This window comes from Erpetoichthys calabaricus, chromosome 5 (assembly GCF_900747795.2).
Source record: "Erpetoichthys calabaricus chromosome 5, fErpCal1.3, whole genome shotgun sequence".
Classification (NCBI taxonomy): Eukaryota; Metazoa; Chordata; class Cladistia; order Polypteriformes; family Polypteridae; genus Erpetoichthys; species Erpetoichthys calabaricus.
The window spans coordinates 206,640,719-206,712,807 of NC_041398.2; the positions used below are offsets into that span (position 1 = coordinate 206,640,719).

General features: G+C 36.6%; 1 long non-coding RNA gene across 2 annotated transcripts; it reads right to left on the reverse strand.

The window, feature by feature from the left end:
- Positions 1–7,939: 7,939 nt before the first annotated feature.
- LOC114652191 (uncharacterized) lies at positions 7,940–24,142 on the reverse strand. 2 transcript variants are annotated; one of them, XR_003716311.2, is made up of 4 exons: positions 23,869–24,142; positions 19,241–19,368; positions 9,862–10,043; positions 7,940–8,240 (listed from the first exon to the last, which is right to left on the reverse strand). It is a non-coding gene; the product is annotated as an uncharacterized LOC114652191 (long non-coding RNA). The 2 variants fall into 2 exon arrangements; XR_003716310.2 differs by lacking the exon at positions 7,940–8,240 and having other exon boundaries at positions 8,927–10,043.
- Between the last annotated feature and the right edge of the window lie 47,947 nt (positions 24,143–72,089).

Here is a 72,089-nt window from a genome sequence, read left to right on the forward strand (position 1 = left end):
ACTGCGCCACCGTGCCACCCTGTCCACAGAATATTTTCTGGGAAATATTCTGCATTCTGACATCTAGACGTTTTTATTTGAGAATGGAAAGGAAAACCTAACGAAAACTGTATGAAAAATGGTGTGTAGAAGTAAAACAGAATGTTTCAAAGACTAACACTTCGGCTGAAAAGAACTATTTTTTTTCTATATTTTGGAACTAAACATACCAAAGGCTAGCAGACATTTCAGTTACAAATGTTCTTATCTTTTGCCAAAGCTATTCAACTATGTTAACTCTTGTCTTTTATGTGGTGGTGAGGTCTTGGATACTCGCAAAAGACAAAAGACTTAAAAGGACCCTTTTAGGGGTAAAGACTGTGTGGAAGGGTGCTGTAGGTTTTGACGAATCTCCCAGTCCATCAGTTTTCAACTACTATATGTATATATCTTCCTCTAGCAACTTCAGACTGTTGTGATGTATACTATGTTACCTTTTGAAAGATATTTGGAAGTGGGTTGTGATATGGCTTTGTTATTTGTGTTATGGTTCAGCCGGGCTTAACACCCTGGTTTAGGTGTATTTCTTAAGTATTTAATTTTTTCATTGTTATTTAGTACATTTTCATGTTTCTTTGTTTCTGTCCTTTGCCTCCTTTCATGTAAAATGTTGTGATTTAATCTTTCTTTCTTTATTTAATGTATAAATGTTTCTGTGTTTAGATTGATGTTCTCTTATTGCTCCTTGTACTTTGTATGTGGTACCCCAAGAGGCAGGGGCAACCTGACTTTGCCATTTAGGAATTTAGGTCAAAGCTAGCAGAGCTCAGTTGTATGCTTTATAGTTGTGATTTCTTTGTTGGACGTTTGATCTTTTTTTTGTTCTATTATGGGATTATTCTTACTGATTTTGTATTGGGACTTGTTTGCTGTGGATTGCTTTTTTAGGCAACTCTTTTTGTTTCCTTTTGTGCCGTTGTGGTTTTTCTGCATTTCAACTAAATATTTTCTTATTTATAAAGATTACTTGTTTAGTTGGTTTCTTCAATAAAAGTTTTTATGGTTCCCTTTCTTTGCGTGGCACTTTTGATATTTGGGACATTTAAGTTTCTTTACGAAGCAAAGAAGTCCTGACCCAGTCAGTGAAGCCTTTTGGATGCCTCACACTCCATTCTCATTATTGTTCTATCTCCATATCATGACAGTTTGTCTTCCAGTTTATGTACGTCTTCAGTTTCATTAAACTGAGACCAAATGTTGTGTTAAGGCAGAGTCAGGTCACATTATTTGTCTTAATGATTTTCGGTTACAGACTTCCATTACATAATCTTAGCGAGTCAGGGGAAGTCGTTTGATATCCCTAGCAAATCAGTCCAAGAATTCTGTGAAGTCTTAAGTATAAGTCTTATTTTGAATGGTCTGCCTGCTACTATAAGAAATGCCCCTTCGGTCTCAGCTTTTAAATCCCAGCTGAAGACTCCCTACTTCAGTTTAGCATATCCTGACTAGAGCTGCTGATTAACTGTACAGACTGCATCTCTGTTGTTAGTCATTAGCACTAAAACATAAGTAACATGATAGTTATAATTGGATACTAACCCTCAACTATTCTGTTTCTCTTCTCGGTACTCAAATGTGGCACTTGGTGCCACGGCCCACCTGCCAAGTTGTTTTGCCTGCCTAAGGTAAAGTCATCCCTGATGGAGGATCGCAGGAATCATGGGAAGGAGGGGTCCTTTCATTGGATTGGCAGGCCCAGTGCTGTTTCAGCCATGGAATGGCCGAATGGGGGAGGCAGCTTGATGGATGAGGTCTCTAGGACTCTGAAATATATCCAAATCTTCTTATGTGATATCATCTACTGTTAAATTCTGCTCCGTACTTCTAAAATTTTTATTTTTATACTGTATTGAGGATTTGTTCTGTTCTGTGTATTGTATTGTATTGTATTGTATTGACCCCCTTCTTTTGACACCCACTGCACGTCCAACCTACCTGGAAAGGGGTCTCTCTTTGAACTGCCTTTCCCAAAGTTTCTTCCATTTTTCCCTACAAGGTTTTTTTTGGGGGGAGTTTTTCTTTGTCTTCTTAGAGAGTCAAGGCTGGGGGGGTTGTCAAGAGGCAGGGCCTGTTAAAGCCCATTGCGGCACTTTTTGTGTGATTTTGGGCTATACAAAAATAAATTGTATTGTATCGCATAGTCTGCGTATACAAGAGGAGACAACCAATGAGCACTCATCTGGTGCAGCTGCAAGTAAACAGAGAAAGGGTGTGTTTTGGGACTCGCAAGGAAAAGAGAGGCTCGCCTGTCTGGTATCATGTGTTTTACTTACCACAACAGAATAGAAAAAAGTGGGGATTAGATTATAGCTGAAAATGCTGTAACTTGAAAGGATTTGTACAGCACAGGTGAAGTCAGGCCAAAAACAAGAGGCGAAGTTGTTATACTTTAGAAACCACTGCTAGAAAGTCATCACAGAGCCGGGTAGTCTACCGTCCTAAGTTCTCCATTGCCAAGTTTGACATCCCCTCCAGCTAGAAGTCATGTAATGTGCCACTGGTTTTAGATGGCTGGTGAAAGACTGCTTCCATTGTGGTGTCTTCTTGTATGTAGGGCAAACTTTCAATCACACTTAGGACAACTCCTATTTAGTTTTAGACCAGGGGTGTCGAACTCCAGGCCTGGAGGGCCACAGTGGCTACGGATTTTCATTCTAACCTTTTTCCTAATCAGTGATCAGTTTTCACTGCTAAGTAACTTCTTTTCCCTTCATTTTAATAGCCTTGATTTTAAGGATTCAGCCCTCTGAATTTATTTCTTTCTTAATTAAAGCAAAAGAAGTTAATTAACAGCAAAAAGTGGTCACTAATGAAGAGGGCTAGAATGAAAACCTGTAGCCACTGTGGCCCTCCAGGACCGGAGTTTGACACCCTTGTTTTAGACAATCATCCATATACAGAATATGCAAAAGTAGCCTAAACAAACTATATTTTGCCACAATGAAAATGAAGAAATGTACTTTCCAGTACTTGTAATAAACCTCTAAATCAATTATGAAGGCCATTTATTCCAGTTCAGGATTTCCCATCCCAGATTCATCAGATGAGAGCCTAAAAAGGGTCAGTGTAAAGTCTTCAATTAAAGCAACACTTGCTTGTTGGATGCACATGGAGCAATAGAGGAAAAACTCAAGCATACTTAGGGAGAACATTCAAACTCTACAGGCACTGATCAGACTGGGATCAAACTGATCAAACCCAGGGCATTGGAACAGTGAGGTTGCACTGTACTTTCCCTGGTGCTAATGATTTGATACTTTATTTTAGATTCAATTGTAGAAAAAATTCTATTTCTTCAGATGTCGACACATTTTTATGGCTTTAGTAAAATGGTCCCTGTTGCCACAAGTATGATTTGCTGATTGGCAGGCCTGAAAGGGCTTTTATGATTTCTTTGTGTGAAAGGATTATCATGGTGACTTAGAACTGTGCTTTGCATATTTTGTTTATTTCAAGACAACTTTACGACAGGCCGAGACAAAAGGCATTTTTTCCTCAAACACTTTTTGAAGTAAATGATATTCTGTATTTTATTTATTTATTTTTGACACAGAATAATACAGCAAATTGTGTGATAATCCATGAGAACCGCCAAACTGTAGGCATCAATTTCTAAAAAATAAATATATTGTGGATAGGCAAAGTAAAAGTTAAGACCATTTCAAAGAATGAGCATAATGCATGATACAATGAAGAACATAATTAAGAAAATAAAGATCTTAAAGTGTAAAACTAGTTAGAGATAACGGCATACTGTAGATCTCTTTTGCAGGGAAATCTGAGTCATAGCACCTAAAAATGACTGATCAGTGGTCTGCTGATTTTACAGTGTGATCTGAAATTGAATTCACTATTAAATCTGACCATATTATTACAATATGCATTTTTTTTCACTTGAAGAGTACAAAGAAAAGCATAATTAACTCCACAAAAATAGTACAAGCCTAAGTAGCATCCCATAGACAACATCATCCTAATCGGAGAACTAAATGAAAACAGACAGTTTTGAGTCCTTAAGAAGCTATGTGTTTAATCAACATTGTTATCTTCCCTGAAGGCCATACATGAGTGACACAAAGCACGTTACCAAAATCAGGGTTAATTAATGACATTGATTAAACAGCTAGCTTCTTTGGAGATGTGATCATTAGGTGATAAATTTGCATTAAGAATAAAATTAAGTGTGACCCAGTTTATTGAATAAGCAAGAGGTGTAGAGTGTTTCCAAAGAGATAATTTATTGATATCTCTAGCTATCATTGTTAGACTCAAATATCTTACTGAGTCTTGAAAGTTGTATTTATTTCTAGCAGGACTTACATTTTCACAGACAAAGACATCATCTAGCAATAAACTTAATGCAACAATGACTTAACCCAGCGTATTTTCACTAATTATCATTGACTGCAAAAAATATTCAGTTCTCTCAGATAGTAATTTTATTTTAGTTATTGATATATAGGAAGTAGTGCTGCTGCCTCGCAGTTGGGAGACCTGGGGACCTGGGTTCGCTTCCCGGGTCCTCCCTGCGTGGAGTTTGCATGTTCTCCCCGTGTCTGCGTGGGTTTCCTCCGGGCGCTCCGGTTTCCTCCCACAGTCCAAAGACATGCTGGTTAGGTGGATTGGCGATTCTAAATTGGCCCTAGTGTGTGCTTGGTGTGTGGGTGTGTTTGTGTGTGTCCTGCGGTGGGTTGGCACCCTGCCCAGGATTGGTTCCTGCCTTGTGCCCCGTGTTGGCTGGGATTGGCTCCAGCAGACCCCCGTGACCCTGTGTTCGGATTCGGCGGGTTGGAAAATGGATGGATGGATGGATATATAGGAAAGAGGGTGGCATTTCAGTATAGTGATTAATGCAGCTCTATTCTGACCGACTGACTTAGCTCATTAGTTAGTGCTGTTTTCTCATGGAAGTGTCTATGGGTTCAAGCCCCATGTCTGGTTACTGTCAATGTGAATACTGTGTTGTTGTTGTTTTATTGGATGAAGACTTCAATTTAGTGGACAGTTCACAACAGCATACAGTTCAATGCTCTGGCTTTTGGTTGAAAAATGAAAGAACAAATTTGCCTCGAAAGCTTGCATATTGTAATCTTTTTAGTTAGACAATAAAAGGTGTAATTTTACTTGACTTCTTACTCCAAATAAAAACATTTACTGTATTTATATAGCACATTTTCATACAAAATGTATACATCAAAGTGTTTTACACGAAGGTAAGGGAAAAAAGTAAAACTACAAAGGAGAAAAATAAGATAAACAAAATTCATTAATAAATAAAAATAGTAAAAACAAATAAAAACTTAACTTACACAATACAGATAAACAAATCAAATAACAGAAATAGAAGACTCCTTAGGCATGGCTTAAATTATTATTAATTAAACTAATTTCTTTAGTCCCTAATGGTTACTTTAATAAGTCTGATGCAATGGACAGATAACCTGGGAGAAGAGGAAGATAAAAATTCCCACAGTCAAGATGCTGGAAAAAATAAATCTGCAGAGGTTTCAAGGCCAAAAGACTGCCCAGCCCCTAGCTTCAATCACTGAATGTAATATTTGGAACTCCTAATACCTCAAAACAGCCTCAGTTCTTCATGGCATAGATTCTGCAAGACGTTGAAAACATTCTTTCAAGACTCTGGACCATATTGACATGATTTCTTCACACATCATCTGGAGATTTGTCCGCTGTCCATTCATCCTGCAAATCCCAAAGGTGTTCTATGGTGACTGGGAAAACCACTAAAAAATACTGAACTCATTGTCATGTTCATGAAACCAGTTTGAGATGACTTTTGCTTTGTCACATGGTTCATTATCGTGCTAGAAGTAGCTATAAGAAGAAAATTGTGGCCTTGAAGTAATGCAGATGGTCAGCAACAATACTCAGGCTAAGGCATTCAGTTGATGATTGATTGGTATTAACGGGTCCAGAGTGTGCCAGGAAAACATTTCCCACACCATTACACCACCAAACACCAGCAGGCTGGACTGTTAACACAAGGCAGGTTGGGGGCATGATTTCATGCTGTTGGTGCCAAATTCTGACAGTGCCATCTGTTTGCCTCAGCATAAATCGAGGTTCATCAGACTAGGCCTCGTTTTTCCAGTCTTTAAATGTCCATTGTTGGTGAGGCTGTGCCCACTGCAGCATCAGCTTTCTATTTTTGGATGACAGGTCTGAAACCCAAAGTGGTCTTCTGGTGTTATAGCCTCAAGGTTTGATGTGTTGTGCTTTATGAGATGTTTTTCAGCTCACCATAGCTGTACAGAATGGTTATCCAAGTTACAGTAGCCTTTCTGCCAGTTTGAACCAGCCTGGCCATTTTGATGTAGCTTCTGTCATCAATAAGGCATTTTTGTGTGCAGAGCTGCCACTCGTTGGATGCCTTTTGTTGTTTACACCATTCTGAATACACCCTAGAGACTGTTGTGCATGAAATTCCCAGGAGTTCATCAGCTACAGAAATACTCAAACCACCCTGTCTGGCGTCAACAATCATGCCATGGTCGAGATCACTGAGATCACATTTTTTCCTTATTGTGGTGTTTGTTTTGAGCATTCACTGAAGTTCCTGCCCTACATGATTTTATGCAAGCCACTTGATTGGCTGATTAGATAATTGCATTGATAAGCAGGTCTACAGGTGTTCCTAATAATTTGTATTGTGAGGGTAAATATGCTAAAGTAGTTCATTACTGTTATGATGCACCATCATAGAAGTGAGTCTTCTCAAAAGGTGGAATGTCCATATTCATTCTGACATTACAGATAACTGTGTAGCAGCACTTTGATTACCCAGCAATTGTTCAAGATGTCACCTCAGAAAACCAGGAATACAAGGGATTAATAATGATAACAAATCTTTAAACTATACTAGGTCGAGATGGGCTGTTGCTTACATTTAAACTGCCTTCACTGAATATTATTTCCTTCATGTTATGTATTTACAATCTGTTGTAAATGATAGCCCTGTAGCGGGGCCACATAATTAGTGTTAAATGTCAGTACTGAGTGCGTCTCGTTTCATTGTCCCGTTTACTGTTTGTGTATCAGTTAATGCCGTCCCCGTAAAGGGGGACGGATGATGGAAGGAGACCACAGCCACAAACCTGGAAAACACCTGTTTACAATTAATCAATCACAACCGTCACAGGACTATTTAAGCCAGCAGGAGGAGAAGGAAGAGGAGAGGAGAGAAGGAGATTTTTTTCACATTCACGACCACGAGCCACCTGTACCTGTTATTTTCCACATCGCGCATTTCCATCCAGTTTGTTTTTCCATCTGCTGGACTTGCTTCAAGGACCTCACCACGAGAGACCCCGGGGTAGGACTTAATCATCCACCACACACCGAGGATTCACGGTGAGGCTGCTCCATTTTTTCCAGGGAGAATCAAACGTCTCAATTTCACTGATTCAGTCAACCGCTTTCAGGACAGTTTCTTTATTACTGGACTCAAGTTCACAAGCATTCAGTTTATCAGTCATTGTTGTTATTCATGTTGTGTGTTTATATGTTACAGGGACAAGGGAGGGTTTTTGTTGTATATATATTTGGTGGTGTCTTGTTATTGCTGGGGTGGAGGGATATTTATATTTATATGTTTCTATTTTTTGCATGTCTTGTTTCACTTAATACATTTAATCCGTTTAAATTTTACATCCTGTTTTGTGTACTTATCTTTTCACCGTCGATTGTGGGGGAAAAGTTTAATTGGTTAGAAGTACAGCTTGATAATTAGATTATTTCTCAGTAAATCATCCAGGCCACAGGTCTTGGAAGTGTAGCTGCCAGCTGGGTAAAGGGGTCGGCCGTTACAGCCCGACCACAGACAGACACGACACCAGAATGTCCAAACACACACACATTTTATTCACACTGTTTACAATATTTACAGATTTGGCTCAGTCCTTGTTCCTTTCGGCCGCCTTCACTCCTCTCTTGCAAGCTCCGTCCTCTTCCACCCGACTCCAGCTCCTCGAATGGAGTGAGGCGGCCCCTTTTATCTTGCCCTGGATGTGCTCCATGCGCACGATGACAAACTTCCTGCAGTAATTTCCAGTGTAGCGGAAGCGCTGTCCTCCAGGGTTCAAGAACCGTCCAAGCGCCCAGGGAAGAATAGTGCTGCTCTCCCGGTCCGTCCTTCCTCCAGGCGTCCCTTTGGGGGGCAGGGTCCCTGGCCGTCTGTCACACTGTTTAATGGAAATCTTAAAAAGTACTGTACCCTTAAACATTAAGTTCTCTGAATACTCAGAAGGGATTATCACTATACTGAACATAAATGGATAAAATCAAGACAAACCATGCAATATAATTTTAAACAGACAAATAAACTAAAGTAAAGCAGTACTATAAGAAAAACAGTTGTATTTGTACAGAATCATAATTTATAACAAGAAGCTTTAATGACATTGTTCTCAATTTTTAAAATGCCAGTTAAGTAAAGCTGCATTTAAGAATGGAAACAGCGGAGTGTCAGTACTGAATTGTGAATCTTTTGTAAAGTTTTCCTTGATAGTAGATATGTTGGCTGTAGTACACTCTACTGGTGATTCACCATATGTCCCATAAACTATTTCCTCGCGCCAGTCCTAAAAGACTTCTGCTGTGTAGAATAATTGCTCACATTAAAAAATTCACCTCCACTTTACCTTCAAAACTAACTCAGCAGGCGTTTTTGCTGATATCTCAGTCAGTGGGAACTGTACAATAACAGAAATAAGCATTTTCCCAGATACACTGAAAACTGTAGTTGTTAGACATCTTCTTAAAATAAAAAGCAACTATAACTGCCATATTTTGAGAAATATTAGCAGTAACCACTACTGTCTCACAGCTCCAAAAGACTATTCACAAATCATAGCCTTGCCACTGTAGATAGATAGATAGATAGATACTTTATTAATCCCAAGGTGAAATTCACATACTCCAGCAGCAGCATACTGATACAAAAAACAATATTAAAGAGTAATAAAAATGCAGGTAAAAACAGACAATAACTTTGTATAATGTTAACGTTTACCCCCCCCCCCCCCCCCAGGTGGAATTGAGTCGCATAGTTTGGGGGAGGAACGATCTCCTCAGTCTGTCAGTGGAGCAGAACAGTGACAGCAGTCTGTCGCTGAAGCTGCTCCTCTGTCTGGAGATGATACTGTTCAGTGGATGCAGTGGATTCTCCATGTTTGACAGGAGTCTGCTCAGTGCCCGTCGCTCTGCCACGGATGTCAAACTGTCCAGCTCCATGCCTACAATAGAGCCTGCCATCCTCACCAGTTTGTCCTGGCATGAGGCGTCCTTCTTCTTAATGCCGCCTCCCCAGCACACCACCGCGTAGAAGAGGGCGCTCGCCACAACCATCTGATAGAACATCTGCAGCATCTTATTGTATGTTTGGAGTTGGCATGTCCTACCCGTGTTTCATTGGCTATTTCCCCAGGTACTCCTAATTCTCTTTTCAGGTCCCAATGATGTTTAACTTTACTGGTGACTCTAAAGTGGTGTGATTGTGTGTAGTGTTATTTGTCTATTTTTGTGTTTTGACATATGAGGATTTTATTTTTGATGCATTTTTAATGACTAGCTTATGCAACCCTGTTTGGAGTGTTCTCACCTTAGCAACAATAAAAATATGGCGGAGAGATAAAATCAATCGTCTAGAATCTTTATTAGATTATTTATTTTTCAAGTAGACCATAGAATTAGGAATGCATAGTGGATTTGGACTTCTGCTTTGCCAGCAACTTCTGATTATGATCTTGTCCTTTGATTCTGGTAGCCTATTTTTAATCTCTCGGTTTTGACCATTTGCTTTACCTGACCAGGTCTTCGTGCAGTCATTCATCTCGTAGTCATTCAACACTCATTACAGTCTTCACGGACATATTGTGTCTCATAACAGTGTTGATCTGAATATAGGCCTCCAAGGAACGGCATCCAACAAAGTTTTGTTCTTTGCTTGTCACCAATATTGGCTGTCGCTTTTTAAGATTCTGAAACTGGAAAAAAAATAGTCAGAAAATAGATGAATGCCTATATGACTATATTTAAGTAATATTTTAGTAATTAGACATAATTTAGGAAAATACATCGCTTTGTAAACAAAATGACTCTCTTCCAAAACTCCCTTTGCCAAACTAGCCAATGACTTCCATAGATCTTACCATTCTAACTTACAATCTTTAACTCTTTATTGCTTTAAATGAATTGATTACTTGAGATCACTGTTTCAGCTTCCATACCAAGGAACACAGTTATACATATCAATCACCATATAACCTTCATGCTTGCAACTCCTCAGAACTAATTAGAAATATATTTGCTATATTTTCATTGAAATTAAAAAATGGAACACTAGTGTTAAAATGATCATCAGTTTACCTTTGGTTACAGACACTTTATTTTCTCATCTTGCAGCACAGGTTTGGCCTTTCCTATTTTATCAAGACTCTGAGAAGTTGACACAGATTTTTTTCTCTAGTCACCTTGATTACACTGGTCTGCACCAAAATCCTCCCGTGCAAAAAAGTTGGTATACTTTATAGACTTACATGTGTTGTTTCTGACATTAGAATTTCTCTACCACAAACCATTTCCATGAGATATAGGATTCAATAAAAAATATCATTTTGAAAATAAATGATTTTTTTTTTTTAAAGTAAGTTGTTTGTTTTACAGCATAAATATTTTTCATGCTCAAAATATTATTTAAAATATTCTATATTTTGAGATTAAAAATGGCAGTCTTCTTTCGTTCTTAATGTTAGCTGAGGTAGAAACAACAAAAAAAAGTATTTGCCAAACATTTTTAGATGTTATTCAGTATTTTTCTCTCTTCTTATTCTTTCAAAATAGCCAGGAATTTATATTTAGAAAATAAGAAAGATGTATTTATATTGTCAAGAAGAGAGAAAGTTAATGTTTAAATATTTTTTACAAAAATATGAAATTTTGAACTGATCCATTCACTGTCTCCACCAAGTAACAGGCAAGCAAACAGTAAAAGACAACATGGGAGTAGTTTTTGATGAACACAAAGAGAAGTTCCACCAAGACATCACTCACATGGACGGATGTTATAGTGGAAAATGGAGCGAGTCTTTGTTAGCAGACACCTGATGGTCATTCCACCATGAAACACCTTCAGAGGATTACATAAGGAAAAAAATTATCGAGTGACTACTTTTTATAAGTAATAATTATATTTAAATTAACTATATGTGTAATGTGTTTTTTTTCAAGTCTAAATAATTAATTTTACTTTTTTTTTCCTCTAAAATAAGGTTTGTTTCATTTTAAACGTTCATCTCTCAAAAAGTGGATGTGGTTAAGGAATTCTGCTACCAAATTTGGATTCTGCACCCTCAAATCTATGAAGACTACCTAAAATTTTTTACAGGAGAACTTTTTTTTTTTATTATAGAGCACTTTTTAGGTTTGCCAAATGGGACCATAATTGGGGTTGCGCATGTTTGAAATGCACTAGCTACAATTTTAACTAACATGTGAAAACCTGAATGCTGTATGTGTAACAGCGAGTGAGGTAATCCATGTTTTAGCCTCTCACCTCTTTAGTGTGTTAACTCATGTTGATGTTGCCAGTCCAGCAGCTGGGGAAGGAGTGGACTTGCTGGAAAGATGCAGTGGCTATTAATACAGATTGTATAACACGATTAGTGAACTTACTGGATGGCATGAAAGGGAAGCCAGGAAACAACTTGTGAAGCTAAATGTATTTCAGCAGCTTTTTGCATGCAGTACCCCTGCTGAGTCTTTTAATGTTGTAGGAACAAAGACATTTCCTGTGAAAATTGTTTGAATATCCTTTTTTTATTACACTGATTGTATATTTTGTGTATTAGAATTTATGAGAGTTAAGATGGAAATATGAGAGTGGCCTCAGCTGCTATAAGAACTTGATCTATTTAACATTCGGCTATAAGCCAAAGTCTGTTTGATCAAATATGAATACAATCCATGAAGAATTCATGCTTAACCAAAGGAATTGTATAGAAACTGTCAGAAAATCTGAGTAATTAAAATGATACAATGAAAATGAAAGTAATTCATATACTGTAGCTTCATCCTAAAAACCTTAACTTGTCTACTGTCCAGTTAGTTATGTGATAATCTGATGAAACCAGTCTTATGTAATGCATATTAAACCTGCAAGTCTGTGGGTGAGATGAAGTGCTAGAGGAAACAGCAGACTAAAGACTTTTTTCTGTGAGTTTGCTTAATTTCAGATTGTGAATGTTAACAAAGGCCTACTTTTTGTGTCCTTAAAACTGTCACTTTTTTTGTATTGTATATGCAGTTTTTTGAATTTATTAATTAATTTATTTATCTATTTAAATTTATGCATTTATTTTTGAATGTATTGTATTTATGAACCCTTCACAAACTTGAAATGCCAAACCAAAATGTGAATCCGTCTGTAGCGCATGCATTAGTTTACTGTGAGATATACAGATATCCTGTGCAGAAGTTCTGCTTCCTTATGGTACATTAAATTAAACAGTAACTAGTCATTTCAATTAAAACTAGAGCTTTAGCAAAACAGACCACAAAAAATGTGTAAAATGTAGCCTTCTGATCTTATACAGTATAGTTTAACTGTTGTACAAGTGCTACAATTACTACATATAATTATATCCTCATTATTGCAATGTGCAGTGCAGAAGTACTGTAGTTTTTACATTATATTTTATCAAATTTAAAGATTTAATTACAGTAAATAAATTAGAACTAGTGGCACAGTGGTAGCGCTGCTGCCTCGCAGTTAGGAGACCCAGGTTTGCTTCCCGGGTCCTCCCTGCGTGGAGTTTGCATGTTCTCCCCATGTCTGCGTGGTGTTTCCTCTGGGCGCTCCGGTTTCCTCTCAAAGTCCAAAGACATGCAGGTTAGGTGGATTGGCAATTCTAAATTGTCCCTAGTGTGTGCTTGGTGTGTGGGTGTGTTTGTGTGTGTCCTGTGGTGGGTTGGCACCCTGCAGGATTGGTTCCTGCCTTGTGCCCTGTATTGACTGGGATTGGCTCCAGCAGACCCCCGTGACCCTGTGTTCGGATTCAGCGGGTTGGAAAATGGATGGATGGATGGATAGACTTATAGTACTGTATATTATTTTAATCAGATTATTTACTGAAGTATCCAACATGTTAGCAATGGTTCACCGTGCTCAATTAATAAATTACAATATGTGTGAATGCCTGCCAAAATGTGAATAAATATGTTACTCACAAAGTTAATATACTTTTTTGTAAACCTTTTCAAAGTGTATTGTGGGATATACTTTTACAGATAAACAAAATAAGATGGCATGCTAGCACTGTAGAGCAAATTAACATAATAAGCCTTTAACAAACAAATTGTATATGTAATGTCAGGCACGTGCACTTAGATGATACTTTCACGGTGCTGGCAAGGTAAGCAATACCATCCCGGGTCAAGAGAGGCCACTATTGCTAACTCCTTCTGCCCTTCCAGCTACAGTTCTGAAGGACAAGTCCTGGAAGGTGCCCAACCTCAATTACCCTCCACATCTGGAAGTCCCACCCATTTCAGGAGAGCTTGATATATATACCAGCCACCCACTCCCGCTTAGCGGTGGTCTATTAGCGATTTCAATCATGGCTGAGAGTATTTATTTTGTGTTGCTTTTCATTTTGGTTGAACCATTAAACGGGGTTTAACTAAGTTATATCTTAATCTTTGACATTGTTGTCTGTCCTGTACTTGAGTAAACCGTGTAAACAAATGAAAATCTTAAACATCTAATGATGGTAATAATATATAATCATATTTCACATTATTCCTACTGATTACTTATTTCAAAAAAATAATAATCTTTCCTGCAAAACTGTATTTTGCAATGACCATCAACAAAAGTCAAGTCAGTAGAAAAAAACAGAGAAAAGCAAGAATTACATTTCTTTTACACATTTCTTTTGTTTTTCCAATTGTAGCTCAGGCAGATGAAATGAACTGCTCATGGTCACACAGCATCAATAGCAGAATTTAATAATAATAATTTATTTTATTTATATGCGCCTTTCAAGGCACACAAGGACACCTTACAGAGCACATTAATAACAGTCACAACATAAAATTAATAAAATTTACTCCCATGATCTCCTGGTTTGAAGTCCTAAGTCCAAAGCTATTAACCATTACACAATAATTTTGGCCCCTGGTTAAAAAAAAAACAAAACAAAACCCTACTAGTCATATTGTACTCCCGATGCACCCAATTAACTGATAGCACCATTGTTTTACAAAATTCCTCAGGTTAGACCAGGTAATACATTTGTTGAGTATATATATATATATATATATATATATATATATATATATATATATTGTGTGAACACCAGGGCGTATACAACCATCCTAACCCAACACAGACAGGCAGGACACATGTTTCTCCACACAGCACACCTTTATTTACAAGTGGGGAAATGCTATCTTTGCTCCCCACAATAGCACAATGTTCACAACACCAAGCACAGTCTTCCTCACCTCCAGTCCTCCTTACAGGCTTTGTCCTTCTTTCTCCCAACTCTGGCCATTGACTAGTGGCAACTGGCACCCTTTTATAGGACACCCAGAATTACACCAGGTGCCCACAAAGGTTCGTCCAGCAGCACTACCTGGTGAAGTGGTACCAGTGCTACCAAACAAGGCCCAGTAAATGTCCAGGCGCCCCCTGGAGGAGGCTGCAGGCCCCAACAGGGTTGAGCTTCCATGCTCCAAACCTGTGGCCATGCTGGGGCCTCTTTTTCGGTGCAGAAGAGACAGTATGTTCACCTGGTCCCAGCAGGATAGAGCCCTGGCAGTCCGCCAGACACACACACACACACACACATATTATATATATATATATATATATATTTACATATACATTAGCTGTCCACCGTGGCTCCGCCCACGTAGTAGTGAAAAAGGACAGTGAGGAGGGCCCTGCCCGGCTCCCTACTCCTGATGTCACGTTTTCCCCTCCCCTCAGATTAGCGTGAACATATCGCTCCTGCAAGTGAACTATGATTCTTAGCACGGTGAGAGAAGTCGCAAAATCAACTGGAATGTTCAAGCAAATTATAGAAAAAAACCTGATCTAAATCCATTAAGTAGTTCTCTCGTAAAAAGCATACAGACAGACAGACATTGGATTTTACATATATATATATGCTAGGGGGCTTTGCCCCTACTCGCTTTGCTCGTCCGCCCCCCAACCCCCCTCCCAGGCCAGCCACTTCATGCCTCTGCTACTTGCGTTGTGAAGGGGGGGGGGGGGGGCTGAATGCACGCTAAGGAGATGTGGACGGATCAGCTGCTGGTTTGCTGCTGCTACTACCGAGCTGCATGATCTGCATGTCACGCTGTGCGCCCATCATTTAAAAGCCTGTACAGCGGCTGACCTTTTGTCTCACTTCTTTGTCACGCAGGATGTTAAAGTGTCTCTGAGAAATTGTTTGTGAGTAGGGCGTGATGTGCAAGTAATCTTGTGGGACTTCAATGTGTCTCTCCGAGATGATCACGCCTTGACCCAAGATTTTTTTATATTATATATATATACTGTATATATATATATATATATACAGGGTATATATATATATATATATATAGATATATATAATATATAAAGTAGACCTTTGCGAAGTCGTGGTTTAGAGTTCGCGGCCTCAGTCATTCGTGGATTTTTCCTTAGAACCTATCTAATAATTGTTAGCGGAAACCGCAAATATCCTCCACAAGTTTTATGCCTTTTTTCGTGGAAATACTGTACTGTAGAAAGAACAGGAAGCAACTGTAGAAGAAAATGCAGCTTGGGATGCTGAATGTAGCCAATAGAATTTGAAACTGCAACTCCCAGCAGTCCCTATAGTGGCTCCAATTGGTCTTCTGCTGAGGGTGCTGGGGCTGTTGGGATCAAAGGATGTCAGCATGGCTTTGAAAAAGAGGGCCGGTGACCAAAAGCAAAAAAAAAGTTTTGTAATTTGTGTTTCAAGTTCCTGTCTGTCTGCCTTCTGTTGGGTTACCTGTACTTAGTTCATTTTGTCCTGGATCGTGTCGTGATTGGCGTCTGAATTGCCTGCCGTCTGCCTGTGTACATGAGGACTGTAAGTGGATTCATGGCCATCCTGCAAAGAAAGGAGCGCTCCTGAACCCATCCACCCGTCTTCACTATTTCAAGAACTAGCAGTAAGACTATCTTTACATTACTATTCAACGTGCGGATCTCTGGACTATCTATTTTCATCATTACATTTCATCCGTTTCCGTTTTTCATGATTTACTGTGTGTGTTTTCTTTGTGCTTTGTTGTATTTAATGTATAGTCGCTGTAAGGGGAACAGTGGTGGTATCATTGTTTTAATTTGTTTTCATTACATTCTTTATTTGCTGTTTGATTACCGGTTTGCTTTGTTTTTGTCTCTGTTTGTGAGTATATGCGGGTTGGGCCAAGGCTGGGTACGTCCCTGGAATCTCTACCATAAAAATAAATCACAATCTTCTCGACGGTGTGAATCTTAGTGGCACCGGACCGCTACAGCATTATTCATTACTCATTGCTGCTGATTGACTGTGATGCATCTCCAGCTGAGTGTTCTTGTGTTTTCCGTTTTGTTCCTCTGAACCCTTAAACCACCACAACTGGCTATAGTCATTCCCCAGTACCATTTGCGAGCACGCAGGAGCTGATCAGTCAGTGCTGTACATTCGTTGAGCAGCCAGCTCATGACCACTGCCAGCCCCTTGCGAGCAGGGGGGCTGAACACACCTCTAGAAGACACGGACACTCCTCAAAAAAATCCTCTTAAAAAACGCTAATAGACTACCTTCACATTGCTCCCTTACTTGCTGGGCTTACTTACGGTTGACAAGCATATCACACGACGCTACACTTACTTAAAAGCCTGAACAGGACCTGTCCTTTTTGGCTGATTGCTTTGTTTCTCTCTCCTCCCCTAGACATCTTCTGCTCCTGTTGTGGGTCCCGTGCCCGTTGTGCTCCCCTATGATGTTTGCCTATTCTTTTAAATGAACTAACTGCATACTGAGCTCGTTTTACTTCTGAAAAAGACATGTGTTTGAATAAAGTTCCTGTCTCTACAATCTCCTGTGTTTCTGTGCAATTCTGTGACCCAAGTGTGACACCCTGCAGCCTCACTGTCCTTGGGATTGAGCCGCTGCACTAAGACTAGCCTGCCAGCATCAGCGCTTACCTCTGTGTGCTTGAGTGCAGCCAGTTCAAGCGCAGTTGGCTTGGTGATTTACTAAGTTTCATCCATTGCATCAGTTGCACCTTGTACATATTGTTCCAGTAGTTATTTAAATAGTTTTTACAGTTCATTAGCAGTGTGTAAAATTATCAGTGTTGCAGTAATTGTGATGCTCTTTGTATGAAAAAAAAAAGTGTTCCATTAAAATTTCACGTTTTCTTTGTAAATTGTGATGTTTATTTAAAGTGCAGAATAAAAGTATTCGGCGTCCAGGGATGCATTAACCCCCAAGTATGTGGCAGTTTAAGGCTTAAAACTCCAAGATGCTGCCAAAACGCCCTGCACCTTCTAAGGCTTCTGGCAATGAAAACGCGCTTGCATGAATTACAGTACATATAGCGGTAACATCTGTATTTTACATTCTAGCACTGCAGGAGCTCTAGGAACGTAACCCCTGTGAAATTTGGGGGTCAAGACGTGATCTTCATGTTGAGATCATGGAAGACACTTAAAAGACTAAAAAGATTGGCCACGGAGTGTCTCACGGGGGCCTTAAACATGAGACTTTGTGCCAAGTGATTGACCCAGGACCGTCTCGCGATGACGTAGAACATGAGATTCTTGCAAGACACGACCTACTTACAACCAAATAAGAGCACGGGCAGCAACACACTCAGTCATGTTTTGGCTTTGAGCACACACAGATCCAGGGCTCTCAGCGCATATAAAGCATATAAGGACAATACGTTATAGATGAAACGTAGACAACCAAGTGAAGAAGAAAGCAGTGTGGAGAAAAGAGACTCAAAAGCGTTGGAGAGACAAAAAAGAAAAAGAATAATCTAGGTGCAAATTCAGAAAATAAGGAAAGTAATTATCAGCCTGGAACAAAGTGGAATTGAAAAAAAGCACGTCCAATCTGGACATTGGCGCTATACACATGCAGAGCAGGTTAGAGATTATGAAAGCAATGGAATTCGAAAGGCTCAAAAAAAAATGTTGGAGCGATACACATGTGGAGAAAGTTAAAGAATATGAAAGTAGGAAAATTAGAAAGTATAAAAAAAAGAATGTAAAGATCGCAGTAGCGCAAACAAACGGAAATTATTACTTGAAAAAGGGAAAATAATCACCACGGACCAGGTGTCATTGAAACAAAAGCAGGATAAAGAGAGGTCAGAAATAAAAGACAGAGTAGAAAACAAAGTAAAACATCATAAAGAGTTTAAAAAACAAGGAGGGCACATGCAGAGCAGGTTAGAGATAATGAAAACTGGAATTCAAAAGCCTCAAAAAAAAACGTAGGCACGAAACACATGCAGAACAAGATACAGAATATGAAAGCAGAAAAAAACAACAGTGTCAAAACAAAGAAAGTAAACATCGCATTAGCGCAAAAAAAGAGAAATTATTACTCGGAGAAATAACGGAAAGGCGAATAGAGATCGAATATATGGACATAGGTGATATGTCCGAAGTATGTAAATATTGTAAGGGTTTGAAGTTTAAGTCAGGAGAATTTCAAAAACAGAGTTTACCTCACATGCATTTATTGGTTACTTTGCAAAAAAATTATTAACTGCTGATGATGTGGATTGTTTTGTTTGTGCTGAAATTCCAAATAGAGAAACCTATCCTGAATTATGGTACAAAGTCATCAAACACATGTCTCACTGACCTCATTAAAAAGATTCAGCACATTGGGACTCGAAAGATTTCAAATATTGTTTTTACAGAAGTTCAGAAATACAAGTGATACTAATGAAATAGCAACAATTCAAAGAAAAAAAAAATCTTAAAAGTGTGTATCCGGAAAAACAAAAACAGGGTTTGGCGAGCAGGGGGCAAAGACCCCTAGTATATATATATATATATATATATATATACCACAGGTGAACCCTGCGTAATTTAAGACATTGAAAGAAAGGCTTCACAAAATAAATCAGCAATTGACACAGTAGAGGTATGTCTTACCTGACATGAGTCTCTTGACTAACATGATGTTGTGGTGGTGGTAAGATGGCTTCTAGCAGGAAGTGAAGGGTTTAGGTCGTTGCAACCAAAAGTGACGACACTGCTCCTTATGCCATCAAATATCCATTCTGAAGGCAAAAAGGAAAGAAGAGGCATTAGGTGACAGCACCAACCATCAACCCTGGATGAAATTACCATTAGACAAGCCCTGAGATTGTCTCACAATCACGTGTGACTGTATATATACTGAAAGAGAAAGCGGAATGTACTTAAAATGTACTTAAAATATAATAAGCATTTTGGGGGATTTTGATTTTAACAATATTCTCTTAGCTAATGCGAGATGAGAACATAGCTATTTGATGAAGTCTTGTTTGATTCAATCTGTTTGGTCTCACTTCAGTATTATTCACTTTGCACTATGTTTTTATATCTATTGTATGTAAAATGGCTCTAAATTTTTCACATTTTCAAATGTACTGTGTAAAAAGGAACAGATTCGACACACGTAAAAAGGTTTGGGGCAGCCACCCGTATAATATTCCTGGTTGCAAATGGTTTTTGAAATAGCTGTTGACAATACTGAGTCCAAAACAGAACTGATGCAGGTTGGAAAAGATGGCGGCATTAAGGGATCTGACCGGAAGTGATGTAGGGAAACTGGAAGTAATGTCCTTCTGATGTCAGCCTGTGCGCCGGAAGTGACGTTCTTCTGGGCGCCGGAACTGGAAGTGACATTCTTCTGGGAGACGGAACCGGCATCATCAGCAGTGAATCAGATGGTCAGTAGAGATAACAGGAGAAGGTTTAGTGCACCCCACCACCCCCTGGCGTGGAATTACATTTGCTTGGTCCATACAACGTTCCCCTACTCGCACGTGTGTGACAACTGTTACAGTTTAAAACACATACACATCGAGACTACACAATTTGTAGAAATAATCATTCCAGCAATTTATGAATGTGCATAAAAATAAAGAAGCATTGTTTACAGAAGGGACAACTCTCATTCATATGTGGCCAAAAACAACTGAAAAGTGGTGCAGATGGAGACATTAGTGGAGCTGGCTTAGTAGATAAGTGATAAACTTCTGCAGAACATGACAGGACTGAAAAATTAATTGAAAAATTCCAGCCAGAATTTAAAACTATCATAAGCTGCACGCTCAGAAGCAGTTTCTGAGGGCAAAGTTAATTTTATATTCATGCCTTTGTGAGCTTTGTCTTACTCCAAACTATCTATAAGCCTAAATAGGAAAGTACCCTTTTTGTTGGCTTATTTGAAAACATAAATAAATTGATCAATCAAAAATGAATAGACATGCAACAGCTGCCTGGCAGAAGGTCCACTAAACAGAACAAATTAGACACATGCTTTAAAATGGCAAGCTACTATGAAGAAGTTGGAAACTGTTTGCGAGATGACAAATGGGGCAGAACATGCATCTGCGAATCAAATTTCCGTCATGCCAAATATGCAGCGAAAAGCAAACACTGTAGGTGACACTTGTGTTTAATATCCAGTGTGCTGTGAGAGCAGTGATTTATGGGTTTAAACCTAATTGAGCACAACCGGATAACATAAATAACTGAGTAGCCAGTCTCTCTAGGTAAATGTTTTTATTATAAAAACAATAAATAACACAAAATCACAATCTAACATGGAACAATTAGGCTAATTAACTAATCAACAACAAGGACACTGATATTCAATTAATTGTTACCTTACTGTTTCTCATCTCTGCAGATATTTTTGAAATATTGCCCAGCTTTAAGTAGCTAATTAGCACTATGCAGAAGTTGAAAACATCACAACGCTTGAGTAATTTGCTGATATGACTTTGCTGATATAGGCCAGCACTTAAATACTCCATTATATGCTACATCAGCCATTTGGTGGTTTGTGAAAGAGCTTATAATTATAGACTGCTCTAATTAGCTAGGTGTCTAATTGTAAGAAAAGTTAAAAAAAAAAAAAAAAGTTCGGAAAAACTTTCAAAATGCACCACTTGGTCTTAGTGCAATAGTCCTACACTTCAATTAAAAAATAAGAAATATTATACAGCATCATAAGCCTCCGGAACTAGGGGTCAGAAGTGTCTTTAAATTCCTGAAAGGCACAAATGAAATACTCTGGGACCTAAACTAGCTAAAAGCATGAATTTGTGGGGTGGAACACAACAGGCAGTGTTTTTTTTCCATTTTACCTAATAAGTCAAGTTTATCTAGAGGTTGAATCAAAAGGAGGAGTGCTATGATGGTCAACAAATTCCAAACACTGTGTATACACAGTAAATATAATGTGTGTGCGTGTGTGTGTATGTTTTGACCACTCATGGGTATATCAAAGCCCTGAACCCTTGACACATCTACAACACACAGTCATGGGTGCAAATAAACTATTTTATTTTCACTAAATAGCTTTTCGCAGGTTTTTTCTTAAATACGATATTTTTTCTCTTCTATATTAAATTTTCTGTTTCAAATGGCATCTGTGCTGTCCATCTGGGGTTGTTGATGTGTTGATGTTCCATCCCAGATAAATTCTGCCACTGCAAGAGGTAATAATGATTGCTAGGCAGGAAATGAGTTGGGGTACCAGATGTTAATTCACATTTTATATGGGTTCATTCAAAGAGATAATAAAAATACACTGTGGACGGAAAAAGGTTGGAATCAAACAGTTTAAGCAAAGGGAGTTGTTCTGTCCTACTCCAATTCTGGTCCTTTACTGAATGCCAAATTGCACTGGTTTTGAGATTTATACTTTGCCACCCTGGAAGGGACAGGGTGTACAGGTACAGTATATATGTGTATATACAGTGTGTGTGTGTGTATATATATATATCCATCCATCCATCCATTTACCAACCCGCTGAATCTGAACACAGGGTCACGGGGGTCTGCTGGAAGGCAGGGAACCAATCCCGGGCAGGGTGCCAACCCACCGCAGATGTGTGTATATATATATATATATATATATATATATATATATATATATATATATACAGTATATATATATATATATATATATATATATATATATATACAGTATATATATATATATATACAGTATATATATATATATACACACACACACACACACACACACACTTGTACATACATTACCACAGGCTTTTCATTTTTATGTATTCTTATCTTAATAAACAATAATATGTCAAATGTCCATAGATTACCGTATATACTCGAGTATAAGCCAAGGTACCTAATTTTACCTACAAAAACTGGAAAAACTTATTGGCTCGAGTATAAGCCTAGGGAGGGAAATGCAGCAGCTACTGGTAAGTTTCAATTACTGTACATTAATTGAGGCATCCATCCATCCATTTTCCAACCCAGTAGGTTAAATGTTTTTGAGTATTTATTTCAAAGAAAAACTGTAAACTAGCTCTGTAAGTGGAGAAGAGGGTCAACAAAAACAATATTGTATCACTCTCTCTCGCGACCTGACTTGAATATAAGCCGAGGGTGCTGAAAAACTCAGCTTATATTCAAGTATATACAGTAATTAAAACCCATAATCGATTCAATTCCATATTCACACCCAGTTAGTTTAATTTAGTTTTGGAAGGCTGAAAGGAGTCGTTTTACCTAAATTGCTTTTAGCTGTTCAAGCCCCCATTTTGTTTGTAGATTCATCCATCATTCCTTATTCCTTAGTGTTCTGGGCCTGAACCATGGCTAAATCTGTTGTGTCTGGGGAAAGGGGTGTAAGAAGTACCCCAATACCTTCATAGTACAGTTAAAAGACATATTATATAAGCCAGTAATCAGCAACCTGGAGTCATTATCTGGTTTGGAGGTAAACTTTAGAAAAGAATAATACTAATGAGTGTATGGTAAATCAGCCATCTTCTGCATCTTAATGTGTTTTTTCCCTTGCCAGCTTTCTTTCAAGCTCAAATGTTTTCTTCTTCTTGGACCAGCTTGCTCTGAACATCAGAAAATAGAGAAACTATTGCAAACTTGCTGCACTTCCAAAGCTGACAAAGTTTGAGTATTGGATACCTGAGACCCCCATGCCACATCTCGTCGATAAAGTCAGCCTGGCCAGGTGTCTGATGCTCATTAAAGCTGGAACCGCTCACCTTCTGAAGATGTTAGTGAGTCAATAAACACATATTTAGACATTTTGCTTTTCCAGTTTATGTGATGCTTTTTGTTCCTGAGCAAATTTACTATTATATTATTTTATAATAATATTTTAAGTCAGTATTTTTCCAAACTTTTTTATTTATGTATTCATTTTTTTGGTTCTTCAAAATAATTAAGCGTATATAGCCACGTGAAAAAGTGTGTGCAGCATTTTCAACTCTGTTTGGAATTTTAGGACAACACTAACCGTTTTCTAGTCCAGGGGTCTGTCTGCATGCTTGGTCCTTGAGGAACATAGTGGCTGCAGGTTTTTATGCCAACCAAGTTTCTTAATAAGAGGTCAATTATTGCCTCTTAAACACTTCTTGTGCAAGCATCACTTTTATGATTCATTTTACTTGTCTTGCTTGCTTAGATTCTCTATCTCTCTGTTTCTTATTTTAGTCGTAAATTTTTGATTACTTCTAATTAGCAATGAGATACAGTATTATTGTGAAGTTTGTGAGACTTACCAGGAACGTTTACTTGGTTCATCTACTCTCACCCTTGAAGATTAACACACACACATACACTGAGATCCTAGCCAGACAGAGTTTCAGGTGGGACCAATTTCTAGTCACCCTGCAGTATTCCTCATAGAATTCTCTTCACATGCATGCATATGGAGATCCAATCCAGACAAAGGATCTAGTGGTGCTAAGTGCCAGTCATTGTCCAATATTCTGCAAAGGATTCTCTACATGGGGACTTCACTTTTACCAGCACTAACAAACATGTTGGTGTCCTTGTGACACACATAAAAGCACAACTCTTTTGGTTATGTGCCACTTACCCAACCAAACAATGTTGTACTTTGACCACAGTTAATTATTGATGAGTGACCTCAACAGCCTCAATAAATCCTGTGAGCAAGACAGTGACATTTTTGCCCACACTTGGTACCTTTTTATTATTTCAATCACTCTAGATAAAAGCCAAAGTATAGAAAATATAAAATGAATTATTTTTATAATAATATTTTATAATAATAAAATGTATTATTATTAATATGTTATTTATTAATTTATAAAAATACCAAATATAATAAATTATAATGGAAAATAAAACTGAAAGCAAAGTCTGGATATAAACAGTTGTAGAAAAACTTACTGAAAATCAGAAATGTCAAGGGGTGGATGTTGTTCTGGGTGGCTTTTGAATTGTATTATTCATAGATTACGTTTTCTATTGTCCAGATTAGATGTTCACACGTCGCTTGATTTCTGACATCGCTTCCTATGTTATTGCCCTTCTGTCTTTCCTGGTCTTCTGTCCCTTGGACAAGTCATATTTAAGTTCAAATGCACACGTGGGGTCCAGGACGTGTCATATTATACCCATTTGATTGGCTATCTTGTCCTGATGATGAATGACTCTGCTCAGAGTGTTTGATCTTTTAAATATCTCCATACTTCCTCCTTAAGTCCACATGACCGTCATCATCAAGCTCTTCCATGTGAACCCTGAATACAATGAGGACTGATTGGGGTCATTTATGTTAGGTAGAATGCCTAGAGGGGGCTTGGTGGTCTTGTGGCCTTGGAACCCCTGCAGATTTTTTTTTTTCTCCAGCCGTTTGGATTTTTATTTTCAGTCCTCCGTGGCCTTTGGACCTTACTTTTACTCTATGTTAATTAGTGTTCCCTAATTCTATTTTCTTATTTATATTGCCTTTTTTCTCTTTCTTCATCATGTATGAAAATGTGCTATAGGAATAAATGTTGTTGTTGTTATAGTTTTGGATGCGATACTGTATTTTGAGCCGTAAATATCTTTATAAATATTGGATATAACTGTAACTAAACATGTTTACATTAAATGTAATTTTTTCCATGTTTTGATTAATTTTGTTTTACTTGTGCTTTTGGGTTATCAGTGACCTTCACCTTGAGGGATTTAATGGCTTATGTTGTTGCCTAGTCCGGTCTTCACTTTGAATCCCATGCCTAGCCATTTTCTGCATCAATGTACATTACTTCAAATGATCATGATGGCGTCATACATAAACTAATGCTCAGGACATGTTAACAATACAGTATGTCAGTGATTTCATCTGATTGAATGGGAAGAAAAAGTCTTGAGAGAAAACTTCTACTTTTTGTCGCTTGTACTTTTTAATCATTTCTATCTGGAGCATCATGAAGCACCAAGCTGAAACCTGTTGAACCAAAGAGTGGAAGAACAACAACAATGTAATTGAATGATTTTATTTTGGAGACAGTTGTGTAAGACTGTTTATAAATATTGATGCTGAAGAGAAGTGGATAGATTCTTAGGCTAATGCGTGACTGCTTGAATGTACTGCCTTGTTATAATCTTTTTAATTAATGTGGAATCGGCTTGATGGATGGGGTAAAGATTTATAATTTAGCGGACTATGAAAGACCAGACTCTATGCCAGAGTGTGTTTGCTTGGTTCTCAGTAACTGTGTTATAGTTTATATCACCCATTAAATAATATTGTTGAATTATGTATTCATTTTCTATACCACTTGTAATAATTGTTACCTGGCTAGTAAGGTGAATTAAGGTAAGCATACAGTGAATAAGAGCAAATTAAAAATTGATTAATAAGGACTGAAAACTGCCCATACAGGACAGTTGAAAGATGCAACACAGGCTATTGAAGCAGGCAACAGCTCACTCTGGTGACTGGATGACACCTTGTAGTACCAGAATATTGAAGCAAGGGATCATTAACCCCTGTAACCTAATAATGGCCATGGAAAATGGATACTCCAAGAGTACTAGAGTGACTGAGGTACCATTGGGAAAAGACAGAATATTCCTTTCTACCACCTAAAAATCCCCCAACCAAACCACTAGGTGGAGAGAAAGAACTTAGAGGATTTGCACTCATGCATGTCTATCTATTTAGTTCAGTGTGTAATGCTTTTATGAATATCTGTTGTTCCTACAATATTAGTAATCAGTAACCATTGTCTTCAGTAATACACAAGTGAAGGAGTGAATGGTTGCTCTTGTAAATTGTTCTAATCCCCCCATGACCCTGACAATAAAAACCTGTGAAACAAGACAGCAATATATCTATATCAAAATGCTTTAATACTTCATGCTGGAAACCATAAGGTTCTTAAGAACGCAGTTTTTAACCTTCTCTGTAGGGCTGTTTGCAAAGAGGTCTTTTACAGATTTACTGCTAAACTATGTCAAACCCCGTGAAATAATGTTGCATTATTCCCTGCACCAGTGCATCTCCACAAACCCTTTACATTATCCAATACCTTCCACTACTGTAATATGATGGGTTCCTTAGATAATAATTAGATTTTTGATATATCAACAATTTCATTTTTTTCCCTGCAGAAAACATTTCCCTTCTAGTATGTACAAGACCAGACCTGTTCATAATGCCCATTCATCTCTTCATTATTAAATCTGCATAATTCAGTTCAGGGTAGCAAGGTGTGCTGCAATCACACGATATACAAAATATCAGTGTTTCTGAAACTTCATATTGACTTTAGTGTGAAAGTGATTTTTTGATTATCTATGAACTATGGGAAATATTAAGTGAGCTTTCAATCTTGCGAGATGGTCATAAAATATTGTTTCTTTCTTATATTGTATGACATTTATTATATTATAGTGTATTATATTTACAGTATATCATATCTTCTACAACTCTGTGATGGTCAGTGCTGTTTTCTATGTTGCATTGTGCTGGGCTGGTAATATCACTTCAAGAGAGGCCCACTAAATCATCAGGCTAATTAAAAGGGCAGGCTTATGTATGAGATGCACTCTGGTCCCCTTGGAAGTGGTAGCAAAGGAGAGAATTAAAATAAAACTGATTGCCATCATGAACAATGTTGCACATCCTCTCTCTAACACATTAACACTGAGTACTTCCAGCCAACAAATTATTCAGCAATAGTGTTTCAAGAAATGCTATGGGTGCTCCTTTATACTAACAATACATCTGTGTAGCGCCTCACTGTGACAGCCAAGTCAGAATTTTTCTTTGTTTTTAATTTTCTTCCTGTTTAATCATTCTGGTGTATGTTCGGATTATAGTATCTATCTATCTATCTATCTATCTATCTATCTATCTATCTATCTATCTATCTATCTATCTATCTATCTATCTATCTATCTATCTATCTATCTATCTATCTATCTATCTATCTATCGTATAAAGCCAAATTTCCCTGCGGTGACAAATAAAGTCCTATCTGTCTATTGTATGTAGCATTCTTTCTTGTGCATTTCACATAATTACTTTACCAAATGCAGACATTCAAAATGTTCTTCAAAACTCAAAAAACAGTATAAACAGTTCAATAAAAGTTTACCTCAAAGGCCAAAAAATAAATAAATCCACATATGCAAATTTATACCTTGAATCATCTAATTCCACAAGATATCCAGCTTTCCTGGCTGCTATTCCTGTAAGAGTCTAATAGAAATTGTAGATTCCAGACCTTGTCATCGGCTTTCTTAATTTATTTTCCTAAATGACAGTTCCAACGAAGGCTTAGTGCCCTCTCAAATGTCTGGAATACATTGTAACTATGGAAACAGGTGTTAAAGCATGATGAGTTTCAGGTCACACTGATCCCCCACATATCATGTTCTGTTCCAGTGACATGTTATTTTACATGCTGACCATTGCCACTCCATCAGTGTCACTGATTTACCACAATACCTTCAAATGACAAACTTTTTTTTTCCTTTGCATTGACAAATTACTAGCAATATCCTGTTTTTATAACACTATTTTATGAACATACTTTTTTTTATTATGGTGGCAACATTTTTTCTACTGCTGCCCCACTGCTCCAGGGCCTTGAGTTCAATTCCAGCTCCAAATATTATCACCTTTCAATTTAACCATTTTCTCTGTGTCTGGATGAGTTTTTCCTCTGGGTACACTGGTTTGTTCCCACAGTTTAGTTAACTATTTTGGCCCAGTATGATTGCCTTTGGTTGTGTGCCTCAGAGTGTTTTTTTGATGGACTAGCTTATCACCTAGGAAATTATTTTATCCTCAGAAGCTTTCACTGGACAAATCAGATTGTAAAAATGAATAAATACAATAAATAACTTCTTATCAAAAAATACTTTATGGTTTCTTTTATGCAAAACTACAAGTCATAGTACTGTATATGTTTCAGTCATAGCATTACTGTATTTTGCTGGTATCATTAAAGTTGAAATTTATATTTTTCTTTAATTAACTTGTCTTCAATCAAACATTTCTAATTACATCTTGCCTGAAGAAGGGGCCTGAGTTGCCTCGAAAGCTTGCATATTGTAATCTTTTTAGTTAGCCAATAAAAGGTGTCATTTTACTTGACTTCTCACTACATTCATAATGGCTAACACAGTACAGCACCCTAGTACTATAATTATCCTAAGGTAAAAGTTGAAATGGGCCCTGCATGTTTGCTTCAACTGATGCAAAACCCAACCCGGAGTATTTGTAGATGAAACACAGAAAGATCAGTTAGTTCTGTTTAAGCTGACTTAAAAAGCTGAAATACATCTAAAGTTTCAGTTAAATAAACTATTGTATTTGTATTATGTTGTCCTGAAATATACTGTAGATTATTTTAAAACCTCTTACCGGTTTTATCATTTGCTTATGTTTTTCTGTTTTCTTTTAAACTGCATTTTTTTGTTATGCCTTTAGTTCATAGTTTCATGTATTATTGTTTCATTGTAAAATCCCCAGTTAGTTTTGTCCATCATTCACCTGATTATTCAAAATTATTTATTTCAAAGTTCAAAATGCAGGAGAAAACATTAAGAAAGCATCCACGAACACGTCTGAGAAATAAGATATCTGAAGAGATTTAGGTGCCCAGCATTATTAGGTGCAATGTGTCACTGACTCCTGATTGGAAACGTTCCAGTAATCTCACCTTCTAGCTGATTCCAGCTGCCTTTAAATAACTCACTTTATTTACAGTGTGTATAGTGTTAATAGCTGTGTCCTTCAGTTGGTCTATTTTCAAGGATGGAAAAGCAGTTGCTAAGCATTTCTAAATGACAGCCCCGGGGTTCATTAAAAATATGGCAAACATTTGCTAAGCTCATTAAGTGCCATTTTTTGTGTGTATCAGATTCCTCCCCTGCATGCTATGCGTGACCAAACATCTATTAACCCTAATCCTATTGAAATGGCTGATACAGTCAAAGCAGTTAATAGACAAAACAAAAGTGATATTTACTTAAATGCATAAATAGGCTTTCAACTGGCTTTAAACAAGCTTTTTGGGTGACAATTCCATTCTCTTTTTTAATCTTGTTCTCATACACAATTTGCTCAACTATAGTATAGTAGTTAATTTAAGACAACATTATTTGCTAACTTGTTCAATACGAAATCTATCAGTTTACTAACCAGAATGGTAATTTTCCAGTGAATTAAACTATGTACAGTATTTGCCTAATGCAATGAAAAATATCATTGCATCTTAATAAGTTTTAGGATTTCTGTCCATGAACAGCAATGGTAAATTTGCATCTTTGTAATTTAATAAATAGTTTTTTTCATTCAGCTCTAACAAAAAGCAATTCTCTGCTGTATATTAGACAGAATGACAAATATAAGCCCATTATTTTTAAAGCTACAGCATTCACAATACAAAAAACAAGATGGCAGTGTTAGGCTCATCTCAGCCATACCGAATGCAAAATAATAATATTCCGAGGTGTTTCTTGTTTCTCTAAACTAATTAGAAAGTCTCACAGGACCCTTTTGCATTGGCTCATTGTTTAACGAGAGCAGGTACAGAACTTCTACTAGCTACTGTACAAAAAAAAATCAGCTGCTTGTTGAAGTATGATAGATAGATAGATAGATAGATAGATAGATAGATAGATAGATAGATAGATAGATAGATAGATAGATAGATAGATAGATAGATAGATTTTACTCTTGCTATCACCATTCATTACCCTTTTGTAATTTAGGTAACTACAAACCAGATTATGACTACATTTTACCTTAGCCATGTCAAGAAGTAACTGCTTATCTGTATGCTTCACCAATTCCTTCTTGTTCTGGACTAAAACTTGTCATCTCTAAACCTCTTTTGTTTTGTACAACAAGTCCATTGCCTCATTTGACTTTTCCCTTTCACTATAAATATCTAAAATCAACCAACAGTGCCTAGTGATGCCTTGCAGATTTCCTGATTGTTTATATTACAGACTGAAGTTGGGCATATTATAAAAGATTGCCTAGATACAGTATTGTGTGTTTAAGATCAGTAACTGCTTTTCTTTTCTTTTTGCTTGCATTGCTCATCACACATTGACATCATTGCTGTGGAACATATGGCACTTTAATTGCCGACGTGCATGCTTGTGTCTTGGGAGTCACATCAGATTAAACAAAAGTGACCACTTTTGCAACAGATGTATGTGAAGTCTGCAGTCCCATTTCCAGTTTTTGTTTTTGAACTTGGTCAAGTCTCTAAGTGAAAAATATATTTTGGTTCAATTTCTGACTCTATATTATACAAACAAATTCATTTTTAAAAATGAATTATGTAAAAGAAATCTTAAAAAAAAATTGTAAAAATTCCACAGGTCCACGTAAGATCAAGCCAAGATATATATTAGAATCCTTGGAGGTAAAGGGAGTACAAAGTAATTAATTAATTCAATAATCTAAGATTAATAAATCTGTAGGACCAAATAAATGGACTTAATCAAGCAGTAACAAACAGTGATTCTTTAGGTGAGATGCCAGCAAATAGTCCACCAACAGCAGTGGTGGGCCGTCAGGGCCTGCAAGGCCTTCTCTGCTGGCCTAAAAAAATATCTGAATCACAAACTGATGTTAATTATATTTTGTCCATGAATACTTATTAAATAATTCCAAATAGTCTGTCCGCTTCCTTTCATAGCTTTTCCAATAGTTGTGCTGCTTCCAGACATGTATTTTCGTACTAAAGCATTTAACCAATCACATTTCAGCCATCATTTGTTGCCAGGCAGGGTCAAAGTCCATGAAGTCTGCCCGGAGGCCTTCACAATCACATTCTGCAGGCCCTCTAACACAAAATAAATGTCGATTAAACTGTTGGCTTCAACCACTGAGTGGCTTCAACCACTCAGATTTTGAGTTGGTGTCACTGGGGCCCTCTAGCAGGCGTACAGCAAAGTCACCATATTCAGACACGTTGATTGGATAGGATGGTGTAAGTATACCATGGATGATTTTGCAGGAAAATCTCCCACTGATCTCCTTGACTTCCTTCATCAGAAAAATCTAAATGAGAGCATGGGGCAGCTGTACACATTGGTATGTTTGGCGGTGACCATTCCCGTGTCCACTGCTTCTGTCGAGTGGACATTTTCAGCCCTAAAGCGAATTAAAACTTATGCCAGAAATATGACAGGGCAGGTTCGACTTTCAGCATTAGCTTCGATGGTGATAGAAAGGGACTTCGTGATAGAACTGAAGCGCATGGATAATCTGTACGACAGAGTAATTGAACTGTTTTTGAGGAAAGAGAGGAGGATGGATTTTGTTTACAAATAATCCGAATTTTTGGTGAGTAAAATGTTGGGATTTTCCTAAATAATATTGCAAGTTTATGAGTTATTATTGATGTTTTTTATGTGTGTCACGGCTGTAGCTGCAGTAGAAAGGAACTTGTTCACCCCTGGTTTGTCTATTCAATAAAAGCATTTATTATGGCTACAGGAGTTATCGATCTGCGATGCAACGGCTCTTTATACTGTATTTCTGCATATTAAGATGGTTTTTATAACCATAAATTAGTTTTTAAGGGGCGGGTTGATTCAGACGGAGCACTACTGAAGGCCTAGGTGTGAAATGCACGGTCCGCCACTGACCAACTGTAATGTGAGTATAATGGGCTTTTTCAGCGACTGCTGCTACTACTTTAAAAAGTATAGTTCCAGTAGTAATAAATAACCAAAGATTCAATTTGTTGAAAGATGTTCAGAAAATGAGGAGATTTGCAGAGGTTTTCCATATCAACTGTGAGGGATGGCCGGCCATATATTCCGGCCCACACCTCCAAGCCACCAGATGGAGCCCTCCCACAGCATGGAGGTTCCCCGAATTCCAGCAGGGTCTCATGGACCATGTAGTTTTTATAAACAGCCCTGCTAGATACCATGGGGACCACCAGGAGCCACTGTAGGGAGGCTTGGGGAATGCTACGTGCCCTATAACCCGGAAGTATGTCCTGATCACATGACCAGAAGGAACGATGTGCTTCCGGGATGAAGAGGAGGACTTTTTATCTGACCCGGAAGTGAGAAAGAATCATGGACTGCAGGGTTGGAACCACTTCCGGGTCAGGAGATATAAAAGGACCTTGGGAAAGCCCAGACGCTGAGCTGAGCTGGGAGGAAGGGTGGCTAAATGTCTGGGAGAGGAGGGTTGGAATTGAGAGTGGTATTAGTATTGTTTATTGTATGTGTAGTGTGGAGTGGAGGGTGCTTAGTGCACGTTACTGTTATAATAAAAATAATAAGTATTGCACTTTTACCTGGTGTTTGGCGTGGTACCTGAGGGTTCAAGGGAGCGGTAGCGCCCCCTACTGCTACATAATACAATGAAATTTTCAACTCTGGTCAAGTTTCATGCTTCAGATAAAGTATGTACTATTGCTTTGCATATATAGAAACCTTTTAATAAAATTGTATTTACATATGACAGTGGCATCTCTGACTCTTTTTGTTTCAATCCGTAAGAAATCCTGTGAAAATTCAGAAAAATTGAGGAAAAACCTGTTTTCACCAAAGAAACTTCCAACTCTCTAATAGAAGTTGAAGTAATTTTCAGTTTATTATTGAATTTTAAATGTTATATATTGACTCAATATATAACATTTATTTATTTAAGATTGAATGCTAAGGGTTTTTGTAAATAATACATTTCTAATGGAGGTAATATGTATGGAGTAAAAACACTTTACATGTTACAATAGGAGTGGCAGACTTAATTGGGGATTGGTACCTTGCTATTCAAAAATCTTGCACAAGTGGGCTAGATCAATAATTGATAACAATCCAATTAATTGTCATCACTTATTATGTGTCTAAATATAATTTAATTGTAACATTTATTTAAATCATCTTTGTTGGACAGTAAATATGAATATAATAAATTAAGTAATGTACCGCTAAACTTTACTAAACATCATGCAAATGAACATATTACTAAAGTCATATCATAACACTCCATTACAAGTTTGTTTCGGTCTTGCAGGTTTGTGTTGAGAATGTGTAAGTGCTGAATGATATCCATCATAAATGCAAGATCCTGAATCCATTTGGTATCACTCAATTACATCACTGTTTTCCTTTTTTGACTCATGAAAAATTCACTTTCCATGCACATTTCATAAAAACAGTGTGTATGGTACAGGTAGCTGTGCCTAATAGTAGGCTCATTCAGTACAGCATCAAACTGCCAGTGATTGAGCCTTTTTGCATGGATTAAATTCACAATATGTATAACAATATTCATGATTTGATCCTTTTAAAGTAATTTGCTACAAAATGGTCTTGACATACAATAGAATGAAATATGCCAGGGGTCAGCAACCTATGGCACGTGGAACGATTTTCAATGGCACTCTGATTGAATTGAAATATAGTAAAAAATTATATTTTAATTACAGTGCATGTGTTCGAGCCCTTGCCTATGTTTTGTGTATGCGACTCACATGTAAATGGAAACCATGTGTTCACTGCAGGCTGTGATACGTTAAAACAAACCTCTTGTTGTTATATTTGAATTACAGTGCATGCATTCGCGCTCCGCGTCCCCACCTACGTTTTGCACATGCAACTCACATATAAAGGGAAACCATGTGTTAAGTGCAGGCTGTGGTACATTAAAACAAACTTCTTTTTATTATTAAGTAATCTACTGCCCTAAAATGACTCATAAAAGACAAAAACGTGATGTTCTCTCTTTTCAAGACTCATTTGGACAAATAAATATGAAAATGTGCAAACAAAAGGATCGTGCTGTGTGTGCGTTATGCTGTGAAAGTGTTGTGTGTTGTACATCAAATATACAAAGACATTATCAAACTAAACATCAATCCACGTTTAAAAACTCTGATGAGAAAAGTGAAGCTATAAAAGAAGTTGTCTAACACCCAAATATTCAGAAGCCTTGGTGAAGCTAAAAGTGACCAATTGCACACCTGATATTGAGTAATTGAGCAAAGAGGTACAGGGACAAGGTTCAAATTAATTGCTTAATAGCTCTGATTAATAATAAAGAATGATTAATCATTTTAGAATTCTTGATAACTTTTTCTTATTCAAACTATGTATTTTGTATTGAAAAAAATAGAAATTTATAATTTGTAATACAATTTTTAATAAATGTGTTGAAAATTTAAATTTGGCAAAACATTATTTTCGCATATGATCCTATGCATTTTAAAATATTGAATGACCAATAACATAAGATCCGGTTATAATGGGCTTCAAAAGTATATAATATATAGTATGTTTGACCGGACTTAATCCTGGAATTTTTGCAATAACTCCTGCTTTTTTTCTGCACATTGACGGTGCACCATCAGTGGCCAGACTAACACTATGAGCCCAATCCACTTCTAATTAATCCAAGGTTCCAACCAAACAACTGAAAATGTCACTAGCGGTAGTTGTGTCTGTCAGAGGAATCAATTCAACAAACTCCTTAGTAGTTTTCAAAGAGTCATCAACAACTCTGATGAAAACTTCAAGTCAAGCCACATCAGTAACAGGGGTGGTTTCATCTGTTGTGATGGAAAAACAAATAAATGCCTTTACTTTATCTTTTAATTGCCTGTCGTGAACAAATATATTTTAGCAAAAGCATGTTGCTTGGCAGACACACCAGTTCAGCCTCTCTGAATGTGCATATTTTAATGAAGTCCCCTTCAGAATATTGCTTCGATCCAGAGGGAGATTCATTGCCAACATGCTGGCCTTCACAGCTGTATCATTTGTCTCAAAACTATGAGTGAAAACAAACTACCGCTTTTTAAGAACTCATTTGCTTTGTCTATAGCTGTCACGTATATTTGTGGTATTTTTTTTACCATGATTGATTTCATTGTGCTTTTTAATATTTATTTCTTTAAGAACAGGTACTTGCTGTCAGCAAATTAAGCAAATGAGTTTGTGGTTTATTTCCCAGAACAAAAAATGCCGTTATCCATTTCTCCTGGAAAACTCACGTTCAGAAACCACTTTATGTTTCTTCATTAAGATATTTTTGCTAATAACATTTCAAATTTAAAATGCTATTGGTGCCAAAGAAAAGCAGAAAATAAATCTACTGTATAAAATATGAGGGATGATCAAAAAGTTTCTGCACATTTTTTAACTCTATTTATTAAGAATTTCAAAAACAAATGACATCACTTTTTCACAAAGCAATTTTCCCAGTCACATGACACTCTCAGTCACGACCAATTACTACTCCTCCTGCCTTCACCATTTCCAACGAAAATATAAAAGTGAGGAAACTTTTTGAATGTCCCTCGTAGAAACTACATCTAAGAAGGTGAAAAGTTTGTTTTGTTATTTTTTCATGTTTTTCCAATATTGGACTTATCACACTATGGGCTGGACCAAAACATAAGGCAGGCCGCATGTGGCCCGTAGTTTGTATGTTTTGCATCACAAGGATAGAGGAACGGAAAAGTGAAAAGAAGATTCATAAGTCTCATCATATTATCTCCAATAAGAAAATATTTGGGGATCTTATGCAATAGAGAAACCCCAAGCCAAACGAGACAAGAAACAGGAAAGAATTACAGAGAGTCTTTGCTTTAATTTTTGATGTGTTCATTATTTTAGAAATAATTGTACTAAGGGTCAGGGAAATGCTAGTGATCATTGATCAGTAAGATCTAGTTAAAGAACTACTCCACCCAAAAATATATCCATCCATCCATCCATTATCCGACCCTCTATATCCTAACTACAGGGTCACGGGGGTCTGCTGGAGCCAAGCCCAGCCAACACAGGGAGCAAGGCAGGAAAAAAACCCTGGGCAGGGCGCCAGCCAACCGCAGCCCAAAAATATATGTTTTTTAATTTGTTACTTACCCCATGTGTTTTGTGCTGATGACTGATGTTTTTATCGAGATAAAAAAAGGTTAAGATAGTATGGTAGTCTATGGTGACCAATGGAGAATCACAGCAAACAATATCAAGAACATTCATAAAAAAAAAAAAATACATTACTCATGTTGTAACGGGGCCACACTATTTTGTTCTATTTTGTGTATGTATGTCCTGTTGGGTGATTGTTAAATGTGAAAAACAACTTTGGTCATGTAAATTCCTGTTTGTAAATTGGGGTCTGTTTCTTTAAACTGATTTGCACGGACACAAGGAGGCTTGTGGGATTTGTAGTTTGTATTTTGTAGGCAATGTACAGTTAAAACTGGTACTTTACAGTAGTCATTATTTTTCTTAAAGGTGTTTGTAAGCACTTATTATTGTAAGTATAAAGACTATTCATATATTTGTTTGTTGGATGTGTTTAATCTGTATGGGCATTTTCCTGGGGTGTCCTTAATATTCGGGTTTCAGGGTGGAAAAACTGTAGGGCTTAGGTGTTGGCCTAATTTTATCCGTCCCTCATTTTAAAAGTATAGCAGCTTCTTTGCTACATAAATCTTGTGGCTATCGCCACGCTTTCTAGAAGTCAGGGGCTTGCTACAATCCACACATCATTTACACAGGTGTATGCTCACAACATGCAAAACACATGAATTTTTTTCCTAGAATATTGTTAAATAAATACTTCCGTAAAAAACAGCGCTGGGCATAACCAGAAAACTCAATTCACTTGGGATTGAGCTTCTGAATTGAAGATAGGATTCTTGACCAATGAATGAGGGGGAGAGGAGGATCTAAAATCTAAAGCACAATTCCATACAATACAAGGTAATACAATGTGTATTATCTGATTTTTGATTAGTATAGCTTTTGAATTAAATTTAATATGTCTCCTAATGGATGGTGTTGTAAACTGTATTCTGAAAATTTACAGGTAAGGAAAACAGATGTTTTGAGGTACAGCTGTTCTACTCACTAATTATGGCCCCAGAGTGTGGTGAAACGTGGCATGTTGATTAACACATGGACATCAGTGAGCAGAATTGGTGCAAACGTATAACTTCTAGGGGATTCTATTGGAGCAGTAGACTGGATGGAGGAAATAATTTAGACAGAGCAAACTCATATTTCTGAAGAGACTAAGGTCCTTCAATATGCTTGACAAGCTCCTGGGAATGTTTGCCTCACCAGTGTGGTTAGTGTAATGCTCCATTTTGTAGCCTGCTTGGGGAGTAACAGCACCTCATGGGATGTCAAACACGTAAATGAACTTATCAGGAAGGTCAGCTGCATAATAGTACTGACCCTGTTCTCACTGGAGACAGCAGCAGAATAACAGTAATTACAAAATTAGAAGCCATTATGACTCTCTCTCTAAATAATTTACTTTTCATGATATTGATGAAAGTAGATACATTTTATTAGTTGCTTAAATATACTGTATATTCAATAATTTGATTATGATCTGTTCCTTTATCCAAGAAGCTGCTCAATAAGACAAAAAAATCCAACTGACAGAACACTTGCTATTATAACAGTAAAGTTATTTTGTCAGAATAGCTATTGAATGTTAACACTGTAATTCAAAAAATACATGATCCCACATAGATTATAGGAGCTTAACAAAGTGAAAAATGATTACCCAATACCTATGATTGTGTCTCTTATTGACCAAGTAGGTGGGTTGATAATCTTTCCGAAAACAGATCTACATAGCAGATATAATGTAGTTTGCATTGGAGAGTGGGATGGAAGGAAAACTGCTTTTAACATGAGCTCCACACATTACAAATACGTCATAATGTCCAGTGGTCTCACCAATGCACTAGCAGTTTTTAAAATGTCATGTTTGGACACATTTTGGGGATTTCCTGGGTGCTGATATTTTTATATTTTCTCCAGATTTGGACTCTAATGCCATTCATGTGTGAGAGGTACAGTATTAGAATTTCTTAGGAAAAATCATTTGTACACAAAGTTCAAACATACAAGTTTCAAAAGCAGTCTGTTCTATTTCTTAGGTATCATATTTCAAAGCAGAGACTTAGTTTGGGCCAATCAAAGTGAAAGATACTTGAAAATGGAAAGCACCTACCTCGGTCAAACAATCCAATGGCCTTTGAATTACTTTCCTAGGTTTATCAAGGAGTTTAGCTCTATTGTGGACCCCATTATTACTTTTACACGAAAAATCATGCAATGGTTTCATTGCACCATTCATTGAGATAAAGTATAGAATGCTTCGGAGAATTAAAGGAAGCATTTATTTAGACTCCCTTTCTAAGACACCCTAATATAATTTGTCAATTCCGATTAGATGTCAAGGCATCTTGTTTTGGGGTAGAAGCAATTCTGTCAGTTCGACCCAGATACCAACAAAGTACAGCCCTGTTTATTTGTGAAAAGATTAATCTCTTCATAACAGAGATATGTTGTAGGAAACAGTGAACTGCTATTAGCAATAGAAAAATGAAGGCAATACACAATAACCATGTGTTATACATACAGATTTCAAAAAACTGACATATCTTAAAATTGTTGTTTGATTTGGATTATGTAAATTATTCTGTGCTTGGTCTTGCATAACCTATGATGAATCTAAAACGGAAGTGGCCAGTAGTTCACTAGTTTAGAATAATCTGTTAACATCAGGAACCTGTTCCATATAATTCGCCTATTGTAAACACCAATTCACAATCTCCAAAACTGGGACAAGAGCTGGGAACCAAACTGGCTGGACTGCACCTCTGTCCACGTGATCCATCCATTATCATCACACTCCATCCCAGTCAGGACACCAGTCCATCTCTTAAGTAATTCACTATGTATTATATATTAAGCCTGCAACATCATCCAGCATGACCGGTATGGCGGTGGGTCATTGATGATCTGGGGAGGCATATCCTTGGAGGGTCACACAGACCTTCACGTACTAGGTAATGATATCCTTACTGGTTTTAGATTCCAGGATAAAATCTTCAGAGCCATTGTCAGACCTTACGCTGGTGCAGTGGGCTCTGGGTTCTTCCTGGTGCAGGACAATGCCCAGCCTCATTTGGCGAGAGTGATGCTGGATTACCTGTGCAACCTGAATGGGCTGCAGGTATCGCCTCATGCTACAAGTAGTGACAAGGACCCTAGCAAATTGAGGATGATTAAATATTCCCCTATTTTTTTTGAGCAATATATATATCTATACTTATATATATGCTAGGGGGCTTCGCCCCCTGATTGCTTCGTTCGCCTAACACCCCAGGGTGCGCTACGCTCCAGCCACTTCGCGTCTCTGCCACTTGCATTGTGAAGGGGGGTGGGGCAGAACGCACGCTAAGGAGATGCGGACAGATCACCTGCTGGCTTTCTGCTGCTGCTGCCGAGCTGAGTGCTCTGCTTGTCGTGCTGCTCGTCAATCATTTAAAAGCCTGTACAGCAGCTGTCCTTTTGTCTCACTGCTTTGTCTCACAAGACGTTAAAGTGTCTTCCAAGAAGATCACGTATCGACCCAAGTTTTTATTATATATATATATATATATATATATATATATCCTAATACCAATACATATGGTTATATAGGTTATATATGTAACCTATATGGCCAAAAGTAGGTGGACACCCCTCCAAACTATTAGGTTCAGGAGTTTCAGCTGCACCTATTGTTAACTGATGTATAAAATCTGTAATCTGCATTGACTAACATTGACAGTAAAATGGGTAATACCGAAGAGCTCAGTGACTTTAAATGTAACACTGCCAAAGGATGTTACCTTTTGCAAAAGTCAGTATGTGAAATTTCTGCACTGTTAGATCTACCCCAATCAACTGGAAGTAGTATTATTGGGGAGTGGGAGCATCCAAAGGCAACAACAGCTCAGCCATGAAGTGGTAGGCCATGCAAACTCACAGGGCAGGGCAACTGAAAGCTGAAGCCCATATCATATAAAAATCACTTATCTGTTGAATCACCTACAACTGAGTTCCAAACTGTCTCTGGAAGCAACTTCAGCATAATTACTACGCATCAAAATCCTCAAGAATTGGGTTTCCATGATAAGGCAGCTGCATGAAATTCTAAGATCACTACGTGCGATGCCAAGCATTGGCTGAAGTGGTGTAAAGCACACTGCCATTGGACTCTGGAGCAGTGGAAACATTTTCTCTGGGGTCATGAGTCAAGTTTCAATATCTGGCAGTCTGATGGACAAAGCTGGATGCCAGGAGATACCTTCAGGACTGCATAGTGCCTACTATGTAAAGTTTGTTGGAGAAGGAATACTGGACTGGGTTTAGACTAAGCTACTTTGTGAGTAGTTTTAATGATACAGCATACAAAAACAATTTGGACAATTACACACTCCCAACTTTGTGGTAACAGCTTAGGGAAGACCCTTTTCTGTTCCAGCTTGACTGTGCCCTTATGCACAAAGCCAAGTTCATAAAGACCATGGTCTGATGAGTTTGGTGTGAAGGAACTGAATTGGCCTCCATAGAGTCTTGACCTCAACCTTACTGAACACCTTTCGGATAAGCTGGAACTCCAACTGCAAGCCAGGTGTTTTCATCCAGCATCTGCACCTGACCTCTTAAGTGCTCTTTTGGTTGAATGAGCACAAACTTCCATAAGTTCACTCTGAGATCTTGTGGATAGCCTTGCCACAGGGTTTGTGGCTGTTATAAGCACACAGGATGGCTAACTCTATAATAATGCTCATGATTTTGGAATGGGATGTCCAACAAGCTCATACATGTATTATATGTGTATCAGTGTATATACAGTACACACACACACACACACATATAAACATAAGGGTATACGTATTTATATATATGTACATATACTGCATATACTGCAAATATATTATTTATGCTTGTATATATTGTAAATCCCACCATTGTTTCCTAGTTATCAAGCTAATTCTCAGTCCAATACAAGCATAAAAGGCAGCTGCAGTATATTCTTTTTATATATCCCTGGTATATAAATGTATTTAGAACAAATTTTCACACTAAATATAAGCCTTTTTCCTTTTTCACTATCGATTGCTGTAAAAACTGTTACTACACACTACTGCCCACATCTGAAGTTTTACATCAAAATGCTGTCATTAGGCCCTCAGCCATTTCATAGTGGCTGCATGCTTAATTATCCACATCTAAGGAGTTGATGGTTGCTTTTGCTGATTTGTGATCTTTCAGCCATTTTTTCCACTGCACGTTGCACCCAATAAATTCCTTCTACAGGTCATTGAGTAGCTGCTGAAATATTGTAATGAAAATACCTGAAGGACACATTTCCGACACTACTGTCAAAATATGATATTTTTATTATTATTGTTGTCAATTTTAATATTGTTGCATTATGATTCTAAGCTGGGAAATGAGGCAGGCTATGATGTATGCTTTTAACTGATGCCAGTATGAAACATTATAATTTAATTCCAATTAAACCTTAACTGCTGTGATGTCACTGCATACATTTGTGCAATCGTATTTTAGTTTTGTCATGACAGGTCGATTAAAAAAAAAATGAATGATTACAGTGCTGTCAGCATAAAATTATTTCAACACATTTCCTTTATTAGTCCTTCAATAAATGCCATTATTCTTGTGTTCTGAAGCGGCATTTGCAAATGAGATAATTTTGCTCTGGCAGAGCAATTGAATTCCATTTCTTTTGTGATCCAGCCTTCACTAAAATAGAGTATTTTCTCAACAAAAGCCACACTGGCAGCATATTGTCTTGATTTCTGAAAGTAAGGGGTACATTAACAGAATTACATCCTAATTATACAGATGAGCTGGTAGCCAGCAAGGTACTAATTGGATAAATATTTGTTAAGAGGTGCCTTTAATTAGTGTGCTATTTGTGCACTGCTCCAACTCATCTCAAGTTAACAAACATAACAGAAAAAATAAAAGTTCCTTACAAATAAAGGACATATACAGGAATGAAATTAAACTATTTTTTTTAATCTGTAGTGAATTTCTGAGATCCTAGATGTTGTTATTCTCAACAAAGCGAATGTGATACTCTCATTTGCAAGGGAAAATTAAAGAGGAACAAAATTTTGTAATAATAGAGCAAGAAATAATGAGCAAGCAATGAGGCTCTAGATAAAAATATTGATCTTCAATAAAAACTGTAATCAAAATACACTCCTATGGGGTTCAATCCTCAATGAAAGGCTGTCCTTATCTAAATCACTAACCAGAAGAATGTTAATTCCTTTTGGAGATTTTAACCCAAATTCTGGGACATTTAGGCAGTGGCACCAACATCTTTTGGAGTTCGCCGCTGATGATGTCATCATGTAGCATTGTGGCTCATGTGACTGGCAATGCACACGGCAACTTCAATCAACATGGCCACGGCCAGGAAATCACAAATTTACACACAGAGATGCTGCATTAACTGCTATTCGTACTGGCCATGTCAGAGTGGTCAAGATCCTCATGCAAACACATATATGTGTTGAAGCAGACGGATTTCTCATATTAAAATCAGCTGTAATTTACTTTTTTCTAAACCAATTTTCACACAGTTTGTTTTGTTATAATTGTTAGACTTGTCTGAATAGGAATTGGACATTTTCTGATTGACATGGTGCATTATTCATAAAGCAATTCATTGTCATTAATAGCTGCTGGAAGCGTGGGAGGTGTTACACTCACGTATTACACACAAGTCACGTACAAAAAGACATTACCTTTAACACAGAAATACACAGACACACTTGCAGCTTTCTTCTGAGTGTATTTTATGTTTAAATGCATTTGCATTAGGGCAGCAACCTGTCATGATGCTTTGGTATTTCTTTGTGGCACGTGTTGCTAAAATAATATTAGGGTGTGTTATAAAAAATAGTAATAAAAAAATATACATTGCTATCTTTTTACAAGCATTACTAGCTGTGCTAACCACCTAAGATGGCTTGAAATCAAGATGATCATCTTAAACCTCAGCGTTAACGTTTACAATGCACCATGTAATATGCCATTTGGTATGATATGCATAACAGCGATGCTAATGTTTGTGATGGACACATCTATTAGAATGATAGAAGCAATTCATTTTATTATTAAAAATGTTTGTGATGCACCACCTTTTGGAATGACAGAGGCATTGCAACAACATGGACACACAGACAGACTCCTTTTATTAAGGTGAATTATGCCTTATAAAAGAAATGCTAGTTTTATAACACCTGCTATTCCTAATCATATACATACCATCGGTAGGTGTGTTGGAAAATCAAAACCTGATGGACCAGCCACTTCTTGAAAGCAAACAAACTGCCAAATCCTGTCTATGTCAGCCTCTTTAAAATGCTGGTTGAAGAGGACTGCGAAAAGGCTTGAAGAAAAGCCCTCTCTCCTGAGAACAGAATCCTTGGGGAACCTGTGTCACAAAAGGAGTATGGATTATACAAGTAGCTTTTGCGTTAATAATACATAATACATAACCATACATCATATATCTTTAAAACTGAGAACACAACTGACTTGAAAACTGAAATGGAAAATAATTGTTTAAGTCCACATAGCAATCAATGAATTTTTAATGAACATTACATCCTGAATAGATATTTAGAAATCAAAATATCAATACATTGTGGTTTATACCTGCATTTTAGTGTGACGGATCATATTAGGTAGCTAAGTGGAAAATACTGCTAATACAAAATAAAAAATATTATGAATTGCCATGGACTCACACCATGAAGCATCTCAGTTTGAAATCTGCACTGTGGCGAACTGCCAGTGTTCAGTTGTGAACATTCAACATTTGGCTCAGAAGCAATCTGCTTGCAGCATGAGCTAATACGAGAACTCCTTGTCTTGGCTGTGCAGAGACCATTTCTGAACAATGTGAACGGGTAAACATCCTGGTAATGTCAGCTGAGCTCTCTCTCTGTCAGCCCCTACCTTTTCTGTACAACGTCGCCATTAAATTCCATCCATCCACAGTGTAAATCTCATCCTCGTCACCAAGGGGATTACTATGGGCTCACACCGCAAAGCAGCTCAGTTCAAAGATTTGCACTGTGCAAACCTGCAATGACTAGCTCAGAACCTGTCTCCTAGCAGCGTGAGCTAACCAGACATTTGACACAGTCAGCCGGACAGAGACTGTTTATGAACACTGCGAGCAGAGTGCTTTTTGGTGTCATCAGAAAACTTGAACTCTCGCTCTGCCAGCCTCCACCTTTTCTGTACAATGTCACCACTGCATAGTAACAAAAGTAATATTCACACAAACGAATATTCACTTGTGAAATACGATGCCTTCCTCCCTTGTCTTCAGCTTTCTCCTCGCCTTGCAGCCGTACGTTGCGAAATATTGTGACATTTTGTTAGAGTCACAGATCGATGTTCCGTTCTAGCACTTTAAATGAAAAGTTGACCACTCCATGATAGGAGACCCACTGATATGTCTGACTGAGTTGAATGAGACATCTAGGCATATACATCTTGAAACGATTAGTTAAAATTCCTTAAATTGAAAGAAAACTATAAAAACAAAATGATGCCACAACAACATTAACAATATAATTTATACAGCAGGGGTTCTTAAACTTTTCAACCTCAGGCCCCAAATTAGAAAGTCTATACCATAATGGGATCTAAGAAGAGGATTAGTAGCATAAAGACAGAAATAACAATAGACACATAATAAAAAGTAAATGTTTTTGTTTCCTTTCAAGCATATTTCTCACATAGATATTAAGAAAAGAGAAATGTGGGAAACAGATGTATTGTTAAAACAACACTCCATTCCAGTTTCTACTCTACCATACAGAGTTAGATCAAATGATTGCATATAATATAATATAATAGCAAACTTGCAGTCATTGAGGCATATATTTTCATGCCACAGAAACTAAAGCCCTATGTGATGCATCAATAGTATTATTTCACATCCTGTCGTAATAAAACGTACGGTAAATAGCGGGTGGCATAATTGACACTTGGATGCACTTAGCCAGTTTTACTACACAATTGTTCGGCAACCCATCATAAACATGTCTGTAACCACATGGTTTAAGAAACACCGTTATACAATATATTCATAATAAAAAAATATCCCATTTAAAACATGATACCAGGCATATATATATATTTTTTTGGTTAGGATGGGAATCTTACAGGACGTGTCCTATGTTGAACCAAAGTTTTTTGCAATCTTAATAGAAAAAATTTCCGTTTTATTACTTGGCAAAAACAGATTTGATTTGTTAAATGCAGTCAATTACTGTCAAATGTTCAATGTAATCTTTAGCTCAGCAGCAATAGAACTTCCCAAGGTTTTGCTATGTTTAGATGTTATTTAGTACATTTCACAAATCTGGGCGTGCACCCAATACATTTATGTATTAAAAATATTATATGTCAGTTCTAAAGGTTCAATGTGTAAAAATAATATAAATTCTGTTTCTTTGTTGATTAACTGTTTTTTGTCAGTAGTTTTATTTGCCATTGCTATTAAACTCCTTTTCTTCAAAGTCTGTAAACAACCAGAGAATTGGGGAAATCTAAAGGAAGAACATGGATGAAACTTATCTGAGTAGGCTGATGACTTGATGCTTTATCTTACTGGTCCATACTGATTACTTTCATATATATTCAATGTATTGGAAGAGTTTTTCTACTTTTTTTGGCTCAAGATTAGTTTAAATAAGATCATATTGTTTCCTATGAATTGCCTTGTATGCTAACTTAAATGTAAACAATTTTTTTAAGTTTATAACAGAAGTTCAGAAGTCATATTTAACTTCATCATCTAATGAAATGTGCTAATCAAAATGTTACTAACTGGTCATGTATCCATCTCACATTAACTGGGACAATTAATATCATTAAGATGAAATATACACCCAAACTTTTTAATGTATTCAGACAGATATTAACAATTTTCTTAAAAAAGGTACACAGTTGCAACTTTGTTCCTTTGAATACAAAAAAGATAGAGATATTAATTTATAAAAGTTAATTTTTTAAATAACTAAAGCAAAGGGAAACATGGCATTGGCTAACTTCCAATTCTACTGCTTAGCTGTGAATATAAATACTAAGAATCAGAAGGAAATTAATTTATACCAGCATAGTTAGCCATGGATAGGAAATCATAACCTAACCCCTATCTATATGTCTTAGTCTTTTCACTACTAATCACTCATTTCTGCCAAATAAGCAGAAGTCCCAAGGTTAAACAGTCAATTGGAATATGGTTCCAGTATCAGACTCTTGAAGGCTGAGATGTTACCATCAATTGTTTTACAAAAAAACAATATATTTCTGTCATACCTAAAGCAGTAAATGGCATGTGGAACATGGATATTCAGATCTCTAGAGATTTCTATTGTAAGAAAGACATGAGAGACATGAAAAAGGTTTGGGGTTCCACCCTGTATATTTAAATTCCTGTGTAGTGAGGTTTCAAATGAAGGTCAAGTAGTCACTTTGGACTGTGTCCAAACCGGGACTAAGGAGTGAGGGAAAAGTGGCTGCTTTTATAGCTGCTGAGGAGGAAGGGGTGTGTCCAGGGGGCCAGAACCAGAAGTGAGGTCATTGATAGGGAAGGTTCTGGAATTAAAGGTGGACTTAGGCAGGCTTCTGTTCAGATGGCCTGGAGGTAAGAGAGAAAAAGGCATTAGTGCATCCCATTAACCCTTGTTTCACCATATCACCTTCAACCAATCCCATGCACTCGTTCATGACAGTATATTAACTTTGTAACAACTATGACTGGAATAAAACATGCCACCCAAACTTTTTTTTCATTATATGGAAGTTAAACATTTTGCAAAAAAAGTTAACTTCCCTCAATATCTACTATGTAAATCTTACTTTCAAGCCATGACAGTGATGAATTCAGTAACTCCAAACTATACCAGGAAAAGACTGCACAAAAAGATAATCTTAAATTGTGTTGGGAACAAATCTTTTAAATGAGATTTCCAGACAATGAATTGAAGTCAGCCCTCAATAAAATATACTCTTCATCAATCTACACAAGACATAATCCAATTCAACTCAGAATTGTCCATCACATACATCTTTCTCAACTTACCTTGTCCGAATTATTCCTTGGATAATCTCCTTCAGTGGCTTAATTGTGGCTGGCACTGAAGGTTCTCATCAAAATAATGAATTGGCAGCTTGTACTGCTGCTGACTCAACATTGATGTCATTCATGGCTCAGTGGGGTGCTGACATTCAATCAGTGACTAGTATATAGCATCTGGGATGTTAAGGTGTTTTGTGGCCAGGTAGACTAGCAGGAATATTTGATGATGCATTGCTGGGTGGTGACCTGGTGCCTCATGCATAACGGCGTGCGTAGAATTCACACTAAAACATGGCATACGGTCAAAAGCAGAAATGTGCGTACACACAAAAAAATGTAGATGCATAAATATGAGTGTACGGCAACTTCCACGTTTTGCTGCTCCATAAATCCCGGTCAACGTGAAAAGTAACACTTATGCACGCGCCTGCCGCTCCACCCCAACTCCTCCCAGAATTATACCTCTTTGAATATGCAAATCAATATAAACAGCCCCTTATGTTTTGCATTCTGTGAAAAGACAATAGCAAAAGCATGGGGTAAAAAGAAGAGTAGAGGCAATGAAAAAACATACTATTTGTTGTTTTAAGCAGTGATATAAACAACAAAAGGAAGTTGATCGAGTGACAGAGTGGTGGAGAAACTCAAAAGTTCAAGTTCAGAAAGTCGCGTAGTGCCCGAAATAAATAACACATGGTCAGATATCAAAGTTGCTGTGAAAAGGTGAGTCGTAGCACACCGTCTGAGTGTCATATAGAAGCGTATTAGGGTACAGAGAAAAGAAAAAATCTGGGACACAGTGTGAAAAAAAGGTCGAAATTTCCACTTTAATCACGTAATTTATTTTGTCATTAAAGTAGAACATCATAAACTTCATCTTAAAATCGTTTAATAGTTTCTCAAATGCCATCGTAACTAAAGTAGCATGTTAAATGCTTAGTATTCTATGTACTGTTACGTGTGTGAATCAGTACGTGCTTCTTAAAAGGGCTTTCTCTTATGCCGACAGGACACAGAATACTTTACATTCATGATGTTACAGCTCTCTGAGCAATTTAAATACTAAGATGCATACTTGATATTATTTTCATGATGATAGAATTTAAAGCATGTATAAAACATTGAGGCACATTGGCGCAGTGATAGTAACAAGCTGGCGCCCCTTCCAGAGATTCTCCCTGCCTCCTGCAAACTGTTTGCTACGCCATGCATGAACCTCAAATAAAAATAATTTATTGCAGCAGTACTGTCTCTTTCAAATGTACTAACCTCCGATTCCTGTTCTTCCTTTTCATTCTTCAAATAATCAATCGCCAGGCAATCAGCTCTTTAATAAATGTCAAGCCATCCGTAAGAGTAGAACGCCGATTCTTCAAAACTTTTAAGGAACATTGAAATATCTCCGCAGTACATGTTTAATTATTCCATCCATCTATCCATCCAGGGTTGCGCCAGCCCCAGAAAGCATACAGTGCAAGGATGGAACAATCCCTGAACGGGGCGCCAGCTCATCGCTGATGCTGCACAACCAAGTCCTCGCAAATTTAATCAATAATAATATGCATTATTTAAATGAAGTTTAAAATGTATCTGTATAATGTACAGTAATATATATACTTTAATGCATTTCATCTTTAAAATGATGTCAAGAGCTACACAAAGATAGCGCCTGGAAATCTAAATCGACTTAGAAGCCAGTCGTCATCATATGTCTTAACACTACTTGCCGGATTTTCCATTTTTGTAATGAAGTCTGACCATTAATGTTGATCAGATTGACACTTTTTAAAGAAGATACAACGTCTGCACAAAATGCAATCAGAGTTCTTGATTTGTAACCATGAATAAGAAAACAGTTTCTTCAGAAGTATATTCATTGTTTTTTTTCTGGTAAAACAACCAGGAGGCCAGACTTTTAATTTTTTTCACTAGTTTAGTTGATTTGCATGATTGTGTCAATTTTCAATTGTAAAGAAATAAACAATTGGTTTATTATTTTTTGTGAAATTAAAAATGTAAATGATGAAAGATGTCATTAAAAAAAAACAGTTCAATTATGTTTATGTATCATTATTTCACCCTCTACAGCTTGTTTTTATTTCAAGGTGTGATACTGAATTGTTAACTGAATCACTAGAAATAATTAAATACCATGCAAAGAAGGTGCCTTTGTATCACTTGTAAAGTGCTGTAACACCTTTTATTAACATCAGCAACTTTGTGGTGTACGGAAGTTTTTTACTCTTGTTGTGCAGATGGTAATCAAAACATGAAAACATAAACCCAATGGGACAGTGAGTAAAAATCTTTCAAAGACGTGCTGTTGAAGGGGGGAAATACTCGCCATCAGAAAGCATAACACTTAAAGTTATCAAAGTATGCTAAATTGCTTACTTCTTAGTCCTCTGACATTAGTAAGAATTATTTGTCGAACTACTCATTTTAATAGATTCATTTGGTTTATTTTATCCTGCCTCTACATTAATAGACTGTCTTGATTTTCTCGCAAGGTTCTTATGCGACCTATTAAAAATATCAATTCTTGTTTAAAATTAAACCTCATCATGGAAAAGAGCTTCCTAATGGAGCAAAATAGATCTTTTTTTTTCTTTTTGTATCAAGCAAATGGACCTGAAATAACAGACAAAGCCATTTTCTAATGAGTCAAATGAGTTTGTTTACATTTTTGTACTTGTTATCAGTACACGCAGTGAATGCAAAAGAAATTAATGAATTATGTAAATCTAACATGTAATTTATGCACTTCTGCATTCTACAGTGTCTTCATTTTCACACTCTATGCACACAGGCCACTTATGAATCAAAAGTGTAGAAATTAATTTAGGTAACAATTACCACAATTCACTAATACATTAGCACCTATTAAGGCTCATTGTTCTGTGAAAATTAAAATAAAACTAAATCCATGTGGGATTCAGAAGTAGTCTGAATGTTTGGCAGATTTGTTAACAATGCAAAGTCTGTCTTTTGTTGCAGGAGTGCTGCAAGTGTTTAAAATAGTAATTAGGTTTCCAAATCAATGCAACCAATTGTGTTATTGTAGGCTTTCTATTATGATTTTGATTCAGTGATATCCTTTTTTATTATTTTAAAATATTCTTTATTATATTGTCAGTGCAACAAACCTAATATGGACATACCTACTGTGTAAAGCTGAGGTCTAGAATTGTTGTATTTACTCAAGTATTGGCAAAAAATGTTATAATAGTAACAATTGGAAAAATTATGCTGATTGATTTATCAAAGATGTGCTCCTTAGATTAACTGGTGACCACTCTAAATTGTGAATTTGCTTAGACAAGTTTGACAATCTTAATTTTCTCTTTGATAAATGTGTTCACTTACATGTTTGGCAAGGTGTCAATAATTTCTGTGCTTTATTCCCATCATTTAAACCTTCACTAGTGTGCATTTTTTGCCTGAGTTACCGCCATTCTCCACTAATCCTTATCCTTTTCATGTCTTGTCTTTGCTCTGGGTGGTTACAACCAACTAATAGATGCCTCTGTCTCCTTGCATACAGAGCCAGTCAATCTACATCCAAGGTAGACATGTTGCTTGTGTTTATTTTGCTTGTGCAGCTGCCTATTTTCCTTTCAAAAATGGATGCCACACCAGTGCTGCTTGTAATCCCACTTTAGACTCAGTCGTTGTCTTCTTTGTATTAAATTTAATCTGCCTCTGACAATATTTAAGAGTCTAGCTTCCACTCTTCTTTGAGCCAGCCTACTATATCATCTTTTGATGTATCAGACTTTCACCCATACCTCCAAGGTCTGATTACCCAGTAAATGTTAAAGATTTGTGAAAGACTTACTGGTTACTACCAATTCTCTGTTTTCAAGCACTACTTGACCTCTGATACTCAGATATACCATGAGTAATTCGGTAGAAACAATGTTTGTGTTTATTTTTAATTCACCTGAATAGATCTTGACAGTGAAAACACTTTTGTCTCAAAAGCTGGGGTCATTCCACTTTTCAGTTTTTTGTAAATGCTGAAGATATTGGCACTGTGGCAAAAATTCACAATTTGGACAATACAAAAATGGTACCAAATTAATTTGAAGAGCTTCAAAAGTAGAAATAGCAATGACTAAAAAATCTATTGTTCAATTAAGAATGATATATTTTATTTAATTGTTTTTAATATTTAAAAATCCTATGTACACACTACTTAGATTCCTACATCTGAGATGTTACTAGAATTGCATCCTAAAACATTATGCTAATAGTTTATTCTTTGCACGCAGTACATAATGGGATATACAATGAATGCAGTGAATAGTAGCTGCAATTAAAGTACAGTGGCTGCCACAAATGCCTGGTATTAACTTTTCCTTCAGTGGTAGAAATGTTAATACTTACTTAAAACTGGGAAAGCAAAGGAGGAATAGTACCTTCTGTTCTTAGATGTATTACTCAGAATATAGCAAAGGAGTGTAACAATGAAAGGTTAAAACATACCGTATATACTCACGTATAAGTCAGGTCTTGAAACCCAAAAAATCGATAATAAAATCAGATCCCAATTTATACACCTGTTCAAAAATGCGCCACTTACATTTTTTTTTACACATCTTCTTGTCACTTCCAATCTCACATCAGTTTCTCAGACACATTGAATTTTGTCGTAGCAGCGCAGTTACCAATTTCTTTCACTGCTTCAATGATGATTAATTTAAAAACATATTTTCTTCTAATCGAACGCTCCATTGTAGATAAGGGATGCTCTTACGATAAAGGTGTATGAGGGTGTGAGATACAAAAAACACAAATCAGTGCAAACATAGCTTCGGAATAGCTTGGATATTACTGTGTGGTCACATAGACACAAAAGAGAGAGAGAGAGGTTAGGAGCACGCGCTGATACAGCACATTGCCACATCCACATAGAAAAAAAGGCAGTGTGCTCCATGGTTACTCTCTCAGGTGGGTGTTAGCATATCATAATCTTTTGGACCAATAGCACGAGTTTTCCACATTCAACTTATACGACCGACATTATAAAATACTAGAAATTATACGATAAAATCAAGTCCCGACTTATCTGCGAGTATATACAGTACTTACTGTACCTGAAGAAGTCAGCTGACTGAGGCTGTGTCTGTGCTATCCCTGTGTGAATAGCTACATCATATGCCTTTTTGGTTATTTTAGTGTGGATGGAAATATTTTCGTAAACTATGTGAAAACCCTAGTGTGGGTTGAGATCATTTTTGTATAAAAATGTAATTTTTGAAATGAAAACATAGTAATGTGGACAAAGCTTGACATTGCTTAGGTTAAAAGCTTTACACAATAGACATTATTAATATGTAGGCCTCCACTGAACACAGAAATTCACTAATATTTATTATTTTAATAACTTTAACAGAATATAAAGGGCATGTTTGAAAGAAACATAAAAGACAAAGCAGTACATGCTTTAATACATTTCATCAGGAAAATAATATCAAGTATATATCTTAGAAGTGTAAAATGTTCAGAGAGCTGTAATATCATGAATGTAATGTATTCTGTGTGGAGATCACTAACTAAGAGCTCCTGTTTGCGTAAAAGAAAGCCTGTTTAAGAAGCAAGTAGCAATTAACATCTGGGGCAGTGAACACTTACAATACGAAGCATTTAACATGATACTTTAGCTACAATTGGGTTTCAGAAACTCTAGTAAATTAAACATCAATTTTATGATGAAGTTATGATGTTCTACTTTAATGACAAAATAAACTACTAGATTAAAGTGGAAAGTTCAAGAATAAAGTCCAAATGTCGACTTTAATCTCAACATTCAACTTTTTTTTCAAATGGTGGGCTACGACACGCCTTTTCATGTCAGCTTTGATATGTGACCACTTCTATATTTATTTAGAGTACTGTGAGACTTTCTGAACTTGAACTTTTGAGTACTTCCAACAAGCTGTAACACTTCATCAGTTTCCTTTTGTTGTTTATACCACTGCTTAAGTCACCAAATAGTATGTTTTTAAATGCTTCCACTTGCTTCCTTTTCACATTCGCTGAAATTCTTCTTTTTTACACATGTTTTTACCATTACATATGCTTTTACACAACACTGAACAGAATAGTCTATTTATAATGATTTGCATATTCAAATAGACATAATTATGGGAGAAATCAGGTTGAGGCTGTAGGTGTGTGCATGTGGGTTAAATTTCACATTGATTGAGATTTATTTTTTTTTTTTTTAATATTTTTATTTTATTAATTTTCATTGTAATCATTCCATACAAACAGATCAATTTATAACCCAACAAATTTGAAGACAAATCAAACCCCACCCCTGAGAAGGAGAGCTTAGCTAAAGGAAAATTTCTTTAAGCTTTTTAATAAGGCAACATTAGACAAAAGAAGGGGAGAAGTAAATATCTATATAAATAAGAGATGGAGAAGGGAGTTAAATGCGATAATAGTTAATTCTCTTATTCTAAAATAATATTGATTAAATCCTGCCATGTTTTGAAAAAATTTTGTACAGATCCTCTAACTGAAAATTTGATTTTTTCCAATTTCAAATAATATAAAACATTGGTTTCCCACTGACTTATAAGAGGAGAATTAGGATTCTTCCAATTTAACAAAATAAGTCTGCGTGCCAAAAGTGTAGTGAATGCAATCACCGTTTGCTTGTCCTTCTCCAATTCCAGTCCATCTGGAAGGACACCAAACACAGCTGTTAGTGGGTTAGGAGGGATTGTGATACTAAGGCTGTCAGAGAGGCACTTAAAAATTTTTATCCAAAATGATGTTAGTTTGGTGCAGGCCCAGAACATGTGACCCAGTGAGGCAGGAGCTTGGTTGAAGCGCTCGCAGGTTGGATCCTGGCCTGGAAACATTTTGGACAGTTTTAAGCGAGACAGATGAGCTCGATATATAATTTTTAGTTGAATAATTCTTTGATTGAGATTTATTAAGTGAAAGTACGTGAAGCTTTGCTTACGCACAGTTTTATGCATCTGAATTTTTTTGTCTGTACGCACATTTCTATTTTTGTCCATACACCTTGTTTTAGTGTGAATTCTACACATGGCATTATAAATGAGGCCCCTGGGCATCATTTATAAACTTTGACTGGATTGTGAAAATATGTGCTTGTCGAAAAAACAGGAAAATGTGTGTGGCACAAAAAATTGGATTTATAAACCCTGATGTATGCACATTTCTATGCAATTTACCCTTTATAAATCACAATCACCTTGTAAATGTGCGTAAATGAATGCGCCTCAAACTCCATTCTGAAACATCTATATATGGAGTATGGGAATCAACCTAATACATATATAATCAAGATAGTGCAGAACTTCATTGGCTGGTAAGGCTGCCAACCACCTGACACATCAAGGGTATCTGGCTGTGCTCTGCAACTGAGAGTACAAAATCATGGTTGGCATTATAGCAACTCTCCTCTGCATTCTGGGTGTCAGGGAAATGTGTAAGTTGCCAGCATCTGAGGGGATAGCTGCATTTATCTAGCATATGTAATGACATGCCTGCTGTTATGATGAATATCATGGAAAACTGGAAATTCAGCCAGTTACATTATCAATATGCTGGCCCCCATGTACAGCACCATCACATCTGTCAAAGCTAGTTGTGTTGCCACAGAATAAATGAATCACGGGTTGAACCAGGCCACTGAGCCATGATGTTTATCAGTCTCATCTTGGCATCACCTATTACTTTGCGTTAATGGAATGTCACTGATTACAGATGTCAAAAGCAGCTTCTTTCTTGCTAGTCACCTTTTAAACAAAATGAGTGTAGTAAATTGCTCAGATTACATTACAAGAACCAGACACTGCTGCAAATTTCCTTTATATGTTGGCAAAAACATGTTGTATTTTATGTACAGTATGTGCACCCAAACCATATGAAAACTGGATGTAGCACCTCATCGGTCAGTTAATGGCTTCCAGTACAGTGAGACTGACAGAGTGAAGCCTGGCTGAGATATTCCTGAGATATTCCTGACCTGTCGGCAACCTCCCTGAGAAGTGACAACAGTTAGCCGATATAAACTCTAGAATAACCAAAAAAGTTCTTCAATGCAAATATGCAGCATTGGTCATTTTAAATGTGAACTAATGTACTGTCTGTACATCATAATGATCACTTCTGAGGTGTAATGTTTGTCATTCATACACATTGCTTGGTAAAATGCATTATTATCTGCATTTTGGAATTTAGCTGGTTTGACTACATTTCCCTACTTGATCAAGGTATTTGGTATACTTTATAAATTTTAAATTTATAAATATAAATAAAGTCTTTTCACATAACCCTTGCTGGCCATGTCCTCATTTTCTAGTTTCTCCACAAGGTTACATACACTTGTATCAGAGCTGTCATATATAAATCTTGATATTTGAGTCAACAATTCTGTATGCACATTTCAAGTCTCTTTATGTGTGTATGCAGCCTTTATAAATGAGGCTCTCAGATATAATTAGTGTACATGTTTGGTACAGGAAAAATGAGACAGAAAAAAAAATCCTAAAAACCTGACTGGACAACCTGTATTAAAACTGTGTTCATTATACTATTTATTTTCTTTATTTCATGTTTAACAAAGGTCTTCCAATTTGATTTTACATTATAGAGTAATAAGGTCTGAAACTTTGTTTCAGTTAATTACTGAATCTCATTTTGTGGCTACAATTTGTTATTTTGAGTTACAATTCAATATATCGCATCTGTTTTTTTTTAATCATGGTTATCTTTCCTTATTCTTATTAATGTTTATTGTTATTAAACAAGAGATATTAAATATATATAAAGAGCTTACTGTTAATCTTTCATCCACGTGCTAAATGTATCATAACACCTCTTTCCAGTTACTAATTAAAGGATGGGATTGTTACTCCATATACCAATGAAAATAGGTAGAGAGATCAAGGTGTTAGGGTAATGTGCTAAATGGGGAGCATCTTGTGTGGAGCGTAATAAACAGGCTTTTTCTCACATGGCTGAAATAATAAAATAATTTCTATTAGTAATGCACAATTTCTATAAATAACACAAGTTTTAAAATTTAGAAAAAAGTAACACACAAGAGCAAATGCTATGTATGGAAGATAGCTCAAGAGCAGACGTGTGTGACTAGGGCCTAGATATAAGCAATCGTTGTGTATAGCTGATGAGGTCACAACTCTTTTGTACTGTAGTGACATGCGCACCACAGTGTTCTTCAGTGCTACCAATTAAAATATGAATTGTTTTAGTTTTAAATGCAGCTCATGATTGTAGTTCTTGTGAATAAAAATGCAGGCAGTTTGAAGATTAGTAAGCAACAACAGGAAAACAACAGCTAAGCAACAACAGAAAAACTACCTTTATTACAATGTTAGGTTTATCAGCTCAGCTTTTTAAACATTTTGGTTTTATGTTTTTTTGCATTATTTGTTTTTGTTTATCGTTCATCCTTCTGTGTAATAAGAAGTAAGATGACAGTACCATCATATCTTTACATGACAAGGCACATCCCTAAGTCCATTACACAAAGCCACTAAATGGTAGCCACACTGGATTTAAGGTAAAAAATTGGGGATTATTCGAAAATGGAAAGTCTGTAATATTTAAGATTTTTATTATATTGGCTCAGATGCCCCATAGACCCCATTTTAATCTGCAAAAACAGACAGGATATTTTTAAAAACAGTTACAAATATTTCACATTAGACCACAAATTAATGTATATTGCAATTGTGAAAAAATATCTTTGAATTGAAAACTACCAAATGTATCCTTCAACACTTAATATTCAACACTTGTATGTTCTTATGCAGTATGTTTCACTGAAAACATCATAAGAAGGAATTAGTTATACTTTGTTTATTGATTTGTCTCATGGAAAGAGAAAGGCTCAAATTTCTCACAATTTATATGCTTACATTTGTTAAAGTTCAATATATATGTATGTTTTATAATGTATACATTATTATATGCTTAAATGGCCAGTTATCTCATTTTCTCAGCTTGGAGAACCTGGGCTTGATTTTTTGCTTGGTCAGTATCCAAGTCAGTTACTGTTGTTGTTGCTACATATTAATGTGATTTTTCTACATGATAACTTTGCTGAAATCTTTAAAGAAAATCTGGTAAGAACTGATGAAAAAATACAGGAAATTATAAGTTAGTTTGAGCATAAAATTAGTGTACTTGGTTCTCAGCTTGAAAAAGTTAAGCAAATGTTTATGACTTATATTGAAGAAGTTGATGAATTGATAAAAAAGAAACTGCTGTAGAATCCAAATGCAAAGTTCTCAGTGATAAACTAGCTGCTCTGGGAGATAGATGTTGAAGGAATAACATCAGAAATCTAAAGTCTCCCTGAAAACTGTGAAAGTCCAAACCCAGTGAAATTCATAGGTGAACTATTCTCTAAAATAATTGGGGAGGACTTTGAATTGGACACTGAGATCTCAGCAGCTTACTGCATACATGGATTGAATGCCTCAAAACCTAGAAGCTTGATTGTCTATTTCAACAAACTACGGTTTAAAGAAAATTGAATGTCAATTCTTAGACAGAAAGAGATTATATTTGAGAATAACTGCAATCATATTTTTCCAGATTTCAACCCTTCAACAGCTGCTAAACAAGCCGCATTCTGCAGCATTAAAGAGTGCTTACACAAAGCCATAATTAAATACATCCTTGTTTCCTGCTAAATTGAAAATGATTTTTGAAGGCCAGTTCTTCTAAAGAAGAAGAAAAAGAGCTAAAAAGACTGATCTCGACATCATTTAAAGTATGACCATTAGTCATAATGTGTTCTAATAAGGCAAAGAAGATCGTGCCCGCAACTATTTTTAACGCAACATTTGTTATTGACTATACATTCTATTTCCTTTTCAGCTACTTTGTTTTTCTTCCATCCATCCATCCATCCATTATCCAACCCGCTATATCCTAACACAGGGTCATTTGGGTCTGCTGGAGCCAATCCCAGCCAACACGGGACACAAAGCAGGAAACAAACCCCGGGCAGGGCACCAGTCCACCATAGCTTTGTTTTTTCTTTCTTCCTTTAAATCAAAATATTGAAATTTCTTCTTTTAAACATATGTATATATTGGTAACCACAAAGTAACTAGTTATTTGCAGTATTATTAAACTTTATTTTTCTTTCTGCCTAAGAGGTCTGTACACTAGGTTTATTGTAACTGGACTATACCATCAGAAGTTACTTCAATTTCCAAGGAAACTACTTAACATTATGCATTACATTATATATATATAAGTTTATTGCATCTGGACTGTACTATCATAACATGTCAATTTGAATCTTTACTACACTGTTGATGGTTTTTTTTTTTTTTTTTTTTGGTGTGGTCTAGCTTTACTTGGGGAGGCAAAATGGGGCAGAGCTTGTGGGGGGAGAGAAAGAGAGACAGTTACTTGTTGTTTATACTTTTACCACAAAAACTATAAAGTGCCAATCTAATAATAGGCTCTGTAACCACAATACTCAGCAACAATATGAAGTCAAGGTTAAAGCTATTATATGAAACAACACACTACTTTTACTTAAGTTTACAAAATGTCCTCACAGGTTCAGAAGAATGTCTCTGTAACCAAAAAGTGAACTTTGTGAGCTGGAATGTCAAAGGTGTAAGTCACGATCTAAAGCATAAAAATACTATTTTCTCACCTAACAGGTCTAAATGACAAGATATTATTTTTACAGCAGACTCAATAAATAAGGACCATTTTTGGTTGCAAAGAGATTGGATTGGTCAAATCTTTCACTCTGGCTAGAAGTGTGGGAATCTTAATACACAAAACAATCTCATTTGTAGTATCAGATATAGTATCTGATCTTGAAGGGCGATTTGTTATGACAATGGGTAATTTATTTCAATTTTAAAGTAATTTTGATAACTATCTACACACCTAAAGTGGATGATAGAGATTTCATCCAAAATGTATTTGTATCTATTCCTAATGTGAATGCTCATAAATTAATAATGACTGGAGACCTTAATTGTGTTTGAAATCCTAACATGGATAGGTCTTCATCTAGATTGGCGATAAAATCTAACACTGCAAAAATAATCACTCAGTTTGTAATGGATCCTAACTTATCAGACCCAGGGAGATTTTTAAATCCAAATTCAAGAGCATATTCTTTCTTTTCTTCGGTATATCACAGTTACTCACAATTGATTATTTTTTTATTGATAATAATTTATTGCTCTCTACCAAATCTTGCAAGTACAATTCTATGTTTATTTCCGATCACACCTCTCTGATCATGGAGCTTAAATCACTGCATCCTAAGTACTCATCTTTTAGCTGGCGTCTTAAGCTCTTGTCATTAGCTGATGAGAAGTATATAGAAGTCATCTCTGTGACGATCGATTATTTTTAGAGATAAATGCATCCCCAAAGATTCCTGCAGGAATACTCTGGGAAACTCTGAAGGCTTCTTTAAGAGGACAGATTTTTTCATATATTTCCCATAAAAATAATTTGGAAACCAAGAAGGCATGAGAGTTGATTAGCGAAATTACCAGAAAAGGTTAAGAATATGCCAGGTCTCTAAATGAGGCGCTTTATAGGAAAAGACAGGTCTTCTCAGACCATCAGAATTTAATTTCTTGACAGCAAAAGAAATGAAATGGCTCATCTTTAAATCGTGACATCAATACTATGAATATGGAGAGAAGGCCACTAAGATCTTAGCTTAACAAATCCACAAGCAGGAAGTTTGCAACGCAATAGCAGAAGTTATCAATATAGATGTAGATAAATTCACTAGGTTTAAAAAAATAACCCACACATTTAGAAAGCACTTACATTCTCCAAGTTTAAAGATGATAGGACACAATCTAATGTGTTTTTTTGAGGCATTACAAATACCACATTTAGATACTCTAGTGCAGTGGAACTGGACAAACCTCTGACACTCCCAGAACTACTGAATGCTATGAACTCACTCCAAAGTGGGAAAGCTGCAGGCCCTGATGGGTAACCAGTGGGATTTTATTAAAAAAAAATTCAAATAATTTAGTTTCACCATGATTAGCAATGTTTATAGAAGCTTACAGACAACAAAATTCTACCTCAAACTTTTCGCCAATTATTAATTCCTACGAAAAATAAGAACTTACTTATGAATAGTGATGTTAAGAAATTCTCCAACATTCTGTCAAGAAGGACTGAGAAAGTGCTTCCCTCTGTAATATCAGAAGACAAAAACGGATTTATTAAAGCTAGACACTTAGCTTCTAATCTTAAATGTTTGTTGTAATGTAATATACTCAGCCATAAAATCTAACACACCAGAGATTTTATTATCTTCAGATGGAGAAAAAGCATTTTACATGGTTGACTGGGACTGCCTATTCACCACATTGCATAAATTTGGGTTTGGCCCAAATATATGCACATATCAAACTACTAGTCCAGAAGTCTATGTTTGCATTAACATTATTTCAAAGTATTTTATACTAGAAAGTGGTAATCGACAAGGATTACCCCTATCACCATTGCTCTTTGCAGTCACCATTGAGCTATTTGCTATTCAGTTTTTAAATATATCAGAGATATAGGGGATGCCAGTTAAGGACTTAATCAGAAAATATCACTGTATGTAGATGATACGGTACTGTATATATCATACCCACAAACTTCCACTGTCCACAGTGTAATAGTAGAATTTCAAAAGACATTTGGACTCAAACGTAATTATAAGAAAGTGTGCTTTTTCTAGTGAACTCTTTTGCACACAATATTCAACTGGACACCTTCCTATTTATTTTAGTAAATTAGTTTAATTATCTTGGGGTAAACATCACAAGTAAATATAATGATCTTTTTCAACAAAATTTTGATATCTGAATGGATAAACTTAAAAAAGATGTGAACAGATTGTCTGCACCCCATGTCACATTAGCAGGGAGAATCAATACTGTCAAGAAAAACATTCTTTACAAGCTGCTTTTTTTATTTAAGAGTATCCCTACAAACATTAAGAAATAGTTCTTTTAAGAAATTATACTCAAATTATAACCTCATTTATTTGGAATTCGAAACATCCACACATCCAAAAGGAAACTGTACCATGACCTAAAGCAGAAAGGGGGCATGGCACTACTTAAATTTCAACTTTATTACTGGGCGACTAATGTGCAAGTTATAAGGACCTGAAAATCGACATAAACTGATGAACATACACAAGTCTGTTCTGCAATAGAAAGTAAATATAAATTGTCAACATAATAATAATCCAATTGTCCATCACTCACTCAGAATATGGAACCAATGCAGGAAGCACCTTAAGTCAAAGAAGCTCTTATATCTTGCATCTTTACATGATAATCATCTCTTTCCATCCATTGAAACCTACATAGTATTTAATGTTTGAAAAATGACCAGAATTAAAACGCTTAGAGATCTGTATATAATGTATTATGCATCTTATGAACAATTATGCTTCAAATTGAACTTCCTATCAACACAGTTTTCCAATTCTTTTAACTCAGAAACTTTGCTAAAATTAACCTGCCCAATTTGTTCTCACCTCCCACTCATTTCCATTTCAGAGACATCACTGATCTGTTTTGAAGCCTCAGACAGCATCTCAACAACATATAAAAACATCTTAAAATCTCTTCCTTTCAAAGATCCCAGGGCACAATGGGGGAAAGGATCTTTCACTCTGAAAAGGAGTGGAAGGCAGTCATGCATTGAATACATTTCACCTCCTTTTGCGCAAAGCATTTAGTCATCCAACTTAAATTTTTTTATTGAGCACATATATTTCGTATAAAATTGTCCAAAATGTATACAGGGCAAGATTCAACATGTGAACGTTGGAATTAAGCTCCATCCTCACTGGGCCACATGTTTTGGGCATGTACAAATTTATATCATTCTGGATAAAAATCTTTGAATGCATATCAGACAGCCTTGGTGTCACAATCACTCCTAACCCATTAACAGCTGTGTTTGGTGGACTCCTGGGTAGGCTGAGAGCAGAGAAGGACAAATTGGTAGTAATTGCCTATACCACACTAGTAACACATACAGTAGACTTATCTTGCTCAACTGGGAGAATCCCAGCTCACCTTTTATAAGTCAGTGAGTAACTGATGTTCTATACTATTTGAAATTGGAAAAAATTTAATTCTCACTTAGAAGATCTGTTCAAAACTTTTTAGAATATGGCAAGATCTAATTAATCAAAGTTCAGAATAAACATTTATATTGAGGAAATGATATTCTCCTTTTTTTTCTTTTTATAGATTTACTCTTATTTTTAGCTATCCTCTCTTTTTCTTGTTTGGGGGTTGATTTATTGGGGGTTGTGAATTTCCCCTTGGGATTAATAAAACATCTATCTATCTATCTATCTATCTATCTATCTATCTATCTATCTATCTATCTATCTATCTATCTATCTATGGTTTGTTAAGTCTGACCTAAATGTATGGAATGTTGTTTTCTTCAAATAATACTAATAAAAATTTTTTAAAAAGTAAATCAAAAATATTCCTGTTTGCATATAAAGAATCTTTGCTTTACTCTGTTATTTTCAAACCTTTTTGATCCTATATTTCATGGAGATCAAAACAGTTGGAACAAGTATTATTATCTTTGTAGGGCTCACAAATCTCAAAAGTAGGCCTATACACAGAGAACCTTGAAAATTACTGTGTAGGTTTTACTAAGTAAACATGGCCCTCAAAAATCAAGAAGAAGGCTTTGTGGCCTACACACCAAATAGGGGACAAAGCTTGCAAATTTCAAAAGGAACTGGAAAGCCCTTGTCCCTCTAGAATGAAGAGAAAAATTGAGTTTCTTATAATAATTTAACTTATTCACAAAAGGTTTAAAAAAAAGAGCAAAAATCCAAAGTGGTCAAGAGAGTTTACAAAATAGAACGTATTAGAGACAATACAAAGGTGAACAATGCCAAATCCAAGGTGAAGAAAATCAATAACCAAAGACAATAGAAAAATGTCAAAAAACAGAAATTTAAAAAAATGAAAGAACGTACATAATGGAATGCTAAATGAGATAAAGAAATAAGCAGAAAAGCTAATGCCTTTGCACATACAGTATTAAGGCTAAGGATGTTCCCCATAGCTGCAGTTCAGGTGATCCACTAGCTCTTCACTGCTATGTAAGAACTTGAGGAACTTCCAATATTTTAGTTCTCCATTATCCTGAACTTCTTAATTTAAAAATGTTAGTCTAGTCAAACCCCAGGTTTATATGGTAGCACCCCTTGCCTGACACACGCTATGTAGTACTATATGATAGCTACATTTATTTTTTTTTAAATGTAATGCGTATTGACAATAATTTAAAACTGAATTAAATTAGAATGTTGGAATTTTAGAAACAAAGCACTCCAAACACCTAAATGTTGGGCAATTTGGTATTTGTCAATGAACTTGTCACAAAACAGGAAAGTACAACATTCACATGCTCAGGCTGAGCATCAAATGGAGATATCTGAACCTATGAGGTAAGAGTATTTGCCACTACAACGCCATGCTGTGAAAAGTGAGAGTGGTAAATTATTCACGTCAATATATGTGTAAGACGAGTAGTAGTATAAATTAGGGGTCGTCTGAAATGTGAAACTGCAGGACCTCTCCCTGATTGATCCTTATTCTCACATCTGTGAGTGCATTATATAGCTACACAAGAAAAGAAAATAAGCCATACCTTTAAGAAAAACGTCTGACAGCAAACTACTACACTATCCACTGCCACACATACCCTGGCTGCAGTCTCTCTCTGCTAGGAAGGAGTAATGCTCCTTCAGTATAACCATTTTCTACCTATTCTATCTTGGATTTTTCCACTTGCATGCCTAGTGTAGGTGAATGTCTATATCATATTTATTTTTGGTTGTTTTAGCATGAACAGACATACTTTTGTAAACCATTGAAGCAAAGAGATCACTTCTACTGCTATGATGCCACAATGAGATAACAGTAAAACAAGATGCACAGAGCCTGAAGGAGAGTGTCGGTGAATAAAGATCAGAAAACTGAAAGCATAGCTCTGACATTGAAACTTTACAAATTCACTTTTAGTCGTTTTCTACTTATACACTTGTGAACAGAGCCCATCCTATAATGTATCCTACAGACTTTATTGCTCTCTACAACCTTCAGGGCATTGAAAACAATTTTTTAGAGCTCCCAGTTTTACATCTTACGATGGAGACTTCCTATAAACTGTTACCACTGTGGTACAGTATATGAACTCAGTGGGCATAGAACTGTCATTACTCCAGGATTAACACCTAGTTTAGAGACTCCTGCTATTGACTTATAAAAAGACAGTGTAACTAATGAAAAATGCAGTACTTCATGTCTGTTCACGTTTTGTCATAATTTTAAACTTTATTTCATCAGAGTGACTTCTGTTGAGTTCTATTAGGGATCTTAATAAAAATCTGAATTGCAGAAGCTTGCAATAGATTTTTAATTAATACAAAGAGTTTAAATACCTGCCTATTCTTTGGTTTAAGACATTCAACCAAAGGTTAGACTTCTGCATTAGTCAAAAGGCAAAAGGTAATATTGGATAATTGTGTAATTATGTTAGTCAATTAGTTGATGTAACAGCAAAACAGCACTTTTCAAATGCAATACAATGATGCAGCTCACTACACAGAAGCAATTTTTTACTTTCAACATGTTCTATAGGCCTTGGGGTCTTTGGGTTTCTAAATATAGAAGTTTGTGCCTTTTGAGTTTTTTTTTTTCATTGGTGTAATTTCTGTCTAATGTTTTTTTGCCCAAGGAAAAAATAATTTTAGTATATATTGATTGGTTGACATATGATTGCTGCTGTTAGGCTTGGCACCTTTCCAGTTCAGTTTGTAACAGTACTCAATTTTCATTTTTGGCCTGTTTGTTTCTTTTGTTTTTGTCAATACTGGCTGCTCCTTTCCATTTCTTAGCTATTTTTTCACTTCCTTTGTACAAATGTCTTAACAGACAGAAAACTGCTTGTGACTTGTCAGTTCTCCCAGCGTGCTGCAATGAGTTCATACATATATGACTATGGATATAGTTCTTTTGATGTATTGTTTAATTGGATTATTAAATCTTAATTGCCAAGGTTGAGGGGATGTTGGCAATCAGTCTAATTAGTGGGAGCAGGTGTTTTGCCTCCCAAGACATGAACAGAACACAAGCATAAGAAGACATTAATGAGCAGTAGACTGTCTCACTTTATTGGTTTGAGGGGCTTGGTGGGTGACTAGGTATACTGTCTGGACAACATGAAGAATTGTGAATGTCAATTCCTGGCCATTTGCACAGCAAGGGAAATGTCACATAAACATTTACAACATCACAGCCATCAGCTAGCAGTTTAAATGCTATGCTAATTAAAGGGCTCTTTTTACCTGTGCTGACAGAAATGATTTTTATTACATCTGTACAGCTTGCCAAGAGTTCCCACATCATTTTAATTCAGTGGGATTTTTTGAAAACAGTTTGTGTTACAAATTAATGATTTAAATAAAACCAGACATAGTATTAGCACTTTTTGTTCACGTTTTGAATATGCTGTTTTATGTTTTAATGTACAAATATAGTGTCTTATATCTAGTACTTTTGGAATATTCATCTTTTTCCAGGAAGTGTACATACTGTATATATATACAGTGGGATTAGAAAGTATTTGGATTCTTTCACTTTCTGTGCACTTTATTGTTAATTGTAAATGGATAATTTTGCCATTTTTCATACTCAGTAACCCATAATGACGAAGTGAAAGCATGTCTTCTGAAAGGTTTCCAAATTTATTAAAAATCAAAGGCTCTCCTTCATAAAGGAGCAACTTACAAGTTCAAGTCTTCTGTGTGCGTCTGTAAGCTGCTATCTTCAGGTTTTTCCATAGTTTTTCTGTGGGGTTTAAGTCGGTGCTTTGGCTGGGCAATACAAGGACTGTCCGAGATTTGTGCCAAATCCACTCAAGCTTTGTCTTGACTGTGTGCTTGGGGTCGTTGCCGTGCTGAAAGGTGAGTTGTCACCTCAGTCTGAGGTCACATGCACACTGGAGCAAGTTTTCTTTAAGAACCTCTCTGTATTTGTCTGCATTCAACTTTCCTTCAAAACTGACTAGTCTTTCTGTCCTACTGCTGTGAAGCACCCCGATAGCATGATGCTGCCACCAACATGTTCCGCCGTAGGGATGTAATTAGGCAGGTGATGAGCTGTGCCTGGACTTCACCAACCATAGTAGCTTGTAGTTCTGCCCAGAGAGTTCAATGTTTGTCTTTTTAGACCAATCTTTTTATCATGCTGTCAGGGTCCTTGAGATGCCAAGTCCAACTGGGAGTTATATGCATTGTGACATTGACTTCATAATAAATTATTACCTCGATGCAGTATGTCCTCGGAACATTGGTCAAAAAGTAATATTATTTTTGGAAAAAAATATGAAAAACAATAAAAGGATTAGCCTAAAATCTTATATATAATTCGCCAGCCTACTCACTCACTCACTCACGTCTGTCCGAAGCCGAATGCGCAGTCGCCTTCTGCGCAGTTGCCCGAAAAACCTTACGAGACCGACATCACGGCAAGGCGGCAGATTTACAGCCGCGAAAATTCAAACAGAAAGGTGACTTCGATTAAAGCTCTAGAGGCCTGAAAGGCGATTTCGACTACAGCTCGAGGCCTAATTATGCATTCATTCAATACACCTATATCAGGTTTGTGGTGCTTATACTTATTACTATTCCATATTGTACTGGAACATTCATCATTCAATATTATACAATAGGCCTGGAAAATTCATCAACTAACAGTACAAGCCTGTACAGTAATGAGTAAAGCGGACTACAATCATTACAAAACAACTTATCATTTGTTCTTCATACACTACTGACACAAACTCGTGCCCGTTTCATCTTACGTTTTCGCTTCTGTTTGGCCTAAACACATAATTTTATTGAGTTTTGCGATGGCAAAACTGATTGTAAAACTGCTTTGCTCATCCTGCAAGTTTCTGTAAATACCATGGCTGTTTCAAACTCTGACCTCCAAGCTAAGGGGCGCCAGCCCTTTCTATCTAAACACACACGTTTCAAACTTAACAGACATTTAACAGACAACATATCTGTGACAGTCACATTAATAAAATGCCAGAAATCAACAAAATTGTACAAAATTAAAATCAATTTAGTATATACTTATACTTACTTACTAGGTACATTTACAGTTATTTGCTTAATAGACACTTTTATCCCAAGCAACTTACAAAAGAGGTCAACATAGTTGAGTATACATTAGTCTTTTTAGTTTTATTTTTATGGAGCAAGGCTTCTGAACCTCAGAACAAAAATACAAGCAAATTACAATTCCTAGGTTACAAAACCTAGGAGCTTATAAATGTTAGACAGAAATTCACAAAACAAGATAGTGTAGTCAAGGGAGTCAGAATTTCAAACAGAGGTGGGAAGCTCATTCCACCTAGGAGCTACATATGAAAAGAATCTGGATTTAAATTTGATGCCAGGCAGAGTTAGCATTCCTTGATGGCAGTAATCTTGAGTAGTTAAGAAGGTGCATAGAACTGTATAAATGTCTCCATATATATGGGTGCTGACCCATTGCCTTATCAGTAGGTAAGGATGAAAGATTTGAACTTAATTGTATTGCTACAAGAAGTCAATGTAGTGATCTGATAAAAGGAGTGACCTGTGCCCACCTTCGCTGGTTGAACACTAGATGTGCCGCTGCATTTTGAATCTTGGTGACACATGTTGGTTTTCCTGTCTGCAGAATGTCAAGTGGGCAGGTATTAGTCCAGATGTGACAAAAGTAAAGCAGAACCAGAAACTGTGTGTACTAAGTTTAAAAGTTTAATATGTCACTGTGCTCTGTACAAAAAATATTTTATAAATCCACTCAAGGCCAGATTTAGCACATAGGGGCTTATCATTTAGAACTACTAGGTAAGCATTAGAAGACACGAAAGGGACAACTGCGAAACTGGCATTGTACTATTTCTGTGTGTCAGAGTCAGCATCTTCTTTTCCTTGTTAACTAATTTCTTGTTACAGCTGCATTGTTGAGAGCATCTTGACCAGCTGCATCACCGTGTGGTATGGCAATACTACTGCTATGGACTGTAAACGCCTGCAGAGAGTGGTAAAGACTGCTGAGAAGATCACCAGGACCCCACTGCCCTCTCTGCAGAGCATCTACAACTGCAGAGTTTGCAGGAGAACCACCTCAATCCTCAGGAAGGGACCCCCCCACCCCCAACACGAACTGTTCACACTTCTACCCTCAGGCAGGAGGTATAGAAGTATGAAATGCAGGACTTCCAGGCTAAAGAACTCTTTCTTTCCCAAGGCCATTAGACTCCTAAATAACTGAATGGAGTTTATAACCGTGGTTCACCTCATTCTATCTACCTCACACAACTGTAACTGTATTTGACTTGTCCATCACACACCTACCTGCACATTACACTTTATACTTCTATTCTGCTTTTAGACTTTATGCTGGCTCTGTTACTTATTATCTATCTGCTACTTATTACAATATTTATGTTTATCTTTATACATTGGTTTTGTTATTTGGTGTGGACAGCAAAGAAAGAATTTCATTGTACAGGGAAAAGTGTTTCCTTACTGTGCACATGACAATAAACTTTGAACTAATTGAACTTATTTGGAATGGCATGATTTACCTAAGTGGGGGCCTGCACATGAAGAAAGAGTATAAAGCCATGGAACATTGCCCGCAACACCTTTGAAGTCGATGGGAGATACCATCGTTCAATCCTGAAAATCCTTCCAGAGCAGCAGCGAAAATGGTACACTCTACACATCGGACCCCCACTACCCAAAAGGTCTTGTCATGACTTCCTCGTCTGTTATGCCTTGTAAACCTAAAGCTAAGTTATTTCTCCTATGTGATTTCTTACCGCCGTATCACTAAGGGTGGGGTATTGCTTTTTTTTATTATATCTGTATAGTTTTGGGTTATGTAACATGCTGCAATTACAAAAGAACTTATTCCAACAAGGGAGCTAGTGCCCCCTGCTGGATTCACTGTGCTACATAATCCATCAGATACAGTCTGCTCTTGCAGATGTTGTAAAGAGTGAATCTGCAAGTGCAAGAAACTGTTGCAACACAGTCAGTGAAGGACAGCTGATCATCAATCCCCAACCCCAGGGTTATGTACGGACTTTACTGGTGTTAGCAATAGTGAGCCGAGCTAAATAGAGACTGGAGGCTGAATATTGTAGACAGACGAGATGGAACAACTATAAGGTCCATTTTAGCTAGGTTGAGCTGGAGATGATGCTCTTTCATCCAGGCTGCAATTTCAGTGAGACATTCAGAGTTTCCAGCTGATACAGTTTTGTTATCTGTAGAGAATCACATGTACAGTATGGCTACAAATCATTGGCATAGCAATGATAAAACAAATCAAGAGACAGAATGATTGGACCTAGTGAGAAAGTGTATAGAGAGGCGAGGAGAGGATCCAACACCGATCCTTGAGACACACTTGTGCTTGCCTGGTGCACTCTTGATATCTCTCCTTGCCAGGACACACGGTAGGACACAAATGAACTGAGGGAGGTACCAATAATGCCAAGGGGTTGCAGGGAGAATCTGATTGTTGATTGTGTTGAATGAAGTGGGGAGATCTAGCAGGATGAAGACAGATGACATACTGGTAGCTCCAGCCAGCTGTAATGTGTTGACAAAAGCAAGTACATGTGTCTCAGTGGAATGCCCTCTCTTGAAGCCTGACTGATTAGGATCAAGCAGTCTGTTCTGTAGCAGAAAGGAAGAGACTTGGTTAGAGACAGCAAATTTCAGTGTTTTGGATAGAAAGGAGAGGAGAGAGAGACTGATCTGTAATTACATACTTGAGATGGGTCGAGTGTGTGCTTCTTGAGAAGGGAAGTTATTAGGGCCTGTTTGAACACAGTAGGGATGGTGCCTATGCTGAGTGAGGTGTTGATGTTGTGTGTAACTGCAGAAATCTGTTAGGGAAGGATACCCTGGAGGAGATGTGAGGGGATGGTGTCAAGTGAACAGGTATTGGGTGACTAGAAATGTATGGAAGATCCAGGAAATGAGTGTCAGTATCATTTACTTACCTGTAGCTTAGAAATGTGCCCTTTTGATTCTTGGATGCTCAGTGTGAAGTGAAGTCCTGAAATATCTGAAACTGTTAAAATGAAACTATTTCTTACACTTTTTAAAAGTAGTATTTTAATTATGCACTTGATATTTACATCTACATGTATTTGCTTAGCAGACACTTTTATCCAAAGTGTCTTACAAAAGAGTTTAACATAATTGATTAAACATCAGCCTAGGGAGCTGTTATAGAACAAGGTCACAAAAGTGAAGAGCTCAAAGTAAAATTATATGTATATAACTCTTAGGGTTAATACTTAACTTTCATTTATTTGCATGATCATTTTGTAATGTTAAAAAAAAATCTACTCTAGTATGAAAATTCCTCCACCGGAGCCAATCACCTTGTCACTTCACTGCAGGCACTGACTCTGTCCTTGCTCTTATTAGCACCATTAATTGGTGACCCCATCTAATATTCACCAATGTGGATCCTCCTTTACTAGTCACCCCAGTTGGACTATGTCCTCTTTCATGCCCTTTTTGACCCTGGCACATATTCATACCACACATTTTAAATGCTTTCACCGTATTCAATAAAAAGAGACCCATGAGCACTTTGTTATTCTTGTCAGCTTTGCTAGCTGACAGTCATTACATTTTCTGAGCACAGTCAACATATCAAAAGCTGGATTATTCAAATAAGAAAATAAGACTGGATTTTTTTTTTTTTTGCATTTTCACAGAGTGTATTTCTTTACATAATTAATCTTTAAGCAAGGAAGGCGAACGGAAGACATTGTGTATGCTGGCAAGTTGTCAATGTTTTCATTTACTTGCTGTTCATCAGAGTAACCGTCCAAGGTTAATGATATACCAGTTGTCAAATTTCAATAGATCACCCACATTAACATACATAACTGTGATTTTCTTGCTATACTTAATTATCCGGCTGATATGTAATCACCAGTTACCATCTAAATTTTCTGTGCAGTAAAGTGACACGTGAAGTGGGCAGCACATGTGTGCGGATATAAATATCACTTGAAAGTAGCACTTCAATTCTTCAGTAATATTAAGCAAACAAACAGAAAATGAAAACATTTTGCCAAATGTTTTAAGAAGCAATATGTAAAAAACAGCAATTTGCATATATTAGATATGATAATTTTTTATAGACTCGGATGTATTTATAATAACTCTCACTCTTCTATTTTGCTGTATCAAAATCCTATAAGCATGTTAAATCTTTCACCTTAGAAGCAAGAGTTTTTAGAGGCTGACATTTAGATACATTCCTGTCATCAAAAGGTTGAATTGGTAAAATAACAGGCTAATAATCTTTGGTACTTGGGGGATCAAAAGCAAATGTGATTTTGCAATGTTTTATT